We start from the raw sequence: 72,089 nt of genomic DNA, 5'->3' as shown, positions 1-72,089 counted from the left end.
GAGTTGTTTTTTTATAAATACAGTATTTATAGTAATAAATAATATAATACAATTTGTCATTGAGACCATTTGAGAATAGAGCAATGTGACGTCATCAGGTTGGCAGTCCTCCATTTTAAAATTTATAAGAATTAATTACTCTTAAATTGAGGGGAATTGTGGATTATTATTGTCATTTTTGAAGATATGTGGTGAGTTAACAAAAAAAAAACAATCAAAAACAAAAATCAAATGAAGGAGAAATTTGACCAGACCCGTCAACACCAAAGCAAGCAAGAACGATTATTCTCAAAATTGAGAGTAGATTACATTTATTTTCTCATAAAAATGTCTATCAACGCATTATTATTATTAATCCCTTGAAAAATTGTATCACTTAAAGTACCCAAAATTGATCGTCACAATAAAATAATGTAAAAATGATATATTTTATTGCTAAAAAGTGCCGTATTGGGCATAATATGAGTCTCTTAAATCCAATAAAGGGTAAAATCTATACCTAAAATTCTGGGGTATCTAGACGCATCCCATAAATTTGAATAGTAAGCCTATAATTGACTAAAATAAGTCTATAAAATATTGGGCCACATCGATATATGGAGTAAAAAAATATATTGTGGTTTACTCATTTTTTTGATTTTTTTAAAGATTGTTTTTATTTTGACTCATCACATTTCATGATATTTTATGTAGCCCAGAGCCATTTTAGTGTAATTTAGAATACAAATACCGCATTACCATTTTATGTCTTCATAATTTTTCGTCATTTCCAAAGGACTATAATTAATCTCAATTTCTATCCGCAAATTAGTATGACTACTCCTAAAGAGTTTGTCGCAAATTGAACTTAAATTAGTATTCTTCTTTTCTTGATTTTGTTCTTCAAGATTGTTCTTATGTTAACTCGGCACAAATGTCCAATTTATCAATTTTTACATCATATGTTTATATATAAGTCCCTTACAACATCAATTATTGGCTTTGTATTCCAATTTGTAGGATAAGTTTCGATAGCCAAGTGTGCTAGCTATATTTTATAGCCTTTATTTGATTTAAGGCACTTTATTTAGCCCCAATATCCCTTTTGTAATAGAATCAATCGAATTTTAATTCATTGCAGGAAACATTATTCCACCTTGCTTTTGTGTTGACGGTCGTATATGTTATAATAGGATCGACTGTTTTTTTTTGCAATAGGTAATCTGAAGAATGAATTTTCTTTTGTCATTATTATTTAACTCCTGAGTAGTGAACTTCCTTCCCTACTACATTCAATTATATTCAAAACCGGATTGAATTGCTCATAAAAGACTGAGAGCAACCTTGAGGATTAGTTACAGATTTATAGTTGTAAGTCTTGGATGGACTCAGAGTAGAATTGAGGATCGGCATTGGAGTAATTCTTGCTAATGTCCTTGTTTCTTTCATTCTCCCTTGATTGTAGCTGATCTAATGAAACATCATACACAAATATTTTTCAAAATTGTCAGGGTTACATTGTTGATTTTAGGCTTTTTTTTTTTACATGCCCAAAATAAACACAATTGACGTCACTGATCATATCCCATATATGTATATCTTTAAAAAACTATTATTCACTTTTAGTAGAATAATAACTAATTAATTAATAAATCTTAGCTGGATAGAATTGGCCCAATGCCAACAATTGATATGGGCCTTTTTTCCCTTGTTTTCATTAGAAAAAAGATTTGCAAGATACTCGTACAATAGACCGTAAAACAGTGTTCAATTCATTGGATGAAGTTTTGTTTATTTAATTTTATCCAAAAAGCAAAAAGAATTGTCAACAATGCCTCCAGCATGGCGTCATTGTCAATATATATTATGCAACCTGAGACGTTGATAAGAAGGCCTTTCATAGATATATATATACTTATGAACCAATATTAAAAGAATATTTAAAAAACAACTATATAAAAGGAGTTGCTATTTATGACATCATCAGACCTTTTGTATTGTCATGATTACAAGGCAGTTTTGACAAATTAAGGAGTTCTGCATTAATCAAATTGAACACGTAATCTTTAAGATACATATTTCACAAAGTTTAGGACACGAGTATTGTTCCGAACGCTTTCAAACAAAGTGATGAAATGCATCTGTTACCTTAAGTAGATTTCTTGTCTTACTCATATCTTTTTCCCTACGACAGACGTCGTTTTATCATTTTTTGTCATGAGGTATGTAATTTGGTCAAAAGTTTGAACTCATAGAGTCAGTGATTTTAGTTTCCACTGACGTCATAAATTACATCATAATTGAAGGGGATACATTTTTGGGGGATCAAAGTTCATATTTTCCCTACGTAAAATATAGACATTTCCAATAAATCTTGATTAAACTCCATCAAACGGCTTTAGGAATATGTAAATAAAAAAAGACTTAATCCCTGCATTGAATGCTACTTGATGCCAATGATAAATGCTGACATTTGAATTAAATTAAAGTAATATGTACTGAAAATCCTTATGAGCTGCCTCAATTTGTATATAAAGGGAGCGGGGATCAAATTGTCGCCAAAATACTTTTCTACAAAAAACAACACAAAATATACATTTTTTAACTTTTTTATTGAAAATCAAAACTATGACGAGCATATAGATATAGAGTAGCCATTCATTCGATATAATCACGGTTGGCATCAATAACGGCCTCAATACGGCCTCTGAACCGGCCGCAGGCTCTTCTGACCATCTCATTGTCCATGTTGCCGAATACCTCCTTGATGGAGTCCATCAGGCTGGCCTTGGTGCTATGGGGATGTCTGTTGGTATATCTCTCGACATACTCCAGACAAAATAGTCCAAAAGGATTAAGGTCGGGAGAGTTAGGAGGCCACAAATCCTTGGTTACGACGTCATAACAGTTCTCGGTTAACCACTGCATGGATATTTTGGACACATGGCAGGGTGCTGAGTCCTGTTGCCACACCCAGGGCCTTTCTTTGGCTAACCCTTGGATTCAGGGCAGAACCACCTTCTCCATAACATCCAGGTAGACCTCTGTATTGACCTTTAGACCCGTTTCAAACATGTGGGGAGGCATAACATGACCTTCACTGCTGACCACCCCGAACACTATGACAATTGCAGGGAACTTGGTCTTCATTACCTTCCTCACATGGCTGGTGCAGGTTGCTATCCACCTGTTGTTCTGCTTGTTGACCTTCTGATCTTGACAGAAATTCTTTTCATCAGAGAAAACCCACAGCATCCCGGGCTGCTTTGGGTGCTTGAGCTTGTTGAGCAATTTTGTTGACTTCATCACCCTGTTGTCCTTTGCCTTCTGGGTCAAGATCTGGCCCACCTGCATCTAATAGCTCCTGCACCTTAAATCCTCAGATAAAAAGTCCCTTATTGTCTTCTCATGACAGCCCAGATCCCTCGCCATAGCCTTCATGGACCTGGTAGGGTCATCCTCAACCATCTTCTTCACCTTGTCGACAAAGTCGGTGTCCCTGACCTTCCTGTCGGCGCCCTCCTCCTTGGGTGCCCTCTTTATGGTGGCATCAACATCCCAGGTGTCCTCTAGGTTCTTACGGATACGCTGAACAGTCCGTAAATTCACTCCTAAGGTTGAAGCAATCGTTGAATTGGAGATTTCACCTCCATTATTAACCAATGCCATGACTACGGCGGACCTCGAAAGCTCCTCGTTCCACTTATACCTCTTTATCTCCTCATATGATGACGGCATGATGCTAACTGAACTATGTATCGTCAGCTGACGAGAATAGCTTTCCTATTTGGTAACCGGTTTTTTATTTGATAATGTCGTCTTCAAATTATCAAGGTTTAAAGTAGGCGACAATTTGATCCCCGCTCCCTGTATGTATATATATTTTTTAACGAGTTAAAGACGATAAAACTATGATAATTCATGAAAAGTATCTTACTCTTTCTAATATAATTGTTAGTATTACATACATTATGAAATTTGATTCTATAACGATTAAATAGTATATGCTTAATAAATTTTGGGGGCCGATATATAATGAAACTAGACATTGGAGGGATATGTTTTTGATAAACGGTAAGTTTTTTAAGTCATTTTACTTCTTGGTCCCCTTTTGACATACAATAATTAACTTTTTCCCTAATAATAGGCAAAGTAAAAAGTTTGAGCGTTTTTTGCTTTATTTTGACAATGAAATTAGCATAGTTAGGATTATCCGATGTAAATAGTTCTGTCTAATCTTCAGTTCCTGGGCAATGGAATAGGTGCCGATCCAACTCGACGCTTTCCATTATTTTATCAACATTTTCGACGTCCTTATTCCCAGAACCGAATCTTTGGAATCACCGCTTTGCAGTTGCATTTGATACTATATTGGGCCCATAAACAGCACAATTTTTTGGCTGCCCGCTCTACCTTTTAACCTTGGTTATAGTAATTTGAAGAATGTATTATTTTTTTAAATACCTTTTTGGAACGCTGTAACACACGACTGACTGGCTTCACCAAACACATAAATATAAATAAACTTGATTTAAGTGTAGGCTTAACTTTTAAGCATACTTGAAGCTTTTATTGATGCTATGTATTAATCGTGAGATATAGCTGGCTAAAGACAGCTAGCGAAAAACGCTCAGCACTTTTTACTTAGCCTAATATTAATGAAAAAAGGATTTTATTGTTATACAACTTGACTGTTTAGGCCCGTAACAATTCTGACGTCACATGACGCTCTAAATACTTGACGCTCCCAACAGACAAAAAAAGTGTCTTGTACTATTGTACTAATATTGATCATGTGGGTTTATTTTCTCAGCATTGTTCATAGTGACTGTTTGATGTACAAGAATGCTCAATAGGCTGGGGTCTATCCGATCAAAACCTCGATCTCAAATTGTAAGCCCTAAGAGGAAGTCGGAATAATTATCCTCATAACATCCTATTTTTTTTTTTTTTTTTGCTGCAATATTATAGCCGTGCTTCTGCAGATAAATCGTGCCGGGCATAAAAAAGTCCCGATAGCTTTGATATTCCGATCTGATTTCCTTCTTAGTAATAGTAGACAAACACTTATAATTGTAATCATGATTATAACATTTTAAAACTCGTAATTCAAGATGATACTCATCAATGAAGAAGAAGTCTTCTACGCTGTTTCTCGTATTGTTATATGTAATATTCACTAACATATGTTTCAAATTAATGATTCATGATGTATACCCCACAATAATATTACCTACCTTTGGTATGTACTTTATTTGGTAAGTATCTATTAGTGTTGAGACTCGGTCCAAGACCGAACTATTTATTCCATTTGCTTTTAAGTGATATTTTTAAATACCGATTGGACCAAAGTTTAATCGTTTTCTAGTCGTGCTAGTTGTTGTTGATTTTTCGGTCATAATCTATGATTCAATTTTCTCCTATATCCTATTTATGATTTATATAACACATTTAACTCCATATGACATGATTTAGGTCGATATTCACCATTTTGAAACACAACTGGCATTATCAACAATTCATCAAAAGAATCGTTCTGAACCTAATATTAAATCAGATAGATCCAAACCGATTTTTTCTTTGTACCCGATCTTGATCAGATTTTTCTTTGTGCCCGATTCAAAATAACCTTATTTTTGGGTTTTACATAGATAATTACTCTTTGATGTACTATAATTGCCAATATGGCGCCCTCTATCCCATCAAAGCGGGACATTATCTCAAATTATAAGCATTAAGAGAAAGTCGGAATTTATGTCAAACAATTTAACCATCTCCGTGGTATCATTGTCATATGACGTCATTGCAGGTCGATATTCACAAATTTAAAACAATTCATGAATAGAATCAGTGTAGACTTAATATTAAATGGAATCGATCCACATCTAATTTTTCTTTATAACGCTTCAATACGAACTTCTTTAAAGGCCCGAATTAGTTTGGTTTTACAGAAATAATAAGTGCTTGATGTACAGGAATGGCCAATATCTAAAATTGTAAAAATTAAGAGGAAGTTGGGATTTCTATCAAACTATTAAAATATATCCGTAGCATGTTTTTCATATGACGTCATTGTAGGTTAATATTCACCATGAGAACATCAAATAACCTTCTATAGAATCCGTCTCAATCGAACTTTAAACAATTCTTTTAGGATTTGTGACCAATCTAGATCAAGTTTTTCTTCTTTAAAGGACCAAATTAGTTCGATTTTTCTCGTAAATCATAGCGGTCTAGGCTTTCCAGGCCGAACCCAAACACTAGTATCCACCCATATTATTTTTAACTTGATTCGAATGTGCTACATAGGTATAGAATGTCATTTTTATTGCTTAAGTAACTCAATATATCTTTGTAGTAAGATCTCCTTAATTTATGAGGCGAATGCATCTCCTGATATAAGGAACGAAAGATTTATGAAAGACCACAAATTAATTTTTTGAAATGTAATTTGAAAATTGAATGGATATTATTGTGCATGATGGCTTTGATATCTTTATCATCATGTCGATATGTATATCCTTTTATGTACATTAGGGTGAGCCTGATACCACAACTTTGTTTCAGACATGTTTAATCTATTTTTTTGGTACTGTCTAATGATGTTCACATCCCTGCAATTCATTTAAATGGTTTTAGGATGTTTCGCCCTCGGAACTGTCAGCCTCATATATATATATATTATGGCAAAAATATATGTTTTTTGAGAGAAGTCTCATATAATTTAAAGTGGCTCGCGGAGGATCCCGTGATGTGTTTGTGATAGATATGACGTAAGTTCTTGGCATTTGTGCTCGTCGTCATCTCAGAGGTGGGCCTGATACCGTTACACTTTTTCAAAAAAGTAGATAGACGGTGATAATGAGGTGTACTTGGAGGTCCTGCCTGCACAGCATACGTAGGTATAGGTATTTCCTCTCTCATGCACAAGATACATTTATGCTATAATATATACAGGGGTGTCCAAAAGTCTTAAGCCTACTTAGATTTAGTGGGCAAAATTTTGACGGTAAAGTATGCTAGTAGCAATCTAATTGGTTGTTATGCAATCTGAGATCAATCCATCTCTTCTGATATAAAAATAGGACCATTAAGGATATTTTTATTAGTCAAGATGGATCATCTAACAAAACAGTAGAGAGTTTTTATCGTACTGGCAAATCATCCTTTCAAATTCATCAGATTTTGAGACTTTCAATCAGTCAAAGTTCTGTTAAATATCACGTTAAAAAGATTCAAGAGACTGGAAACGTTGATGATACACCAAGACGTGGACTCCCAAGGTCTGCCCAGAACCCGAATAACGTCTGGAAAGTTAAATTAAAAATATACCGAAACCCCAACAGATCAATGGCAAAAATAGCAAAGGAGATCAACGTGTCTAGGACTTTGATGAGTCGAATCATCCATCAAGACCCAGAGATGGTTTCCCGGAAGTTTCGTTGCGTTACGTCACGGAAGACGCACGGATGAAGCGGATTCAAAGAAGTAAAACGTTATTAGAATTTTGCACGTGGAGAGGAAATATGGGGCCTGGATTAAAAATTCAACCGTCAAAACGACGGAATATTGACCTCATCATCAAAAGATGTATCCTTAGACTAAAGAACAATTTCGAAACGGGTTAATAGTCGATCCCTTTTGGAAAGGGATTTCAAGTAAAGGAAATAAGCTTCCTTTGGTTTTTATTCCGGAGGGCCTCCGTATGAAGACGGGTGACTACATTTCATATGTTTTGGAGCCTGTGGTCCTTCGGTAGTTTAAAAACACTGCATCTAAAACAATTAAGGTGATCTTTTAGCAAGATAGAGCTCCAATACATACAAGCGTTCAATGCCAAGAGTGGCTTAAAGCAAATATTCATTTTTAGGACAAATCTATGTGGCCCGGGTTATTTCGAGTGAAAGGTAAAACATCGTCAATATTTTAATTTGGAGGATCTCTGTGCCTTTATTCAGATGGAATGGACGAAACTTCCGAAATCTATTGTGCTTACAGCATGTGAAGCATTTCAATCATGTCTAAGGGAGGTAGTCGATATTGAGGCAGTTATATTGAATAATAACAAAGTATGTAATAAAATTTAATAAAGAATTCCAATTACCCATTTAAATATGTATATTAATATTTACTTCGAGCACAAATCCCATGATGAACTTTTGGGAAAAGGAAAAAGTACTATAAAAATCACATTTTTAGACTTTTGAATGTATTTTTTTATTTAAATTATATTAAGGATAAATATTTAAAAACTGCCGCTAAAATAAAGGATATATGGAGTTAAATGCTCATAAAGTACATAAATATTTACAGTTTTTGGTCATAAACAGTAATTTTTCGAAACAATACTATTAATATTGTGTATTTTATTCTCAAATATATATTTACCACTAAAACACACATTCAAACCCCCAAAAAAATGATATTTTAATAGATTTTTGTCACACTTTGTCAGAACTTTATCAGGTTTTTTTTTATATTTATATGATATTGTGCAGAGATGTTCATTAGCTCCATAAAAAATTGAAAGAAATTTTGGGCACTAGACTCATCCTAACGTACATATGTACTCATGGCTATGTACCCATTACTTTCTAAATAAATAAATTTATCAATTCAATAAATGAGTGACTTGCAAGTCACTCAAATAAGTTTGATTCCATTTAAACCCTCTCTTTTCCAAGTATTGTCCTTTGTCGTGTTTGTTCGAGTACATATTTTCACTGGTTGATTCATGAGCCTTCACAGCCTAATATTTATTTTCATTAACGATTACATATGGTCCCGTCAACACAAAAACAATCGAGAATAATTTTTATCAAAATTTAGCCTGAATTACAATTGTATCCCTCAACGAGAAATAATCGTTAATTTCTATCATCTAATTATTAGGATGTTATCCTCGTCTCAATGAGATAATTATTTGTAAGAGCAATATGGGACCAAATTAAACGCAGATTACCACTTTAAAAATCGTGACATTATCTACTATTTAATTGAAGAAGATAAGTTCATTCTAATTGACACTAAGAACTTGTTCATATAATGCAAAGCTAGACACTTAGATAGGTATTATTATTAAACTGTAACTTTAGGTAAGTCATTACATTTCATGTACCTCACAGCCTTTCCTCCAAAAACAAATAATAAAAAAGCCCAAAGTCAGCTGGTAATTAACCAACTCCTTCAACTTTGAAATTATTATTCTACAATTCCTGAGAATTGTTTACAGCTTAAAAAGAGGTAATTATTTTTCAACCATTCAATGTTGAGAAGACTGATTGAGGGAAAATAAGTATTAACAGCGACAGCTGACTACAAAATTCAGTGTAAATTTTTGTATTTGTGAGGTAACGCTGTGTAGACTCAAGTTGAACAATTCAAAGAATCCTAACTCAAACAGAAACAAAAAATTTAAACTTGGCACTTTAAATACTCGCAATATAAAATTATCCCTTTTTAATTTTTTAAAAAGTAAATTACTTCTACAAGAAATGAAAAACTTGATTATATAATGCAAAGCTGTGGGCTCGGGCACAAGTTTACTTTAGGCATTAAACTGTACCTTTCTAAGCCTTTTTTCCAAAAAGAAAGAAAATAGAGGGCCCCAAATTCGCTGTTATTTGTTAGCCATTTCTTCCCAACGATGAAGCTATTATTCAATTGAGAACTGATTACCGTTTAACATCAAGAGCTAATTCGAATTCAACCAATCACCATATAGAAAATCCATTGAGGGGGGAGAAGCAGAAACAACAAAATAAAGTTTAACTTTTCTGTTAAGTTGTGTTAACACATTTATCATGCGAGTACACGTAATTTAAGTCCAAGAACTTTGCATAATATAATCTTCAAACCTCAACAACTATCCCTGTCAAAATAAAGAGGTTTTGTGATTTAAAATGTGTCTTGTTTCAGGGGCTTCTGCAGGATTATATATATATCCTACATCAGGGATGGGCAACAGGGGGCCCGGGAGGATTGATATCCAATCCATTGTGAGCCAGTAGGTATCTCATTAGGTTTAATTAATGCTGCCATTATTGAATGTGAGCTATTTGGACTAAGTTTTTTTAAGAATCTTTTTTATATGAAGGAGTTAAACATTTTTTTTTATACTTTTTTTAAGCAAATGTTTGGTTTTGCTGCTTATTAAGGACATGTAAAAATCCATTATTTATATGCAGAAAATAGTTGTATTTTGGTGCAATAAACATACAGATATCAAGTTGTTATTGAGAATCATTTGTAGCGTCTCTCCTATCAAGTTATTTGAAGTGCTTGGTCATATGGGCCTTTATTCATAGTACTAAAAAAATTGGCCCTCTTTATCATGAATGTTGCCCATCCCTGTCCCACATAGTATTAACATAATTTATCTATGTTTGTGTGTGATGAATGTCCCGCTTAGACAAATAATGATAAAAACGCATTTATTTCAAAAACGGAGGTAGATACAGACTTAAAGATAAAATAAAAGTTATTTAGAATTTTAAGTTACGTACGTAAAGTTATGTTTTATGCTAATCAGACGAGATTCCTGGACTCTGGAGGGCAATTTTGATTTTTTGCTAATAAGTTCATTTTTTTCATCAAATAAGATCGATTCCCCTTGTTTCAAAGTTTTTTTTAAGGCATGGGTTGTCGATTCAAAAGTACACAAAAAAAAAAAAAAAAAAAAAAAACGAATTATTCTAATGACACAGAAAAGGAGACCGTATAATAAATACGAATTAAAAACGGGAATACGGAAGAGAATGAGCGAGTTAATCTTAGGGTGTATCTTCAATCTGCATTATGGTTGAAAAAAGAGAATGGCAAGTTAGAAATGACAATGCAAATAAATAAATCACAGTGTCAAACATTTGAAAAAAATTGCTTTATATTTACCAAAATCAGTATTTTCACATGGTCAATTAGTTGTTGCATTTTTAAGGGTGTCAAAAGGGGGGTGCAGATTTGATTATATTTACATCAAAGGTACAAAAACAACAAACCATGTTGTATACAAAGAGGTTTTACAATAGAAATTTACCTATTATATAAGTATAGTTTTTTATCGTATTAGTTTAGAGTTTTAACATAAAAAAGCTAGATATAAATATTTTCTTCTCTTTTTCATTGCAAAATGCACAAGAATAGCTCATTCAGTACTCTAATTTAGGGAAACTAAAGTTTTGTACTCTTATAAAAATTGGATCCTTGACACAGCGTTACCTCACTAAAATAAAACATTACTATGTATGTACGTATTTCATTGTCAGCTGTCTGTTTTTCTACTTCTTTTTACTTTATTTTCTATGTTCTTAACCTTGATAGGTTGGATTTAAATTGATTCTTGCTGTTAAGCTGCGAATAGTTACCAAGATTGGCTCATGAGTGATGTTTACTCATATTTGGTCGTAAACAAAGCTACAGAGAGTGGCGCCGTCTTGTGGTAAAACAATACAGCTCCGTATACCATTTTTAAAAACAATATCTACAGACTGTCACACCATCTCGTGGATAATATGTATATATTTTTTTTTTTTTGCTCAATTCCTATTGCATTTCTATACACGTGTGCGCGTCTAAAACTGAACACTCTTTTAAATTATACGCCATGCACATATTAGTGATTTTATTGAGTTGAAACCGGTTTATACTTCGAGGCAAGGGCCTTGACTAGTTATAAACAAAACTCCAGCAAAATCTAAATAGCAACAGTGAAACAACAGCCGATAATATGGAGAGACGTCGAGTCGCAATTTTGGAACTTTCTACGCGGGGAAAAACTCCCACTGAAATTGCCAAGGTTCTTAACTGCAGCCGCACCACCGTTTACAGCCTGGTAGCCAAAGGGACTCCTGAGGCGACCACAAGATCTAAGTCAAGGCCTCGAAGGTCGGACGAAATGGTTGCTGCCGTGAAAAAGTCTGTCGAGGACAAGAGAGGCAAGGTCACTGACAGGAGCCTCTCCAAGGAGTTCAACGCCAGCAGAAGGACCATGGACCGGCTAGTTAAGAAAGATCTTGGCCTTAAGGTCTACAAGAGAACCCCTCGTCAAGTCCTCAAACCGTAAAATTTAAAGGAGTGTTCAGTTTTAGACGTGCATGCCTGTAGTTGGGAATAATATATGCGTGTTTCTTTTTAGATAAAACGGTTTCGAGGAACAATCTTAAAAAGTAAAGGCGAGTTGCTATTCACGATTGATTGATGATGAGGTCACTGGTTAATATCTTTGATAACTTCATTCAGTAAAAATTGTCCTTTGCTTCCAACTCGAACGTGTTCTTCCGTTTTAGGGACCAGTATATCCCTATATGTAGATATTACAAAAGGAATTGAGCCTTTAGTATGAAATTTTAATAGCATTAAACTCCACACCAATTAATTGCGATTACAATGCGTAATAAACACAACTAATATATTGCACTTTGATAAAATAATAATTACATAACAGCATTGTCCAAATCAAACCAGAATGTTCACTAGAAACATTGACATTTCCACTTTGACAGAGATATATACAATATACAAAGGTATATATCTAAAGCATGGATTCCGTACAAACATATTATATATACGAGGTTGGCAACATTAAAACCAATATTTTACTTTGAATTATCTCACTCCTTTCCATTTTGTGCCCTTTATAAAAAAAACTTCGGCCTGCAAAATATTTTTCACTTTAATTAATATTTAATGCCCTCGTTTTGTTAATCCCTCTAAAGAAAAATTGATTATCTCTAATTTTTTCTATTGACATATACAGTTTACAGGGTGTGCAAGCTATCTAGCCGCCATTTTGGCGTACTCCCTTGGCAAACACGAGCACTTACGCAGCTGATTTTTTTTTTTTTGGTTACATAGCTTGTTCATACTTGTACCAGTTGACAAAAAATGGAATCAATTGACGAAGTCGTCGTCCCAAATATTTAAAAAATGCAGATGACCCTCCTTGGACTCTGATCCCGGAGCAACAATGTAATAATTGCTAGAATTGTGAAGCCCTGGATCAACATGGTTACCAATAGGAGGCCTTATATGTAGCGAAGGACTCATCTCCCTGCCACATCTTCAAAAAAAACTATCTAATGGCTGCAAGACAATTTTGACGACTTCATCTTGCCGGACCTTTGGCCTCCCAACTCGCTGGATTTGAAAGTAATGGATTTTTTTCGCGTGGGGCACGATCTTACGACAAATCAATCGAACTCCTTGCAACACCAAAGATGAACTTATTAGTCGGTTCAAGAAGGAATTTCAGGATTTGATAAGGGACCAAATGGTGAAGGCCTGATCGGCCTCGTATAGAGATTTTAATTATCAAGCTTTCAGAATCTGGTTTTATTTTTTTTTAATTTGATAACTGGTTGGAGAGAATATTGCGTTTAAAGAAAGAGTCATTTTTGCCCCACAGAGAGCTAACAATACTGTTTAAGTATAAATAATAGGTATTTTATGCTAGGAGCAATAAAAAAGCGTGAAAATGTTTTGAAATAAATATAATTAAGTCAATAATTTGACTAATTGTAATAAGTAATTACTATCTCAGATGCAGTAGGATTTAGAATTCAGTGTATTTTATTATTAATTATTTATTGATTAGATATAAGTCATCCGGTCGACTTTTTTATATTTAATTTCTGAACATTTCCTAGCTTTAAAATATTCATGACTTTTTACAATGAGTAAAATAATTGATTTAGTTATACTTAACTTTTAAATATTTCCATGCAGCCTTACATTGGGCATTTAATAAATATTCTAAAAGAAAATTAAATCTTGAAGGGTAAAAAATCAATCAAAATAATAATTTAATATAATTGCAAAAAAATATTAGCTTCAAAATAAAATCCTTTATTTTAATTGATTTTTGTATGATAAGGCCCATTTTTTAGGAACAGTATTTCAGATAAATTACTAAATAGTTTATCTCTCTAATTCTGGAATTTTTTTTATTAATTTTTGTTATCTTTAACTTTTATTTATATTGTTATTTTACTTTTAAAGATTGCTGTAAATCGAAAGTATATTCTAAACACGTTATTTTTAAAGCCAAGCCTACAGCAAATGAAAAATTTAAAGAGAAAATCCCAATTTATTTTTGTTCTTCGAATTAATACAAATATTTGAGTCAATGATAGGTTTGGTATCTAAATACGTCGTATGAGTTTTTAAAAAAACCAGTAATTTTAGTTATAGTTTAGAACCTTTATTTAATTTCCAGAGAAGTATTTTATCCTATCAACCATAAAATTTATCAATATGTTATTGTAAATATGAATTTTGACTACTTTAAGCACAATTTCCTGCACGTCCAAAGGATTTATAATAATAATTTGTAGATATAAATTCAACCTAAGCTGTATAAGAATACAAATGTAATCCACGCTCAATTTTGAGAATAATCATTCAAGCTTACTTTTGTGTTAACGGGTCACATATATCATATAATTGTCTAATGATCAGATACCACAATCCATGTTTAGGGATGACTTATAATGATGAACTAACTTAATATGGATTTAATGAAGGTTCTCCTTTGCATATATTCTTCCTTTAAATCATCCCCAGAGTAAATTCTTCACCACCTTAGGCTAAAGAATGATGACAGTAAGGAAAAGTAAAAAATGGTGGTGTGTCGTATCTCCTTTGCGTGGGTTTGAATGACGGATATGTGTATTTACGTTTGAGCAGGAGGGTGAATGATCTAAAAATACATGTTTATATATTAAGGATCCTTACTTCAAATGTCGAAACTAGGTATCCTAGGAGGTAAATAAAATACATATTATGTAGATTCTTTTAAAAGATACGATCCTTGACGAGTAGGAATTAAAATGGAATCGTAGTGACTTCAATTACTCGTAGATCTCTCTCTTCTACTCGATAAATAAACACTCTTAACATGTAATATAATTAGAGAGAATGTGAAAATTGTTCAAATCCTAACGAGGGGGAATTTAAAAAAAAAGGATATTTAGGTAATATTGACAGACAACATATCGAATGGTCCATTAAAATCTGAACGCTATGTATTTTAAAATTTAACAAGATACAATGTATTAACTAACAATAGAATTTCAACCAAATTAAGATTATAAATAGATGTGTTCCTGAGCTTTTTTCATCATAAATATAGCATCCTTAGTGCAATGATGGCTTCCAGGCTGCAGTGGAAGACCTGGCACTCGATGCAGATGCAGTCCTCTGTCATGGCGTCCCAGTGTTGGCTTACAATAGCTTTGAGGGCCTTGGTGTTTGGATGACAGACACTGCTGGTCTTCTCCTCGACATGTATCCAAAGGTGTAATCTATGAGGTTGGCATCAGGGCTGTGGGGGGGGGGGGCAAAATTGTCAAAAAATATTTCTAAAGAACTCAAAAGCCTTATTCAAAAGAGTCTTGCAACGGAGGAGATGGGTTTCTTTTATTCCTGATGTCAAAAGAGGCATTTCCTCCCTCACAAGGTTCTTTCCATCCACTTTTTTGATAGCTTTCTGGACAGTTGGTGTGAAACACCTAGATCTCTGGCATGGGCCCTCATGAACTTGAGGAGATTTTCTTGGGATATTTTCTTTAATTCCCCAGTTCCAGTTTGGCATTTTTGACAGAGCCCTTCTTCCGCTTCAACATTTCGTACTTGCTGCTGACGACATTGACTGTGGTCCTGGAGACGTCCAATTTGTCAGTCACGTGCAAGTGTTATTTTCTTGACTGGTACATAAGTTAGAAAGCTCTGGTTTGGTTTGTTTTGTAAACATTGTTTGTGCTTTAGTATAACGAAATATGAATTTCAATCACTCAAACTTCCATAATTATTGAATTAGTTAATGTTTGATTTCAAGGGACCACTCAGTATTTGCTGAAAGAGATTAATGATCATCTTTAGTGCTGCCAAAGCTAAATAAAAAAGTGGGGAAACGTACCTGTTGTCTTGAGTAGGTTCCTTGTCATAATCTTATCCTTTTGTCTACGACAGATCTCACTTTTTATCCTTCGGAAGATGAAGTCACTTTTGTAAGTATTTTGGGAATATAAGAAAGAAAGAAACCAAAAATTAAGACGGTAACTAACAATTTAAAAGTTTTTTGAGAAGCGGGCAGTTTAGCTGTCATTAGATTAGCTGCGAGGGGATATGTAAAGAAGGAAATGAACACAAGTCGTATCCAGCAAGAACATAGATCAGGAAAGACTCAGTTTTGGATCCTCAATTTTACTCCGAGCTCAAAAGGGGCTTATTACTCCAACACAAATCCTCAGCATTATGGTCCCTCATTCATAAGCACACTCACACATGGTTATACTTTAAACTTATGTGTTTTCTCCCAAAAATGCAATAATTAAGATAATAGCTTTAAAAAAGGAAAAACACTATTCAGGTTGTCAACAACAAAAAAAACACATCTTAAAAAGTGCTTAGGCTTTACAACACTACGTATGCAATATTTTCTTCACCTTCTCCATTCTGTTAACAGGGCGACTTCATGGAGGCTGAATAGTTAGTTATAAATGTAAACTTTACCCCTTAGGAGACAAATTGTTATCATATAGCCGACATATTGGGACAAATATTAATCACCTGGCCTATATTGGTTAATAGCTTTGAGTGTCCCTTGCTCACTGATACGTTTGGATTTTCAAAATAGGGAAGATTAATTAATATGAACAACTATATCTTGCTCGTTACCAACCTACAGGTACTTTTATTTAGAAATATAAATATATGTTTCAGAGGATTTCAACAATTTAAACATTTCTAAGTAAAATTTTTAGTAAATTATACCTGAAAATTACGAAATTATTACGACCTTATTCAAGTTACGTTTAGAGACAGAGTCATCACTACGAAAGAGGAGTGATGTGGGGATATCCACCATGGATAAGTTAGCCTAAAAAAAGGGATATCGCTGATTAAATTTGATGTATACATTTTGAATAGTTTGTGCAAAAGACAACGGTTGTCGTGAAAAAAGTAGAACATTTATTAACTGGAAAGAAATGATTTTTTTTTCTTTTTGAATAGGTATTTCAAAGTATTTTTAAAAAGATCGTCCAAAAAATGCAATACGAATTATAAAAGTTTTAAAAAACAAAATGTATATATTTCATATAGTTTTTGGGTATGAATTGCGATTTCGTAGAACCTGCAAGACGAAAAATGAGATGAAACGTTTTGAAGAAAGACAATGATTTAAACTTAATTTGATTATTGGTATATTTTTTGATTTTTTTAATGAAAATGACTAATTAATGCTTATTTATTCTAGGATACATGCAGTAAAAATGTAAGGCTTTGCAGTTACATCGCTCTTAAATACTTAAGACATTCATTGGTCAAAAAGAGGTGATTAATTGATACTTAAAATGCCTGACGTTGTATTTTTATAAAAAGTGTAGCAGTAGCTTAGTATGTGAGGCGTCAACATAAAAACAATTTTGAACAAAAAGCACGAAAAGAAGAAAATACCAATTTATTTTGTGTCTTCATATATAAGTACAGCCCAATAATTAATAAACATATTTGAGTCAATGATATTCTTATTATTCCAATTTGTGCGAAAAGTTAAGACACCCAATAATTTTATCTTTCATTTAGATCTTTTATTTGATTTGAAAGACTTATATTTCCGTAATGTGGCCTTCTAAATAAAATCTATCAATTTATAATTCTTCTATGATGGTGATCAATTTTGGCTACTTTAAGTGCGATTTGTGAGACACCCCTAGGGCTTGAAAAAAAACTAGAATACAAATGTAATCCACACTTAATTTTTTTTTTAAACATTCTAACTTGCTTTTGTATTGACGGGCCACATATATTAACTTTCTCGTCTAAACAAAATGTTCCACAGTTATAGTTTATGTGTTAGACATCAATCAATATTATGTCCTTTGAAAATAGTTATAAAGACACTCTATAATGTTGTTTGTTTTTGTTGCTGTTACCTCACTGGCACAAAAATGTACACTGTATTTTGTAGTCAGCTGTCGATGGTTCTGCATCTTTTCTCCTAATAAATATTTTTGAACGTTGATTGGTTGAATTATGATTAGATTTTCTTAATCTTTGAACGATTCGAAACGATTGATTTAATCATATTTATGTCAATGGGATTAATGGATTGAGTGATACCCTGTTTCTTTTTGGATAAAAAGGTTGTGTGATACAATAAAGGCAATACCACACTCTGACTCAGAAAACTGTAAATGATTTCCAGTATATAATTCATTACAATTTCCTACTCATTGACATTAGTTGGAATAGGTTGGGATGGAGGTATCACAAAGAATCTGGGTAACTTTTCATATTTTCGTAATGAGCCTACAGAAAGGGGACTCAAAATTTGGCAGGAGTATGACTAAATTACGAAAAACGTCATATGTTTAACTACTATATTTAGCTATATTTTTTTACTTGTTAAGAACTCCTTTATAAGCAATAGCAACCTGGCCAAACCGGTGAACACTTTAGCAGCTCTTAATGATAAAAGCCGTGTCCATGGCGTACCATGCTGTCATGATGGTAGCTCGGAGTGAATCCAAATTTGGATTAGAAGTGTGACAGACCTTATTTTACAAGACACCCTAAACTACAAAGTCCAGGGGTTGAGATCAGGGCTATAGAAGGATCATGTGGAGGCAGGTCAGAAGTCAGCAATACCGGTTGTTCCATTGAAATCTGAACACTTATTAATTAAATAATTTATGAAGTTTGAGTGATTGAAATTAATTCCTATTTCCATGTATTAAAGCATAAACAATTAGTTACAAAACAAAACAAACCTGAGCTCTCTAGCTTACGTACAAGTCAAGAAAATGACACATGAACGTGATTTCTATTCCATTTGTGGCCTCCTTGACGCTGGGCGTCTTCCGGACCACCGTCAGCAAGCCCGAATCCTTGGAGAGGAAGAAGGACTCTATATAAATATATATAAAAACTGGACCCGTAGGAGCTAAAGAAAACTGCCTAAGACAATCTCCTCAAGGCCATGAGTGCCCATGCATGGGGCCTCTGTGTTTCACACCAGACTGTCCAAAGAGCTGTAAAAAAAAGTGGGTGGAAAGAGGCTTCTGAGGGTGGACAGGCCACTTTTGAAAACAGCAATTAAAGAACCCCATCTCCTCTGTTGCAAGACTCTTTTAAATGAGGCTTTTGAGTTCTTTAGAACTCTTTTTTAACACTTTTAGCCCCCTGCAGCCCTTACTACACCTTTTGGGTGGATGTCGAGGGGAAGGCCTTCAGTGTCTGGTCCTATAATCTACTGTCAGCAAGCACTGGGACGTCATGGCAGAGTTCTACATCCACTCCGGGTTCCAGGACTTCCACCTCCGGCTGGAAACCATCATTTGTACTATTATTTTTCTTGAAATTATATTGTTAATAAATAAATTATATCTTGTTCAAGTTTAAAATTTAAAGTGCTCAGATTTTATTGGACCACTCGGTCTTGTTGCTCCCCAAATTTTAGTTATTCTAGGCAGAAATTGACTTCTTGATGTGGTAGACAGTCCAAATGGAGATGCCAACGGTTTTTGCAGCCTTTTTTGGCACTGACAGTGGTACAGAGGAAATCGCATTGCTCGGACATTTATACACTTTGTCACATAGGATGAGAACAAACTTTTTTATTTTCCTTTCAACTGTCTTACGTAATGAACCTTGTGATTTCAAATAACATGGATAGAATCATAATAAAATGTTACTCCCAGATTTGAGTCCCAACTCTCTATATTATAGTTATTAAAATTCACTTCAAGAAAGAAATTTTGGCTTCTGCATTTTGTTATGTTTTTCATAGACAATTTTTCTTTCTTGCCATTTGTTTGATGAAGTAAACTTTTATAGTTTTCTAACAAAAGTTTGAGTAAACTTTATGACACACCAAGTACAGATACAAATATCAGTTGAGTATAGTACACATTTAAATGAATCTGTAGTCCGGTACAACTATACTTACTACTGGTTTACTGAACAATACTACTTTGCAATGAATAAATTCATTAGTTTACCTTCCGCAAAAAAGTCTCATTTTTTATAACTACACATAGCATTTTCTAACCTTGACATTTTTTCTTACGAATGTCTCAATAATAAAGACCTTGGCTGAAATATTATTAACATTAACGTATTTTTATTGTTATTACTACTTGTAGTATGTGGTTGTGTGTACAGTTGATAGTGAACATACATAGAAGGATATCAACAGGTTCACTTACCTACTCTGCTAAAAGGATATTGTATTTCAACTTTCTGTCTGTTTATTCCTGTTATAAATAATGAAAACTACTTTATTATATGTAAAGATGGGAAAATAGTCAAAACCCTCAGGAGGATACACTTTTGAAAGAGTTATATCTTGCTATCCGAGTATATTTTAGGTTGAGGTAGCTTAATAAAACAATTTTTTTAAAGATTTTATTCTTAAAAAAAAATTCAATAATGAAACAAAAATTTAACTTAACAAAACAATATCACCAGAGATGTGAAAATTGTCTAAATTAAATTGAGTGTAAATCAAAAAGAAAAGTACGTTGTTAGTAGCAAAGGTGGACTATTAAGTGATGTTAATTGCATAAACAAACTATAATACACATTTCGTCATCATGAGTGAGCAAGAAGCCAAAAGGCAGAGCATCTCAGATCTCCTAGATCCTAAAGTTGAGGTGGTGAGGATTATGGACGTTGTGAAATACTCCAGGAGCCTGGTTTTCAAGGTGGCCAAGATGAAGAATGCTGGGGAAGACCTCTACAGGAAGGGGTGGGCACAATTTATAGAGGAATCCGGAGCTCCTGCACAGCTTGGAGAAGAAGATCAAGGAGTACACCACTAAATCAATGAATCACCGCGCCAACGACTTCTCATTGGCTCTTAAGATCATCAGGAGGGGCGTGAAGGAAATCTTAGGATTTTTAATACTTGAAATTTGACTAAAAACATAATGTTTGGTATTATAAGGTCTCGCTAAGCTTCTATATTCAATTTATCGAGATTAAGTGGTGAAATTTTTAAAATTATGTCATACTGAATTATATATATCAATATATAAACAATGGAGTTGTTATATAATCAATTTCTTATTGATTGATTCCTCGAAGAAATTAAAATTAAATCAATATTGCAGCTAAACTATACCTTATAGAAACAAATACCCTTCACGGCGTTGCCTCACTAACAGAAAAATTTACAATTTATTTTGTTTCAGATATCAATGAGTTTGCTTAGTTAGTGTTCTGAAGATTAATTGATTAAATTAGAATGAAGCTGTAAACAAATATTGAATGATCATCCCATGATTGGGTAGAATTGGACTTTAGTTAAAATTTATCAGAATAAATTACCAAGTGTTTGTTTTGAGATTTTCTTCTTTCTTTTTGAATGAAAGGTTGTGTGATACAATAATAGCAATGACGTGTCCTTTCTTAATTAAACTATATTTTTTTGTGCTTCGAATAAGTTCCTTTAGAGTAAAAACAGTTGAAATACATAGGAATGATCCTTTTTGAACAAATCCCTTAAAATATGATGGTTTAATTATTTTTCAATTGTATTTTCTCAGGATAAGATGATTGCATATCAAATATATTCATATATTTGAAATAAGCATAAAAAATTTCAATTTGAAAATTAACTACTCAAAAATCGGTTCAAACATCGGTTTTAAAAAATGGTAAAAATACTAAAAAATTTAAATTCAAAACCAGATTTCATATGAATGAACGAATTACAGATTCGTAATTAGGTTGTTGAGTACTACAAAATTGAGATTGGAGTTTAAAAGAACATGTTTTGTTCACTTGTGAAATACAAAGTTGATAATTAATAATCAAGAAATAGAGAAATCGAATTGGCAAAGCGTTCTTTCCAAAGGAGTTATTATTATCCTTTCATTCTTGAGGTGAGAACTTCTAAGTGTAAAGTGTTCATGAATGACGTACAGTAACACTGATTATTTGTTGAGGAGTTATATTTATAAATCCTTGCTGGACTCTGAGTATAATTGAGGATCGACATCGAACTAATTCTTGGCAATTTCCTTGTATATTTCCTCCTCCTCCCTTGTGACAGCTGATTATTTTTGATGTAATGAAACATTATGACAGCTAAGCTGTTCTCTTCTATAACATCTATCAAATTGTCAGGGTGGCCATGTCGATTTTCGAACTCCTTTTATGTACAAACTTTAAATGCTACCAATTGGCATCACTGACTATAGTGTTCCTTGCTCGCTAATACGTTTCAGAAGACCGAGTGGTCCATTAAAATCTAAACACTTTGAATTTTAAACTTGAACAAGATATAATTTATTAATTTTTAAAATAGAATTTCAACCAAATTAATACTATAAATAGATGTATATCTGAGCTCTCTCTAACGTATCCGTCCTTTGCATCAATTATGGCTTCCAGGCGGTGGCGGAAGGCCTGGGCCAAGTTGCAGATGTAGTCATCTGTCATGGGGTCCCAGTGCTGGCTGACAATAGCTCTGAAGGCGTTGATGTTATGGATGACGGATACTGCAGGTCTTCTACTCGACATGCACCCGAAAGGTGTAGTCAAGGGTTTTGGCATCAGGACTATAGGCGGGCCAAAAGAGTCACAAAAGAGTTCAAAAGACTCATTCAAAAGTCTTATCACGGAGGAAATGGGTTTCTTTCATTGTTAGTGTCAAAAGTGACACTTCCATTATCACAAGGCTCTTTCCACCAACTTTTTTGATCTTTTGATTTTTTGGAAATCCCGAGATATCTTGCGTGGGCCCTCATGTACTTGAGGGGATTGGCTGGGGCTGTTTTCTTTAGCTACTCCAGGTCCAGTTTGGTCTTTTTGACTATGCCATTATTCTTCTCTCACTTCTTGGACTTGCTGACGGCGTAGACGGTGATCTTGGTGACGCCCAACTGCTTGGAGTACGCGAATGGAAATTCGTCGATCACGTTCAAGTGTCCTATTCTTGACTTGTATGCAAACTAGAGAACTCAGTTTTTTTTGTTTAGTTACTAATTATTTATGCTGTTATATATCGAATTAATTTCAATCTCCATTAATTATCTACTGGGATCACCCAGTAGGTAGAAATAATTTAGAGACTAATATCTGACAGGTTAACATCATATACGTTTTATAGAAATTTGTGCTCACTAGGATTTGGACAATTCTCACATCCCTAATTATCTGTGGCTGTATATCTGACTAGGGTTGTAAATCCTGACCATTTTTTTGCATATGAGTTTTTGTTGTTGATGGCAACTTGAGTTGTGTGTTTTTTTTTTTTTTTTATTTGATATAAATATTCTATCATTCTTGAGGAGAGAACATCTAAGTATAAAGTGTAACCACGAGTGTGTGTTTGAGAGTAACGCAAAGTACTTGTTGGACTCAGGACTGAGGATAGACATTGGAGTAAATCCGGCTTATGCCCTTGCTTGATACAGAGTGGGATTTTTCTTTATTTTCGTCATCTCACAGCTTGTAACAGCTAATCTAATAAAACGTCATGACAGCTAAGCTGCTCTTTTCTCAAGCATTCTTCAAATTGTCAAGGTTGCACTGTTGATTTTTTTGTTTGCACATCGAAAAGGCACACTACCATTTGCAATCCTAATCATAGTTGCAATGATCTCTGTTTTTACATAGATATGATGGCTCTCAAAGTTACCAACATATACAGGTGTGCGCGTCTAAAACTGAAAACTCCTTTAAATTTTACGCCATGCACATATTCATGTTTTTATAGAGTTGAAACCGGTTTATACTTTGACGCAAGGGTCTTGATTAGTTATAAACAAAACTCCATCAAAATCTAAATAGCAACAGTGAAACAAGAGCCGATAATATGGAGAGACGTTGAGTCGCAATTTGGAACTTTCCGCGCGGGAAAAAACTCCCACTGAAATTACCAAGGTTCTGAACTGCAGCCGCACCACCGTTTACAGCCTGGTAGCCAAAGGGACTCCTGAGGCGACCACAAGATCTAAATCAAGGCCTCGAAGGTGGGACGAATTGGTTGCTGCCGTGAAAAAGTATGTCGATGACAAGAGAGGCAAGGTGCCCGTCAGCGGCTTCTCCAGGGAGTTCAACGTCAGCAGAAGGACCATGGACTGATTAGTTAAGAAAGATCTTGGCCTTAAGATCTACAAGAGATCCCCTCGTCAAGCCCTCAAGCCTCTAGACAAGGAAAACCGCCTAAAATTTAAAGGAGTGTTCAGTTTTAGACGCGGTCACCTGTAATTTATATTTTATTTACACTTGCAAGGATTTTGACAAATTTTACTTTACAAATCCTGACTGAAAGATATTTTAAAGTAAAATATCCCTTTATATTATTAAGAAAAAATGTATAACTTGATCATACCATCAAAATATAGCTTCTGAAACATTGTTGAAGATTGATTAAGTAGGATTTATTTTTATTCTTCTACAAATAATAATAATAATAAATAGCACGAGTTTACAAGATACGAATATGAATGGATTATAAATGAGAATATGATGAGGAGAATAGATTAACAACATCGAGTTTTTGTCTTTTGTGGCGTTAGCTACTTCAAATTTGATCCTTCTTCCAAATAAAGAAACTTGCATTTGATTGTGTGTATGACTCAATGATATTTCCTAATAGCTTATAGTATTTTAGCAATCTTACATAATACAGGGTGACTCATCCTTGTTTGAAGGATTAAAAAGGATTAAAACTCGGAAGCAATTGCTTTTATAAAAATGTATTTAAACAAAATTTGTTTTTCAACCCCAAATTATGTGTAATTTTGTCCATTTTAACCTATGGCCTGAAATACACTATTTTTTAATGTTCCTTCAATTGGTCCGATGGTCTCTCCTTCCAAATATTCTTCCAATTGTCAGGGGATTAGACAACAATATATTTCCGTTTCTTTTATTTTTAATACCTTAGATTAGAGCGGATTGATTTTCAACTTTTTTTAAAATTTCGATAACAGCTCATCTAAAAAAGTTGTCATATGGTATGAAAACTACCTATGAAAAATTGCATTGTCCTACAAAGTCATCTTTAAACCACAATATTGATCAAACCGGCAAAAACTCTTTACTTGGGGAATATACATAGATAAGTCAATTTCATTGATTTTTGCATAAAAAAAAATTGATTGATATTTTTTAAATCTATAAAAAATGGGGTGTCCAGTATAGGTTTGCCCGGACGTCACACTTTCTCTTTCTATCTCCAAATGAGAGACAGTTGCACCAATTGAAATTCAATTGTCGCAGCCTTTTAATAATAAGTAAATAACTTCAGTACGTCAAGCGTAGGGACGCGAAGTGAAGAGAAGAATATATTGACGAATGAAGAGGAGAGGGATCTTGACTTTTTCGAGTTTTTCGGATAATTAGCACTTGGAAGGATCACGAAATTAGACAGTAGGTCTCATTGTCCGGAAGAAGTTATGAATTTAGAGAATCCGGAGGAGGGAAGGGACCAAGTTCTTAAAAGGTTGGGAGAATTGAATTTCAACACTCCGCTGTCGCTGTCTCCAATTTTGAGATAGAAAAATAAAGTATGACGTGCGGGCAAACATATAGAGGAAAAAAATGTTTATAACATTTAATTCTAAAATTGCTCTACGGTACAAAAAAGGAGAAAAAAGTTAAGAAAATGGGATAATCCACGTATAGCGCGAATCTTTTTTTTTTTTTTTGCATTTTTAGAAAGGGAAAATCAGAAGTTTTCTTATATTATTCTCTATTTTTGTTTTGTAGAGTAGCTTTAGAAAAAAAAACTTTATTTATAGTTTTTTTAGATTAGAATAATGTCCATCACATTTCATTTATGCAAAATAATGATTAATACTCTATTTTAATCATATCTGACGAAATAAATAACTTTTGTCTCCTTGCAAACTTTGAAGTAGTGTTCTAACTAACGATGAACTTGTAGGAGGATGAATTTTTGTGTAGGGTATTTCTTACCCCACGAAATCTTTTCCGAAATAGCCATAATCGAAATTCAAAAAAAGTTAAAAACAAACCACCCTAATGTATACGTCTATTCGGTATACAAATGGCATGTCTAGTTTATTAATTTTATTTATTGTAAAATACTTCTTTTTTTTCAATCTCAAGTACCCAATGGGGTGCCTTCAAATACCCCAAGGGGGTACGCATACCTCCCATTTGAGAACCACTGCTCGATAGTCTGCAAAGTTTAATATTCTTTCTCCAACTACTATTTTATATGGATTATGGATTCACAGCTATAAAATATGGTTTCTAGGATGTTTCTTCCAGGAATTATCATCCGTGGAACTTTTGCCTTCCGGAAGTGTCACTCCCGAAGTTTTGGCCATAATATATACATATATTATGGCAAAAATATATCTTCTCACTCTGAGGCAAGGAATACAGTGAAGATGACCCCAAGGGCAATGAGGAGAACGATGACATGAAGAAAAGAACTTGTGCGGCACCATTGGAACATCCTTGCAGATCTCATCATAGAAAAAACAAACTAATCTAACCAAGGCGTGTTTCAATTTAGGTCATCATAAAATATAATGCTAAAAATTATTCATAATGTTCAAGATTTTTTGTATGTTGACACACCACATATTTAGATATTGCTATACTTTTTCCAACTTGAGACTATTTTTGTGTTTATTCGCCGTAATTAAGTCCATTGGTATTTATAAATTATCCACAATATCTTCTTTTGAGTAAAAGTATTACGTAGGGGATTTAATGATATACATATATTCAAAACTTATCAAAATTGTTTGAATATTGGCTTCAATTTTTATATAGTAACAAAATATTATCGAATAAACTTGATAATTATGCAACTTTAAAATCATCAATGATAACTTCACATCATTATGAATGATATAAATTTAAAAATATGCAAAAACAATTAAGTCACAGTTATTTTCCCTGAGCAATGTCTTATATAAAATAATTTATGCATATATTATATAAAAAATTTATCATTTGTTGTATTTTTTAAAACCTTTTAGAATGGAGAAGACTATTGCTGCTGTAATGGATTGTAATTTGGGATAGCATTTACGTTCCGACTCTGAATATATCAATTTTAAATCATATATATACAGGGTTGATTTTATCTAGTGTTACACATTATATTATTTTCAATTCTCCTAAAGTAAAATCGAAATGAGAGGTTTTGTGAGTACAATTATTTAACAAAATAATCAAAAAATAGTGCTTGGCACAATTTTTATCTAATATGTGATCCACCAACTCTAATAATTGCTTCAATACGATGTCTAAATTCCTTACAGACTTTGACTATGTAATCAGACTCGAGCTTAATCAACTCATTCTTGATAGAACCCTCTAGAGACTGGACACTCCGATTAGGAGTGCCACACATCTTCTCCTCCAGACGCAGCTAGATTGAGTTGTCCAAGGAACGCAAAGGAGGGCGGCCACATGTTGAGGTAACAAAAAGTCTGGAAAGTTGTATCTCATGAAGGCCTGGGTCTCAGCGGCACGATGACACGGAGCTTCGTCTCGAGTGAAAAAAAAGTTGTCCCGAACCTTTCGCTGGACCAAGGAATAACTTTCTTATCCAGAAATTCGGCATAAGCATCTACATTGAGCAGCTCCTTCCTCTCCACAAAAATGAGGTCTATAAGTATATATACTGTACAATTTATATATTCCCGGAATGCGCAATCCCAAGCTTAAAATCCCGTATGCCCCTGTCCCTGTTTTGAATCATGTGTAATGCATAGACGAGTAACTATATTCAAACTATCCTACCATGGTTATTCTCAAATTTGAATGACTCAATGAAATATATTCTATTTATTTCTACAAAAAATTTTGACTGTAGAATTCATAAAATTGCATCATTTTGACGCATTCCGGAAATGAATTCGTGTGGTTCACTCATTTGCTTTTGATTCCAATAAAGGATTAAGTATATACCAACTCTTATTGCAGCTGGATTGCCTTACCTGGAAATGAGAGTCGTATCAAATCCATGCCTTTAGACTTACATTTGTCATTTGAATATTTCTACAATGTATTTTTGTATCAAGTATTAACTAAACTTGTGCCTATTTGTTCCTCTGATTCTATTTCTTCAGATGTGCGATGGATTCCATTTTCTAATAGTCTAAATCAAAGGTTGTACCCGGTTCAGGTTCAGCGGTTCTGTCAGTCCCGGTCTCGGTTCTTTCATTTCAACGGCTTCGGTATCGGTTCTTTTTTATGCAAGCTCAGTTTGGTAACAGACACATAAAACAAGAAAATCCGGCCACCAGAAATAAATTAGATACAGATAGGGCCGCAGCTACCTTATACGGAAAGTTCATAGTCCACCAAGTTCAGGCAGGGGGCACCGAAAACTAAGTTTGCTTAAAGCAATGGTTTTTAAAGTGGGGATGTGAATTAAGGCTAGGGTTCCAGGAAGATGTAGAATTGAGGATTGCTTTTAGTCTACACATACATAGTACACATGTAATAATTGACATAGTAAAGTTTGGGAAACTTTTTAAGATTAAGAAATATTATAGTTATCATCTTTTAGGGGCCCGTCAAGCTTTTTAGCGGACCTGGATCCATAATCTACCCCACTCCTTCCCTCTTTTATTTACACCGCCTGTTCCCTAAAACTACTTTTCCAGATCCATAAGAAGCCCTTAGCTATTTGGAAATCAGATACAACTGTATCACCCTGGTGACATTAAAAAATCATTAGAAAATGATGCCATTGCACAAAAATAAACTAAGAAAATTAGCTTATTGATTATGCTAATTTATATTATATATTGTATATTCGTTATATATTCTATATAGAAACAAAAGCACAAGAACCAAGAGCAATAAGCAATATATTGCGGTGACAGTTCGACTTTGTTGGTTCCGGTTCTAGCGGTTCAAGAACTGGAACTGAAAACTACCTTACTAGTCTAAAAAGTTAGAATATCAAAACTTTTCATAAATGTATGGTACAAAATCAAACTAGCAATTAATTTGTTAAAGTCGTTCCTTTATTGAAAAAAATCACAAATATTATGGGAAAATATATGTAAGTTAAATTTTAAATACACTTTAAGGGTCCCTGAATATCCATGCTAACTTCTAATAGAAACTTTGAGGTATTATTAAGACCCAGTGGCGTCACTAGCCTCTTTTTTACAAAAAAAAAAAAGTTTATGAAGACCTCCTAATTTTTTTATCATATAAGTTGTGATTTCTGTCTTTCATGAGACGAGTTCCAAGCTCTGATATAAACATATCTCGAGCTCCTCAACATCCATATAAGGGTACAAAGAGTGGATTGATACCTACAACGGAGTCCATCCAATGGATACAAACCTTATGATCTCAGATATCATTTTACCGGACATCAATGATGACGGAAGAAAACATTGTATAGTGAAGTCATGGGCCAACCCTTTTAAAAGCAAAACACATCAAGAAAATTGTAATGTTCTTTTGATATGCCAAATAAGGTTTTTTTTTAATTTACTTAACATGTACACTTTTTATTGTTTTAAAACCAACGATTATATTATTATTAAACCCTTGTCAAGGGGAGTGAGTCAGATCTATTGGGAGATACATAATATATTTCACATTATCAATGGTCGCACCTACAAATTATTATTATTTATATAGGTATATACGCATCAAATTATAGGTACATGAAGGCTCATAGGTAATTGAGTTGTAACCAATGTTTGATTATGATAAATATTCGTATATGTACGTTAATAAAATAACTCCTTTCAACTACGATTGACCAAATTTGACGTCCGGAACGGGTTTTATACCAATATGACAAAAACCATATCTTACATATACGGAGTTAGGTAGTCTTCAAGTTTAATGCAATTAATTGAATTTCCTCATGTACCCCAATATATCATCATATTTCGGTACATACATATATGGGATTGTGTGTGCTTATAAACGACAGAGAGTAACAACGCTTGTGGGGCCATAAGTATGAGTCCCTGTAGAATTCTTGAAGAGATAATCAATAAGTTATAAGTTATCACTAGTGCTCATGAAACCCGGAGAATAAAAAAAAAAAGATTTGCTGAGGTTTTCTGTGTGTAAGACCTTGTTCGATGAAAAGTAGAATTGAAGATCAAAAGGATTGTATGCTAAACATTTTTTAGTGTGCTAGTTTTGTTATTGTTGTTGGCAGCATCAAAAGTGTTTTACTTTTATATTTTAAAGCTCTTGTCATCATTCTTGAAGAGGTAGTATTCAAGTAAATATAAAGTGTTAACAGGAGTGTGTGCGTTCATGGATGACAGAGATTAACATTGAGTAACGGTAGGGGAATTATATGTGTAAGTCCTTGTCGAACTTAAACAAGAATTGAGGATTTTTATGACTATAATTACGGTCTATATCATTGATGAATACGGAATGGGATTTGTGTTTCTTTCCTTCCTCTCATGGTTACTGTTTGCTCATTTAGTCAAACGTCATGACAGTTACGCTGTTTTTCTCTCAAAAATTCTTCAAATTGTCCATTCCTTTTTTACAAATGAAAATGCTTACGATTTACAACCCTCATAATTCCTTTACGGTCCTTACTCTCAGCTCATCACAATTAGAGTTCAGAGGTTTGTAATGAAAAAAACTATCTATAAAAAGGAAAAAGGGTTGTTGGGCGTGTTTTTTCTTCTTTTTTTGCTCATTATTTAATAAGTCGTGGGCGTGTTAGCGTCTACCTCTGAATTATGCATTATTGACTATCTTTGGTGTAAATTGTTTTAAAATTGTATAATAAAATATGGCTACATACATTTAAATGTATTTACAATATTTGCCCTCCACTCTAGCTATTTTAAATGGTGAAGGTTATCATCTTTATAGCAATAGTTCATTTCCTCCTCTCAAAATCATCTAACAGGCAGAGGATATTAACAAAGTTCTTAATTTAGGTAACCTTAATATCTTGCTCTCGCCTTTTCCTCGCACGACTCGAACCACTCAACTCTAATCATGATATATCTTTTATAAATAGGCATCACTTCTGATAGGTCGGAGACAAGAAATGTTTTGATGATTCTTAAAGAGAACAGTCGTATATATTAGCATCAAAAACACGAGAACCGGATGTAGGAGTTATTATCGGCAGTTTGTTATTCAACCAACATAAAACGTATGGCTATAGGTTTTTAAAAATATGAAAACCGAAAAACGCACTTTTTTTGTAATTGCAAACTGAACAGTATTCTTTATTCTCCAAAGCTGTTGTATGTTATTTTTGAAGAGAAGAAATATAAGTATAAAGAATTCACTACTTCTTGAAAGACAAAAATTAACTCTCTAAATTTATTGAGATAGATATAAGTGTGAGTCCTTGATGGACTCAACGGAGAATGAAGGATGGAATATGGAGTAATTTCTGTCTATATGGTTGCTAGAGACGGGATGAGATTTGTGTTTAATTTATTTGCTCTTGGAGCAGCTAATCTAATGAGATATCACGACAGCTAAGTTACTCTTCTCCAAAACATTCTTAAAATTCCCAGGATTTACCTACAGAAAATACTTAGAATTTACATACATAGATAGATAAATATGTGTAGATAGTTAACAAATCAAAATAACTAGTAAGATCCTTATAAGGATGTACTCAAAACATGATTATTATTACCCATAAGTGCTTCTTCCATGTGCTCTAACAACATTTTGCAATGATGTTTTTTGTTACCAGATGTTAGGTGTACTTATTCTTTCTTGATGCTTTAAACCAAGAAAGACGTCGTGGAATAAAATCATACACCATTTATTGGTTATATATTATAAAGTTCTGGATATCGGTATTGCTCTTGTCTTGGTTGTGATCAAATCAGTACGATCAAAAATTTTATTCAAAGAAATGAATTATTGTATCTTTGTCTCAATTAAACAAAGACATGATCTAAGAAAGTAATTTTGGAACTGCATACACTACACAACTACAGGGGGACAAAAATATTTTCAAAAAGTTTAAAAGATTGAAAGTTATATACTTTTATACGAAGCACGAACACGCTATCTTAAAGATAGCCAATGAAAAAATAAAAAGATTATAATTATATTTAGTTTATTGATGATATAGTTCTAAATTAAAAAGATTTATTATAAACTATAATTATATAATAGGTAAATCTCTATAGTATATTACGTAAAAGTTGTTTTTTTCTGTCCATTTGATATAAATATAATCAAACCTGCACCTCTCTTTGACACTCTTAAAAATGCAACAACTAATTGACTCTGTGAAAATACTGATTTTGGTAAATATAAAGCAATTTTGCTAAATGTCTGACCTTGTGATTTATTTATTGGCATTGTCATGGCTAACTTGCCATGTTCCTTTGTCAACCATAATGAAGATTGAAGATCCACCCTAAGATTAACTCGCTCATTCCCTTCCGTATTCCAATTTTTAATTCGTATTTAATATACGTTCTCCCTTTTAATTATTTTTGGTGCATTTTTGAATCGAGAACCCATACCTTCAAAAAACTTTGAGACATGGGGAATCAATCTTGTTTAATGGGGAAAAATCAACTTATTAGCAATTAATCGAACTTGCCCTCCATAGTCCATGAATATTGTCTGATCAGAATTAAACATAGCATTACATACGTAACGCAAAATTCTGTGCAACTTTTATCTTATGTTTAAAGTCTGTATCTGTCTCCGTTTTTGAAATAAATGGGTTTTAGTATTTCTTTTTATTAGCGTGACGTACATCAAACACACACATAAATTATTTTAATACAGTGTAGGATGAGAGAGACAGAGAGTACATGAGGTTTCCTTCATTTTATCTTGCAACAAAATCAGTTGGAAACTGAAGTCATTTCTTCCCAATTATGCAATTATTATTCAATAATTGCTGGGAATTGTTCCCAGCTTATCAAGAGTTAATTCAAATTCAGCCAATCAACGTTTATAGGACAGATAATAAGGGAAAAGAAGTCGAAAAATCGGCAGTTGACAACCAAATACAAAGTAACTTTTTATGCTAGTGCCTAAAAGATTACCGCGTGATCAATTTTTGTCTTGATTCAGTTGGATACGTATGTACTTTTTTGCACACTGACTTTTGGCGTTGATATATTGCTCTATAAGTATTACTAATTATAATGTAACCTTCATAACTTCAATTGGATATTGTGGTTAGCTCTGCGAAGAGAGGAACAACTTACATACGTCACGAGTATTAAGAATAATGTAACGTTACAGGAAATATGACAAAAGTTACAACTGGTTATTTTAGCCAAGGAAATCTCCTCTAGCTAATGGGGCGTCACATTATTTCATATTGTTGGTCTAGTGCAGTGATTCTCAAATGGGGTACTCATATTTATATATTTAAAAAATTATGTCCATTCAAAAGGCTACTGTCCAAAGATCTAGAATGTGACTCTCCCGCCATCTATTGGGAAATAATTTAATTAAGAGTAAGAAGAAGAATTAATATGGCTCATACATACGTGTCCAAAGTTTAAAAAGAAAAAAAACAGTTTTGACAAAGATTTTTTAGGTCTTCTTCTTTTTCAACTAATAATGCTGGTTGAGGAGGGGTCCTTAGCTGAAAAAATATTTTCCAAGTTGTGCATCACTGAAAAAGGTTACGAATCCCTTGTCTAGTCTATGTTGGTCCCGAAAATAACAACATTATTTGAGTATTTACATAGTCCTATAAACTTTGTTGTCAAAATTTAGACCTTAGACCAGCGCCATACTATTTGTAGTTGCAAAAATAACAGGTTTTTATCAACTAAAGCTGTTACCATTATTATTTCCTTCTGGAGGGAACAAACATCGTAAGCCAGTGGCTCGGTGAATATTCAAATGAAACTGGTTGGGTTCAGTACCTTCAACAAGATTAAGAACCAGTGTCGTAAGCATTAGAAATAGTTGGATGTCATTACATTTTATTAGATTACCTATACGCAGCAGCTGTGAGCGAATGGAATGCCAAAGGGAGGAATTACCCCGTTTTGGACTCTTAATAATATATACCTTTATAACTCCTCAATTTTGATCTTATCACTTCAAGAATAAAAGAATAATTAAAACAGCTTTATAAAATTTAAAAAAACTGTATAGAATTATGGAACAACCTCGGATTAATTCATGTCTACATATATATTTGCTCGATACGGCCGGGTTTTTTGTTTATTTTATTCCTCTCATAGCTGGTTGAAGGAGGCTGTGGGTAATTAGTTATGATACGGATGGGCAAAATGTAGAAAAAAATAACAGTTATGAGATGAGGAAATTAAAAACAGTTGGTGCTCTCCTTTTTTTTGTGTTTTTTCTTTAATATCTCAAGATGTTGACATCTCGCTCTAGAGGATGAAATCCCGCATACATTTGGTTGATTTTTTTTTTAAAGGTATAATATAAAAAAATATATTAAAAACATGACTTTTCAATATTTTCCCATCTCTAATATTATTTTAAATGTTGAAGGTTCAATAATACTTTTTATCCCTCCAAAATTATATCAAAGGAAGTTGATATTAACAAAAGTCTTACTTCAGTAGTACCATAAGCCTCACCCCATCTTTATTCTAGTGCATTGCGAAATGCCTATTCCTAGTAATTGAATAATATTCAACACTCCTAGCGGACAAAAAAAAAGCTTCGCTAACAACAATACTTTGTACAAAAATTGATCACGCGGTCTTCTTTTCCCCACTTGGTGTATAGTTTTGTTGTGATTTATAAGAGATGCAAAGATATTCTTACAAATGAGTGTCATGCAAAAATCGAACATATGTGTATTTTTATATAATAGCAAATATAAAGCCATTTTGTGAAATCCCAAATCAAACTCTTAAATTATGTTTTATCTGCCTTGAACCATATCTTTTTTTTTATAAATAGAGTAACAATAAGCAATTGAATAGGAGTCCAATGCCTTTAAGTAATGAACCATTTTCTTTCATTTATACATATTAGTGATGTAAGGGATCCGAAATGTACGGTTCTGGTTTAATGCAGTTCTTTGCTCGAACCCTTTCCGTTTCATGATCTTATACTCTAAATTATAGACTGGAGTTCAAACTCTTTTTCCCTAATTTCCGTACAAAATAGTACCGAGTGGTCCATTAAAATCTGAACACATTGAATTTTACACTTCAATCAGATATTGATTAACAGTAGAATTTGAACAAAATTAATAATATAAATAGATGTGTGGCTGTGTTCTCTTAATCATTAATGTAGCCACCCTTAGGGGCAATATGGCTTCCTGGCGGCGATGGTAGGAATGGCAACCACTGTGGATGTATTCCTCTGTCATGGAATTCCTGTGTTGGTTCACAGTAGCTTTGAGGGCCTCGGTGTTTAGGTGAAGGGCATCGCAGTCATTCCCCTCGACATGCACCCAAAAGGGGTAGTGGAGGGGTTGGCATCAGGACTTTAGGGTACCTAAAAGTATCAAAAAAGAGTTAAGAAGAACTCAAAAGACTCATTCAACGGAGGAAATGGATTAATTTCATTGTTGGTTTACAAAATGGCCACTCCACACTAACAAGGCTCTTTCTACCTCCTTTTTTGATAGCCATCTGGACAGTCTGTTGTGAAATCCCCCGAGATCTCTTGCATAGGACCTTATGGACTTGAGGTGATTGGCCTCGTCTGTTTTCTTTAACTCCTCCAGATCCATTTTAGCCTTTTTGACAGAACCCTTCTTCCTCTCCAACGTTTTGCACTTGTGTACGGTGTAGACGGGGGTCCTGGAGACGCCCAACTGCTTGGAGTGCGCAAATGGAAATCTTAGACAAGAAAATATTCACCGTCGACCAGGTTTTGAACCGTAGAAACGACAGATTTATAGCAGCATCACCGGAGGAAGTCTAGGGTACCTATAGGACAAAACATCTGGCCCAAACAATGCGTTGGGAAGAAAATGGATCCCTTCTTCTTCAAGCCCAATGATAAAATTGGGGCTGAGGCCTGCTATAAGGTTTGGAGGTAGAAAATCTTGCTCCGGCTGAAATCTTACTATCCTGAGAACAACTATGTGTGGCCCATGACGGTGCCCCCAGCCATACAGCCTTAAAGACACAGAACTTTTGCAAAAACCTTTTGCTGACTTCTGGGATAAGACCTTCTCGCCCTCTTCCACTCCTGATCTAAATCACCTCAACTTCAGTTTGTGGAGCGTCTTAGAAGGCAAGGATGGGAAGACATCACACAGAAATGTGCAGGAGCTCAATGCCAGCATCAAGAAGCAATGGGCCAACATGTTCGGCGATTATACTGTGGTAACCTGCCCAAGTTTGGCCTCGTGTGGAGGTTGTGACAGAGGCTGGATGAAGCCATATTGAATAATTATTGTCAAAATTAATCACTAAAAGTTTTTTCAATTACATTTTTCTTTTAACTTTTTTAATAAAATGGTATTCAGTTTTGGTTCTTGATTGAGGAAAATTTCTGTCTATATAAGTGCTGAATAAGGAATGGGTTTTGTGTAAATTTCCTCGATTTCATAACTGCCCGCTGCTAGTTTAATAAAACGCCATGACCCGTTAAATGCTCTCCTGTCAAATATCCTTCAAATTGTCAGAGTGACCACGATGATTTTCAGGTTTTTTAAAAATAACGGCAGGTCATATTTCATACAACTATACTAATATACCTAGTCTCTAAGTATCTTGGATGTAGTAACCTAATTTACTTCTTAAAGAAAGAGAGCGCACACTATTTAAATAAATGATGAAGCTTTAATCTTTCTAGTTGGCCAGTACACATTTTCAGTTCAGGATCTGGATATTTACGTATTTAAAAAAATGGGTAAAAAGAGTGGGTTTCAGGGGTAACCCACTCTTCAATGCTTAGTAGTTTGCAAACCCGTTTCGACGCGTGATCCCTGACATCACTAATACATATGTATTTGGTTATTGTAAATAACTGATCTTTATTGTAAATATTTTTTTTATACCTTCCTCGAAATTATCTATTCATATCGCTACAGATGGTCAAAAATTATGAGTATTTTGTAGGCACACACTTTGGTTATTTCTACATACATAATAGGTATGGAAGTATATTTATAGTTTGTTACTTAACAATGCAGATACTTGATCATTCCGACACTTTGAAGTGACATTTTATATTAAGTGAATCAAAATGAAGTATGTTGTTGATTTAATCGCAAAAAAAAATATACTTATAATTAATTATTGATTCAAGACTGACATGGCTCAGAGATGACAATGTATACTCTTCTATTAAAGATGAATTTAGAGTGATAGATGGAAAACTATGAGGTTAAATATTTTTGAAACATTAAAATTTAAGGCTAAATTTTATCATGTTTTTATTGGATTTTTTTAATAAAATAAATGGATTTTGATCTTTCTTTATTTACGAATTGATTTTATATTTTAACAGAAATCCCTATTGTATAATAAATATGGAAAGCAAGGCAGCTATTCTCTTTTGCACGAGCATGCTCTCTTTCTACTTCCAAAAAATCGACTTGCTCACATTTCATAAACTTATAAAAAGTCCTCCGTATGTAAAAGAGGGCATGTACGGGCAAATGAGTAGGGTTGGTCACCCAACATATGGCAATTAAAAAAATAATCTTTTTCATATTACATTAATTGGTGGGCTTATAAATCGTAAGCATTTTTGGTGTGTAAATGAAGAAACTGGAAATTAACATGGTAACCCTGACAACTTCAAAGTTGTTTGAAAGGAGAGTAGTTCAGCTGTGAGATAAAGACAATAAACACAAGCTCAACTCCGTATCAAGAAAGAACATAGGCAGAAATTACTTGGCTTTTGATCCTCAAGTCTACTCTGAGTCTAACAGGAACTTCAACGTATAACTCGTCAGCGTTGCTATACGTCATTCATGAGCACTCGTATTTACACTTTATACTTAGATGTCCTCTCCTCAATAATGAAAGCAGCTTTAGAAAATGAAAAAACACCGTTCAGGGTTGCCAACAACAAATAAATTTGCATCCTAACTATTTACATCACTAGTTATTGGCACTTCCCCTGTCAAAACAGTGCGTGGACCCTGCATAAGTACAAGGTCCAACTTAGCTATTCAATGGATGTAATACATGTCCCCCTTTTTATTTCTTGTCCTATGCGACCAGGGACACATTGGATAAATGCCCATGACATTTGTTAACTCGGTTGCAATCAAAATTAAAAATCAAATCATTTATATTTGTACTTAATATTCTATCTACACAGAACCCTAGTAATCAACTCTGGACTCGGACTACACTTGGACTCAGAAAAAGTGGAATTAATAACAGACTTGGTCACAAGTATTTGCTCCAGTATTGCTATGAACAATACATATAGCTTAGCTGGGGACATGTACTCGTGATCCAGGCTCTAATTAGACACATTAAATTGCAACTTCATAATTAATTCGGATTGCAAGTGAAAAGACTCAAAGTTTAATGATTCAGACTGGAATTATTATGAGGCTCAAAGCTTGATTCCCTCACTAATATAATTTATTTCGAATTAATATTATAATTATTTAAGGACCATTTAAGTAACTTTTTATTGTATCTCGCAATCTTTCCTATGAAAATATGCAGGGGGGAAAACACTTAAAATCAGTTGGTAGTTAGCCAATTCTGCCCAAGTATTCAATTATTAGTACATAATTGTTGGAAATTGTTACAACGGTTGACAAAAAAATGCTTTGTAAACTTTTATGTCAGTGGTATAGCACCCTAAGCTACATCATGGATGTACTTGAATCCAAACTATTTTCGAAACATGCTTTTATCATTGATGTAATCCATGATTGCCCCAAAAAATCATATTTTATTTTATTTTTCAACAGTCTTTTGCTCATCTTGTAATTTATTGCAAAAATATGTACATGATATGAAAGTATATTGAACATTAGGGGGAGGCTGATTCACCAACTTTGTCCAAAAAAGCATCTTCTTTTTTGGGGGTACTACGGTGTAGTCTTGATCGGTCCTTATTTAGGATTAAAGACTGCAGATATATTCAGTTCAGTCTTGGTCTCCTCCCATTCAGTCCCATTACTGACTGTCGTAGGGACCGACAGTCTTGAGAATCGGTATCAATAGGACAGGTACTAAGACCGTATTGAACCAAATATATAAGTACCACTCCAATTATACAACTGTGCATGGACCTAATGAACATATCTGTGGAATTTTATTAAAATATGTTTATACTAATGGTAGTAACAACATTGCTCGAAGTAATTAGGGGTCAACGAACAGAAAAACTTTCCTTTAATAATATAAAAAATAACTTCCCAAGTAATCCTCAGCGTTATTCTCCATTATTCCCTAGCACACTGTCACGTAGTCACACAATACTTGGATGTTTTCTCCTTAAGAGTGAAAAAATGATGATAAATACTGTGAAAATAAAAAAACATTGCTCGGTTGCTAACAACTCCAAAAATTGCATACTAAAAATACTTAAGAAGTACAACCATGTGTTGTGTTGGTCACCATTTATTCGACCCAGTCAATTCTTAGGACCGGTCCTTAATTGGCAGTCCTTGGAATTTTTCATAAAAATATCCATGGTTTATTAAGACTAATAAGATATATGAAATATGTATTAAGATCATTGCAAATACATGCTCAAAATTACATTTTTTTTTTCATTATAATACAATATAATATGGCTACTTAGTTAACGGAATAATCGAATAGAGGAAGAACACCCTCATTGACGTCACGAAGGATGGATTTTGCCTTCTTTAAGGACCGACAAATGGGACTAGACTTGAGTGGACCAGACTTGACTGGACCACGGTCCTAGGTCTCAAATAAGGACCTACACAACACTACAGCCCCATTCTTTTTATTTTGACGTGATGAGTAATAGCTATACGCGTTCCTTTTTAAAAATAAGTCCTCCTCCGACAATCAAACTAAAATATAGACAGACAGACATAAATACTTTGCTTTCTCAATAGAGATAGTACAAATTTGATGATGACATTTTGGAAAAAATGAACCAAAAATAATACTAATATAAAAAAAAGTCAGTGCAAAGTCCGAGAAATGACACAACTCGTGCGTATTGAAGTTATGTTTAGTTAGTAGCATCTTTTGGAAGCTTTCAGCTCGATAGGTCTATTTATTTATGTTTGACATTCGTTTGAATTGAGGAATCGCCCATAATGATTATGGCGACTGTCTTTGTGATTTGTAAGGAATAATCCTCTTCGACTATCTGGAAAAGTGGAGTCATTTCCAAAAAGTGGAGAAAAATAATTTCTTGTGTTGACTAAACATTACTTTATGAAAGGCAAAATGCCTCGGGCGACTAAAAGGAAGCTTGATAAACATTATGGGGACTCTGCGCCTTCGATTAGGCAGTTTATAAGTGATTTTCAGAGTGGGCATATGGGCACAAGTGACGCTATACGTTCTGGACACCCTGTTGAGCTTACTACTCGAGAAATCATTGATAAAATGGTATGGTGATGGAAATAGAAGAGTGAAGGTCCATGAGATTGGTAGTGTTGTGGGCATCAGGAGTTGGAACCCTTTTTCCGTTAATTATTGTGACCACAACTGCTAATGTGTGAGCTTGTGCATTGTCGTGATGGAAAATTACTTTTTTTTTGTGGGGCAATTGCGGACGTATTTCTTGCCGCTCATTTTTTCAAACGGTCCAATAACGATTAATAATATGTAATAGTTTTACCCTTTCCCAGATATTCGATGAGGATTATTCCTTGCAAATCCAAAAAACAGTTGCTACAATCTTTCCGGGCGATTCCTCGATTCAAACCAATGCCAAACAGAAAGAAATAGACCCATCTGGCTGAAAGTTGGTGTGTGATCATCCAAGAAATGCTACTTACTAAACATAACCTCGACAAGCACCCGTACAGTCATCTCTTGGACTCTCTTTACCAACTTTTCAAACGACCCTTCCATTTTTTTTTTTTTTATACTGTATGTATACATGATATACATCAGGGAGCACTGTGGACAGTGCTCCCTGTGACAAATTTTTATACATACATAGAGATACACTCTGATTTATTGATAGAGATTTCAATGAAATTGCACAGATGTGAAAATCATTAGGTCATTCCACAGTACTAAAAGAAAGAAAAAAAGTTAGACACGATTGGAAAAAGTTGGGGTATTAGCTTCACCCTAATGCATGATGTTAAAGATATCAAACCCATTTTGTTCAAATTTCCGACTCACCTCATTTTCTCCGACTTTTTGAAAAAATAAAAATGATTGAGCCCTTTCAATTTTCCCAGAAATAATAAAAAGTATTTTTGATTAAATATTTTCTTCATTTTCAAAAAATTGACCTTTTTTAACCTTTGTGGATCCCTTTTTCTAGACTCTGTTGATATTTATATATTTTGAAAAAGTCCTTTTTCTGTAGAAAAGTACATTTTTATATTTTCAATAGGTCCTCATTTCTATTGTTTTATCTCACCTCCAAAAATAATCGAAAATTACTCGCAACTTCGAATTTTATCCTATTCTGATACTCCAAGGTTATCCATCAAAATTTAATAATTTATTAGGCAAGATCCTCACCTAACTTACAATTAAAAGCAAAGATATCTATTTCATTTTACTCACTATGGTTTCAGTTGTTTTTTGCATTGAGTAACAATTATATATTGTATACCCATGATATGATACATATCTTGAAATCTGTAACCAAAAGGAACAGCGATCCGTTAATATCTCTCCTAAAAACTTGTTTTTATGATGCAAAAAATAAAACAAAAGACGAGCACTCTGCTTTAGGGTATTTCTCTGTCTCAGTCATACTGAATATAAAGTAGCAGTCGTTAGTAGTATTTGTAATATACATAACTGCATAACGCAGTGTCTTGAATTAATCCAACTCCTCACATAACATGGGGGTTTTTCAGTCAATGAACGGTACCGTTGGGGTTAAGTCTGAAAATCCTAGACTGCTCTGAGACTAGTGTTGTGTCAGCCTTTATTTATTCGGTCCAGTCTAAGGACCGATCCCATCAGTCCTTCGGACTGCTTCCATTTGGACCGATCCATGGAATTTTTCCTACAAAATGTCGATGGTTTACTTAGCCAAATAAGATATATGGAAGATTGTGCCCTAATATATTCAATAGATTAAGCTGTTCTGGTTCTTGATCTCCTGGAACCGACAAAGTCGAACACAGAAAAGCAATATATTGTTCATCAGTCTCAGTTCTTGTGTTTAATTTCGTTTGATGTATTTTTTGGAATATTTAAACAATTGAATATTCAGTCTACATAATTTTATGTACCGAACTAGGGGGAAATTGGTCTTGGACCGAGTGCCAACACTATTCAAAAGACAAAATCTTTAATTTCATATATATAGGAAAATATTTTATGTTGATGTTCCACATAATGACTTAATAATAATAGAGAGTTTTCATGTGACGTCAGCATGGTTGAGGTTGCCATTGTCAGGAGTCTACACAACCAAGTTTTAAAACAATATATTCCATTTTTTTTATTCATATTAAAGAAAATAATGAACTATTCAATATTCAAAAGGGACCATCAAAAAAAGGACTTAAACCCTACTCTATATCAAAAAGACATCCCTCTAATACATTAATAATTTAATACAATTCAATATAAATGTAGTAGGGTTGGACATTGAACGGAAAAAATAACTGTGTTCAGTCTTTCCGTTCATATTTTGAACGTCGTTCATTTTGACGTTCCTTTTTTTATTGTCCATAAGAAGTAGCTTTTTCACTATTTTTTCAGAAGATTACTACATCTTTTTTCTTGATTATGAGTTTAATTATAATTATTATCTTTGATGTTAGCTAAAATATAGTTTATTTAGTCAATTTTTTTTTTAATCCGTTGCTTTGTTTAATTGCACCATTCTCTGAATAATAAGTAATCTCAAGATAGCCTTCAAAATTACAAATATGTTATAACGGATGAGATTAAACTTATAATGGACGTTAACGCATTTATTTACCTCGTATTCTGTAAAGTTTTTATTCAATCTGTTTATCCGAAGTACATTAATTTTAGCCCGATATTAGCATCTTCAATCTTTATTACTGCGCAATATGAAAGTACATTGTGTTAATTTTTAACAGCGCATTTTTCCAATATCTATCATTAATTGTCTAGAGAGCGTGGGAAGATATTCACATATTCGATTTTCATATCAAACAATTTAATTGCAGGTATTTAAGAATATCAACTTTTACACAATACTGTACTCTGTCATTCCTGAAAATTTAATTCAATTCTCTTGATGTTTAAGGAAGTTGCGTTGTTGTATTGAAATAGCATATCGTATTAAATCACAGATTTTGGTGTAGGAAATTCGACTAGACTAATATCTTCCCACGCTCTCTAGACAATAAATGAGAATTATTAAAAAAAAAAGAGAGGTTAAAAATTAAGACAAAGTACTTTCATATTGTGTAGGAATAAAGAATGAAGGACTAATATCGGGTTACAATTGATGTACATCTTAGAACCAGATTTAATGGAAACTTTACAAGATACTAGATAAATAAGTCGTTTTAAAACCATTATAACTTAAATTTGATCCATTACACTTTGTTGGTAATTTTGAAGGCTGTCTTAAGAAGACTGATTATCCAGCAAATGGTGTAATTAAACAAAGCAATATATCGAGAAAAAAAATTTAGACTCTCTGAAATATTAAGAATTTATCTACATTGAATATAAATTACATAAATTTCATTTTTTCCATTAAAGTAATGAATGAGAAGCCCTAAAACACTTCCATACTTCCGTCCACGCCTCTTGTAAGTTTTTTTCTCTCTGTAAATCGGGATTTTGTAACATACATACTTTATTTTCACTATTTTTGGGAAAGGTATTATATATAATTGACACTTACATTTAGATTTTCAGAAGAACTATGTACAAAAAGAAACCTGTAGACAAGTGTTACAAAATAAAAGTATTACAGCTGCACGAATATATGTATAGTGTATACCGTTGATATGTCCTTATTATTTGCATACTAAGAAATGCAGTTATTAACAGGTCAGATCAGTACATTCATATCGGATTGAAGACGAAAATGTAGACAAGTGATTCGGGACTAATTTTATCCTTTCACACCCCTCCACCCCAGTGTCTTGCATTAATGTATCTAACAATAAATAATAATAATAAAAACAGAACCAACATGTCTGAACTATATTAACACTATATACAAACTAAGACCACTCTCGATATATCAGAGATGAACTCCCAGGAGGAATTTACAACCTTTTGAAATAATCAGCAAAGCAATTAAAAACCAATCAGAGGCCTCTCTAAAAAAAAAAATCAGCTAGAAAATAGAAAAATGCAGTCCGATAGGGCCTGACAATTAAAAAAGACAAGTCCCTAGTTTTATGGGTGCAACGGGGCCCAATTATAATGTTGGGAAAAAGCCTGAAAGTAAGGTTAGGTTCGGGCTCACCTTTATTTTTCTTTGCGCCTATTATGGCACCCCTGAATGAACGGTACACTTAGCATTTGCCTATATTGTCTATGCCGCCACGGGTCAACCTTTCCATTGAATAAGGTAACTCAGAAAAATATGTCGGTTCAGCTATTTTTTTAAAGGAGTGAGGCTGTTGAAAATAAATTGAAGGTTGCCTTAGATAAATGTACTGCCTCTATTTTGAGGATATTAAAAAACAAAACAAAATTGAAGAAATTGATTACCATATTATAAAAATTGAGAGTATCATTTTAGGACCCCTAGGTTTGCCTGTTTTGCTTTTAGTAAGCTAAGCTCTTGAGGCTCATTTTTATTTATTACGAAACAAAAATTGTTTTATCTATTAATAAGTATTTTTTATGTTGAACTTTAAAAACAAATGAATGAACGGCGAACGGAAAGTTTTTTACAAAATGAACGATTGAACGAATGAAGGGAAAAAGAGTGAACGGATACAAACCAGAAATGTAGTCATGTTAATGAAATATTGTAGGCTTGTAAACGTATAACAAGAGCACTGCTACCGTTTATTTTTTTTGTAATTAGTTTCTTATGTATATTATTCATAAATATAATTCATGGCAAAATTAATAGAAATACAAGGTTATACCATCAAGTAATTGGGCTTGCCATAATTTTTAATTTGATGTACCATATAGAGTCAAGGAAGGCGATATATTGCTACTATTGATAACAGTTATACTCTATGACGTCACTATTAAAAAGCATGGTGGACGTCAAACATCAGTCGAAAAAGCTTTATGGTATAGTCCTGTATTTCTATTAATCTTGATGCATGTGCATTTTCAGTATATGTTCAAATTCGAATAAAATATAAAGGCTGGTATGTTGAAATGAATTTTGTTTGTGTTTATTAATAAACACTCTAGAGACTAAAGTACTCTTCAGTCAACCCAACATATTAATTTTATTCTCCTCCAAATCTTATTAATATTCCTTCATTCTTGTGGAGAGAACACGTCATATGAATTGATATTTGTATAAAGTTGTTACGCGTGAGTGTGCTCATAAAAAACTAAGGATAACACACAGGATTTCTTAAGGAGTTATCTTCTGTATATTTAAAGAAAAATGTGTCTTTTAGACGACACCTAAATATTCGGGGCAAGGCTGAGTACTACCGCTAGTCATTTATAAAGGTGAAAAGTATTTCTATAAAAGACATTTTTCTTGCATTAAAAATCATATTTATGTGCTTCATTAAAAAAAAGGCATAATATATCATATCAATAATTGCAAGGTAAAAAAAGATAACGGAATTACTAATGTATAGCTCCGTTTTTAATAAAATATAACATTAATACAGTAGACTTAGTTAATGTCTACTATTTAATTGTACGAATTTTAACTTTAATTTAAAAATATGACGTGTGACGTCATATGCCGGCCATGTTATTTGTTTATTCTCTTTCTTCTTCTTCTTCTTTAAAACAATTACAAACAACTTAAAAAAGCGGGGTATTTGAAAAAACTAAAAAAAGGGTGAAAATAATCGTTATTGTTTTAGCCCAAAAGTGGGACTCAACAATGATTAAGTATTATTAAGACTTACTACTATTAAATGGGGATACAGCTAAGGAACAAATGAAGAAGAAAAAACATGGATATATTAATTAATAGTTAGCGGTTTTGATATTAATTGGTCTAACGAGTATGAATCGTTCTGCATAATATATATGAAGCCCGTCAACACAAAACAAGCTAGAATTATTTTCCTAATATTGAGTATGGATTAAATTTGTAGCCAAAATTAATCGTCATAATAAAGAATGAGACATTGTATAGATTTTAAGGTTGAAAGGGCCCATATCGGAGGCAATCTATTATCAAATAAAGGTTCCTAACTATAGCACAAATTATTGGCTATCATAAGTCATCCCAGTCATTTTGAATACAAAGCTAATAATTGACTCAAATATATTTATGAAATACTAGCTAAGGATTACCCGGCGTTGCTCGGGTAAAAGGGGGGTTGAGGAAGAGGGAAATCACATTGAAAATGGTCAAATTAATTAAGAAAATTACAAAAATATTCAGAAAATACTTCTATATACTAATATTTATAATATGAATCTTTCGTTGTTGTCAAAAAGATCCTGATAACTCTAATTATATTTATCTGAGATTCTTCAGACTATATCAATCCAGATAAGTAAGGTAGTTTACAACGTCTCATCATAGCAACTTCACCCCCGAAAAAAAAAAAAAAACTCTTATTATTGCCTCTTGTAACCTTAGAATTATTATTATGAATATAAAAAAAAAATGTGTTATTAACTTCAAATAACATCCCAACATATATGCATCTATATGAGAAGTCAATTTTCTATTTACTTCAAAAAATTCCCAAATCGAATTTCGCGAAGTAAATTACAAAAAAAAAAAAAACTTTTTTTGCAATAATTTTGCAAAAAAAAGGTACTACCATTTTCTGGAATTGTAAAAGAAACACAAACCTACCGATATTTTTTCCGTACTTGCAAAAACAAAAAAAGTGATGAAGAATCATATTGTCGAAAAAAAAAAGCCCTGGATCTGGTTCATTCTTGCAAATATTGCAAAAATTATGTAACAAAATGTTCCAGAAATTGACAAATGTTTCAATAAACTGTACGACTCCAATTTTATGTCCAAAATGTATCGTTTATTGGCATTTCTTTTAAAAATATTGAAAATTGACGTTTGATGAAAAAGGGGGGGGGGGGAAAGAGAGAAAAAAATGAAAAAAATTGAAAAATTATTCAGAAAATGACAGATCTTTCAGTTAAACATCAATTTTTATTTGGCAAATTTATGTGCAAACCAATCTCCAGACAAATTTCAACAAGCTTGGAAGTTCATTTTTTTTTTTTGCAGCTGAAATAAACGAAATGGCAATTTTCACCGATTTCTTTTTTGATTTTGAATAAATTTAGAAAACGTAGTTATTCATATAGTTGTTGTTTGAAACGCCAATCTCTTTTTGATAAATACCTCAAACCCCTATCTAGTCTCCATGAGCTGCAAAGAACGGTTTTTGTGTTTTGGGAATAGCATAAGCAAATCCACAGCCCCGTCTTAGCACGTCCAAGCTCAAAAGAGGGACCCATGCAAAATTTCAGCCCCCTAGGTTCAACGTGGACGTCTACACACACACACAATCTCTCTTTTATATATATGTAGAAGATTATATGTATGAAGTAAGCAATTAAATTGGATATCTTCCTTTCGTTTGATATATTTTCAAGATTGTTTTTATGTTGAGATATATAAAGAAAAGAGAAGAGAAGAAGAGAGGTGAAAAAGGAAGAATTTTCAGCTGTTGTGATGATTTAGCGAAAAAAAAGAAGATAGAAAGAGAGAGAGAGAGAGAAGAAGAAAGAATTTCGTTTCCCAAATAGGAATCAATTTAGATTGGGAAGTGATTTGCTTTGCTCATCTTTTGATAAAGTCAGGTAATTAAGAGAGACGAACTCAGGATGCCATCTCCCACCTCCATTGCACAAGGTCTCCAGCGTATCCCGGATCTGCAACTGGCGCAATCCCTGTTCATGCTGAAGGAGAAGCCCTCGAAAGGTGTGGATTACGGGAAAATGAAGGAGGATCTGATGGAGAGCATCAAGAAGAACGACATGTGTCCTTTTTATCGGCATGTGCTCAAGGAGTTGGAGTGGAAAGAGGACGCCGCACTCGTCAAGGAGTTGACGGCCAAGAATGAGGCGGTCCTCAAGGAAATGGAGGAGAAGATCAAGGACGCGGAAGTGAACTTGGGAGAGAGTGAAACGCGGGAGGCGCTTTTGGCCCAAGCGGAATACTTGACCAAGATCGGAGATAAGGATCGGGCTCTTGAAGCCATTCGAAAGACCATGGAAAAAACCGTGGGGCTCGGGAACAGGATGGATCTCATCTTCCACAACATTCGTCTCGGACTCTTCTTCATGGATCATCCCCTCATCAAGGTACGGCCTCATATCGTCTCCTATTCCACAAGGGGATTGTGTCGCTTGTCAATCTATTATTAGATTATTAGTTGACGCTAATTGAGTATTTGCCTGAATTGACCTGTCGTGACAGCGATTTGTAGGCTTGGGACATTTTGGTATCACTCGTTTGATATGTCAAAAATAGTATTGAGTTATAAAGTACCATTGGATCCCATTTAAACAAAAAATAAGAGAAGTATTGTTATGCAAGACAAGTCTTTGGTAACTACTGAATCTATATTATCCTAGATTTTCTATCTAATGTAATGCTCAAAGAAGTAGACTTTGTGTCGCACTCTCTTTAAAAAGTACATAAGTCATAACCTAACAGATTCATTCATTCATGCGTCTAAGTCTGAATACGCTCTGTATTTTGCATTCCCTTCTTCCAAAATGGAGCAACTTATCCAAATTTATAAGAATCTTATAGCGACACAATTCAGATATGGAATATTTTGCTCCGTGTATCGGTTTTCTGATTTCCATCTGATATTAAATTTAATAAGTACATTTCTTTATTTAACATCTCAATTTATCCCTAGGCCAACATAGAAAAGGCATCCTCCATGCTCGAAGAAGGAGGAGACTGGGATCGTCGTAATCGCCTCAAAGTTTACGAAGGTCTCTACGCCATGGGAGTCAGAGACTTTAAAAAAGCCGCGGGTCTTTTCCTAGAAACCATTTCTACCTTCACAAGTTATGAACTTATGGACTATGTACAGTTCGTTCATTATACTGTATACTCCAGTGTGATTGCTCTGGATCGTGGAGATCTTCATAATAAAGTCATCAAGGGCTCTGAAATTCTTGAGGTTCTCCATGATTGGCCAGAAGTGAAAAAGTATTTGTTTTCCTTGTATGATTGCCATTATGGCGAGTTCTTTCAACGCCTTGCGTCTGTTGAGAAAATTCTGAAAGCAGATCGCTATCTTTATCGTCATTATGCTTTCTATGTTCGAGAAATGAAGATTAAAGCATTTGCTCAACTCTTAGAGTCTTATAGAAGCTTAACTCTGTCATATATGGCTGAATCTTTTGGAGTGACTGAGGATTATATGGATAAGGAATTGGCTCGATTTATCGCAGACGGACGACTTCACTGTAGGATTGATAAAGTTCGTGGTATCGTTATCACTAATCGGCCGGATTCTAAAAATTCACAATACCAATCAACTATCAAACAAGGAGATATTTTACTCAATCGTGTTCAAAAACTATCTCGTGTCATCAATATTTGAAGAAATCGTCCTTATTTTAAAAAAATATATATTTTATAAATTAATTATTCGCTTATGAATGGATACTTTTGTTTCTTCAAATCTTTCAGACTGTAAAAAAAGAAAAAAAATGGATTGCTATTAAACCTATAGTTTCACGAAATATAACTTGTAAAAGACATTTTCAGTTTTTAAGTCTATTATTGTAAGTGAACATTTCTCTTTATTCTAGAAATGACGGCAGCACTTGGAGTTGATATTCGCAACTTGGTCCAGCTCTCTTGCGAAAATTTGCGGAATGTTTTGAATCAAATACATGGCGATAAAGATCTCATAATTGATCCTACCTTAATGAAGCCGTTAGATACTGTAGCTGGAATGTCAATACTTAAATCTTTGGGTGTTAAAAAAATATTCAAATTTGAGACTAAGGCTTGCCCATCTATAGCCTATTCGAGAGTGTATCTTCTCTCTTCCTCCTTGATTAATGCTAAAGATGTGATTCATCATTTCCGAGACAAGAAAACTTCCGAAGGAGAATTCCACATCATCTTCCTGCCGAGAATACTTCACTCTATTAGAGAGCTTTTTGAAGAGGAAGGTGTATATGATCAAATTTATTTGCATAATTATATGTGGGAGTTGATCCCCTTTGATGAGGATTTATTCAGTCTGGAACTTCCGTGCCTTTTTAGTCAGGTATTTTTGAATGGAGACTCATCCCTATTGCCATCAGTATCTTATTCGTTGATGAGTATTGAGTCCCTATACGGAAAAATTACAAATAAAGTAGCGATAGGATCTCACGCTGTGAATGTGCTCAAGCAATTGGATGTTATATCTCCGAGTACTCCACAAACCTTCAACAGCTATTTTGAATATGCCTTTATTATGGATCGTGATATAGACTATGTTTCTACACTTTTATCTCCTCTCACTTATGAATCTCTATTGGACGAAGTATTTGGTATAAATTGTGGCTCAATTGAACTAGATTCCCGAGTTACTACATCAGACAAGGTTGTCAAACTTCAACTTTCAAATAAGGACAAAACATTTACCAAAATTCGAAATAAGCATATTGGTGATATATTTTCATATCTCAGCGTTCATGCCCGACAATTGAAGCAACATCAAAAAAGAGCCGAGAATCTTTCTGTTTCTGAAATGAAGAACTTTGTTCAAAACAATCTAAAAGACATACAAAATCAGTACAAGGCTCTTTCACTGCACATCGGTGCAAGTGAGGTTATTCAAAAAGAGAAAGGTTCTTTCTTCGAGTCTATGCTTCACATAGAGCACGGTATTGTTCGAGGACAGTGTCTAAAAGAGGCTATTCAAATTATTGAGGAGCTGATGGCCCAACTCTGTTCCATGGATATTGTCATTCGGCTCATGGCATTGGCCAGTATTTGTCATAATGGATTTTCTTCTGGGGACTACGAATCCCTTCGTCGTCAATTTGTACAAGCTTATGGTTTTGAGAAAATGCACATTTTAAGGACTCTTCAAAAAAGGGGTCTCGTTTTCAAAAAGGATTCAAATCGTAAACATTCCTTTCAAACCTTTGCTACTAAGGTTAATTTAATTCCAAAAAGTCAAGAGAGTGTGTCTCTCACGGAGCCCTCGGATCCTTCATATGTTTTTAATGGAGCCTACACTCCACTTATCTCTCGCATTGTTGAGTCTTTTATGGGCAAAGGGAACCAAACTGAGTTTATGAGCCACTTAACTCATTTGAGCACAAGGATTCAATTCCAAAACAAACCTAATAGATCTAAATTCGTTCTCATATATTTCATTGGGGGCTATACTCTTGCTGAAGTTGCATCCCTTAAGATCCTTCAAACCATCATGGGGCATCATTTCGTGATAGCTGGAACTTCTAATACCACTGGAAAAAAGATTATGGAGAGTGTTCTTTGAATTATTATAGTGATTTAATGTTAATTTTGCACATTCCACCTTCTTTGAAAATGTATTAATAACTGAAATTTTTTATAGTCAACGAAGAGGATAGTATTTTAGTTTTTTGAGACGATTTTAATTAATTATATTTTATATTGATAAATATATTCTTTATCGTTGATCCTTTATTTATCAAATTAATGTTCTAATTTATAAATCACCGGAATCATAGGATGGGCCCTCGCTAGGATTTTATTTTGTGGATTTGATTTGTTTTCTTCAAATTTTTCGACTGTCAGCCCATTATTTCTTACTCTAACTAAATAAGAATAAAATATCCCGTGCAAAACAAGAATAAATAAGTAAACATTAAAAAAAAAAACGAGTCAAGAGTCTAAAATTCACATTCAAGGCAATTACTTCCCAAAAGTTTCATTAGATTTAATAATTCCCTTCAAAATATTCAAATATTGTTGATATTTTCGGGTAGTATCGTACTGAATTCGCTCATATTGCCATTCATAACCCGACACATTTGGAATTCCCCAAAACAAGGCCGAGTATCACGCAGCAGCTGATATAGAACTTGTTCGCAGTTCTTCAGCCTCCAGTGAAAATCAAAATGCAATGCCTTAATATTATTAAAAAAAGTCATACTATTTGATACCACAAACAATATAATCGCTTTTGTAAAATTCGAATTGATGTTTTCTTGCCCGTTGACACTCAATGATAAGGCTCCCATTAAAATCCGAACATGAAGACAATCAACAAAGGCATGAATGGTAGCATTAAAAGTTCTCCCACAGTCGATATCGTAGTGTCGTAAAAAATAAGAATTTATGATATATTATACTGTGAACCTAGAAGATTCATATAATAGTCGCATAGCTCAGTAACACTACTTCGTAACTGTTGCTCCTAACAACTTTTCAAATGCCAGGGAGACGGAAGAATGTGGTATTGTACGAATTTTTTCAGAGTAAAACTAAATTTACATTATGCAAAGACTAGGAGGGTTGTTTATTAAGATCATGAAATGTTATGATATCATCGTGTAAGGCTAGAATCTCCAGGGAACGGGGTCCCGTGGTATTTTGGAAGAAATATTTTTGGATGTGTTCGTATGAAAGATGTCAATCGTTGTATTGGAATGTTTTAAAAATATTTATCGAAAGTCATTTTTTCTTAAAAAATAATATTATATTTTATTTTTTGAATGACCATTTTAGAAAAGGCACAATAAAATATCCTGAGCAAAACCAGAATAAATAAGTAAACACTTTAAAAAATCCGAGTCAAGAGTCTAAAATTCACATTCAAAGCAATAACTTCCCAAAAGTTTCATAAGATTTAATAATTCCCTTCAAAATGTTCAAATATTTTTTGTTGATATTTTCGGATAGTAGCCTCCTTTTAGCCCTCCTTAATAAGTTGTGTCGAAACTTCAAAGATGGCGTTTATTTCTTTATATTTTTAAAATCTCAATTGTATTTTTTCCAACTCAAATATGAAATCAAAGTTGTTTAGGAATGACATGCATATTTTTTTTCCATTTATTACATAAATATTCCAAATTTTCCGACTGGCTCTCCATTTTTTTCCCGACTCTAATTATAATCTATGGGAGATAACTTGATAGCCACCTCTCATTCCCCTATGGTTACGGTCCTGATCTTAGGTATAGCAAGACTGGGGTTAAAATATATGAAAGTTTATGATCGCACTCTTTTTTTGTAATTGCAACCAAAAAATATTTTTTTATTTACCAAAGCTGTCATCATTATTCTTGAAGAGAGAAAAATAAGTATAAAGTAATAACAAGTGCGTGAAAGACGAAGAGTAACTCTTAGGATTTGTTGTGGAGCTATAATTGTAAATTCTCCTTGGACTCGGAGCAGAAATGAGGATCGACATCGGAGTAGCTCCTGTCTATATCATTACACTATACGAACTGGGATTTGTATTTATTACCTTCACCTCATAGCTGACCGAAGCTAATTTAATGAAACGTTGTGACAGCTAAGTTGCTCCCCTAGCAAACATTCATCAATTTGTCAGTGTGACCAAGGTTAATAGAAATTAATCTTGAGTGTGACTACGTAAATTTTTGGTCTTTTTTTTTTTTTTAAATATACCGGAGTATATTTAAAAAAAGGTATGTGTTGGTAATCTACAAGATGCTTTTATTAATTATACGCCCCTATTTTGAAAATTCAAACGTATTAACGAACTAAGAGGACTATAGTTTTTATAGGGATCTGATTTGGTCTGCAGATATGTCGTCTATCAAAGTTTTCAACATATACTTTTCTTTTTTATGAACACTTTTGAGGATTTAGGCAGTTTTAACATCCCTGGTCCATTTAGAATCAAATAGAATATAGGGTCAATAAATTTTTTATTTAAAAGGAATCAAAGTTGAAAGGACAATAAAAATTGCTTTGAGAGTGGATTAAAGCCTTTATTTATGCGGCCATTATACCTAAAGAGATTTATTTTTTGGCATCCCTGCCAAATGCTGATGAAAATTAACTAATTTCTTATTACAATCTTCATAATATTTTTATTCCTGATGGAATAACAAAAACATTGCCAAAGACGAACAAGTTATTATTTTCTTTTAAAGTAAGTAGTAATAAATTAAACAGATTTAAACAAGAAAAAAAAGAATAATTTTTTATCAGTGTTTGATCTCTGTGGTCTCTACTAGAGATGTCACGGATCGCAAACCGCTAAACGGAGAAAACCCACAAACTGTTTTTCAAAATACGTAAAATATCCGGTTCTTGCGAAATGAACCGATTCGTGAAGCGTGAATTTGTACTGACCAACTAAAAAAGATGAAGTATCCATCATTCAGCTAGTACAGGAATGCCCAGCGTTTTAATATAAGGGCAGCATTACCTCTAAAAATATTTTAATGGGCCACAGAACCTATCAAATTAAATTTCATGAAAAATGCCTTCATAAAACAAAACTATTAAATACATATTTAGGCCTAATCTAATTTTTTAAGGTCAAACTGCTTTAAAAAAGCCAATCTGGTAACCCTTTTCAGGTGCTTCCTCAGGATGATATATATGTATATTTTTGGGAGGGGGAACTTTTTTTTTTTTTTTTTTGAAAAATAAAAAAATTTCCTCCACTGCAAAATTTGATCGAATTTCTTCTTTTTTTTTTTTTTTTTTTTTGAAAAGAAGTCCTTAAAAAATTTTCCTCTCCAGAGCGAAAATTTTTCAAAAAAAATCAAAAAATACTAGTTAAAGTGAGAATAAGTAGTGGACCCCACTTAAGCATTAAGCGTGCTGGGAGTTAGTTGGACATCCCTGATCTAGCGTGTGCTCTCCTTTCTTTTGACTTACAGGATAACAATCAATTAAGGTGGCGGGCTGTGACTTTTTGCCGAACTAGGCAAAATATAAAATTTACCTTCTGAAATTTATAGAAAAATAATCAATTACTTAATTGACAAAGATTTTTTGCCACCTCTCTCAGAATGCCTCCCTTCCAGGTGACCTCCCAACTCGCCTATAACAGTAGGGTCCGTTATATAACTAGCCATTACACTTAATTTGCTTTATAAAAAGTATTGGTTCAACTGGCATTGATATTTTTATAATTTTTCAAATAAAATTTATAAAACAAAAGTGTCGTTAAAGACGTATTGAAGAAGTGTCCGTTTTGGGTTGGGGAGGAAATTGAAGGTAAAAAATTAAACAACATTTTTTTACAATAGTCAATTTTATTTTTTTTTGCCTGTTTGATAATTTTTATGGGTTACGTCACATATTTTGATGAAATAATGATGTAGCAATCTGCAAGTACCAGTTCCAATATTAATTTAATACACATAGTATTGTTTTAAATACGTCAGTGCTCAGGTACCACCCGGTATACCGATGAGTACTAATTGTTACTAACTGATTTTGGGTGTAACCTTTCTCTTTTTGAGGGTAATGTTGTGAGATACATTTAAGATTATGCTGCGTATAGTTATGTAAATCGTGTGTCATTTTTAACATGCCCGTATTTTCAGAATAAGTAATCTAAAGAACTATTTTTTCCTCCTCAGCTGTTGTCATTATTATTATTTAATTCCTGAGTAGTAAACATAATTTCCCAAATAGATTCAATTATATTCAAAACCGGATTGAAAATTTATTTGTGCTCATAAAAGACGGAGCGTAACCCAGAGGATTTGCTGCAGAGTTATAATTGTAAGTACTTTTTGGACTTGGAGTAGAATTGGGAATCGACATCCGTGTCATTCTTTTTTATTTCTTTTTCCCTTTCTTCCCTTGTCAAGGCTGGTTTTAGTTGATCTGATGAAACGTAATGACAACTAAGCTCTTTACATCTAAAACATTCCTCAAATTGTCAGGGTTGCCATGTTAATTTTTGGCTGTTTTTTTCAACATGCCCAAAATACATATAAAGTTCATTGATACTTATGAGTAGTGACACAAAACAAATTTAAAAAAAACAGGAACATCAAACGATAAATAAAAATCAATCTCAACTTTAAGCTTCATTCAAATAAATGTTTTTAAGAACATAATAGACTCTCGTTATCTGTGTATCTCTATGGATATTAGTACAGTTTCCATCTTATATCTGTAAATATGAAGGAAAAATGATGACGAAGGACCAACTCGTCAAAAAGATGAAATCAAATTTTATACTGAGAATATTTTGTCTCTCATTCGAATCCCCGCGTAGTTAATTTTTTTAAAGTGTGGAGAAAAGGGATGCGGGATGATTTCTTAAAGATCCTCTGCTCGATAAGTAAGTTTAATCAATGTTTCCTTAAATTTGGAAATAAATGTATCATAGAATGTGAAATATGTTGCTGTCGTAGAAGAAAACATTGATGATAAAAGTGACTCTATTTAAAATTCATTGACATTGTACTTGGCTGTATTTATCAAATTACATTTTGGTATCCCTGTTTTAGAGAGTGAATTATATCTGTTTGGAACATTAAAAAAGATTAAAACGCGGAATCAGTTGCTCATACAAAGAAATATTTTATCAAAACTTGTTGCCCAGCCTCAAAGTTATAAAATTTGTTGTATTTTACATTAGACTTAATGACACCATTATATCTTTTTAATTGCAGCTGGAACAGATTTGACCTAGGGATGGGATTTTTGCAGTGATAACACGCAATTAGTAAAGGAAGCAATAAAGTTGCGTGGGTTCTATTTTCTTTTTTGTTGATTATTTAATATCTCATCGTGGTGTTAATCCCTCCCTCTGAAGTAAGCATTCTCTCCTATTTTTGGTATCAATTGAATCATAAAATAAATTTAACTATAATTGTAATATTTTCCTTCCAGGAATGTCATTTTAAATGTAGAAGGTTCCCCTCTTTCAAGAAGTAATTCATTATCTCTCCCCCGCCCCCTCCAAATGTTGATCTTGGTGTATACTAAGCATGTTTCAAGTTTGAAGGTGCCATTTTGTTTAGTATTTGTATGGGGGTCATCAATAGTGAACGTTGTCACTGAATTAGGGAAAATGGAGAAAATTGGACATTCTTATGTGATGCAATACTTTTATTTGAAAGGCCTCACCACAACCACAACCAATACAAAACTGAACTGGATTCTTCATTGGGGTAGTCTGCTCCTTCGCGGGAGTTCTTGAATATTTTTATTAAGTCCTCGAATTTCTTTTGAATTCATTTCAAGTACATAATTACTGTTAAAGGTTTTCTCGAATTCAGTACATACTCGTTCAATCATTCGTATCTAAGCTATAGAATGCCAGACGTAATGCTTTGATTGTGATATGAAGTCCAGACGCAAGATTCGAGTCCGAGTCCCCACCTCTGCACATAAAACATGGACTGAAAAGTACCAGATTTGCACATAGATGACGCTATTTTTTTTTTTTTTTTTTAATTCACCTCATTTTAATTAAGTACCAACCTTGAAAAGACAGCTGTCGAAATTTCAGTCGAATCTTTTATTTAGTTTGTGAGTTATTTTTCCTTAAGTGTGACCCTACTTTTGTTAATTCCAAAACAATGTCGTGTTTTAATTCTACACTGCTTCTTGATGGGGAAAAATACTGTTTTAGCTAAGCATTGGCTTGAAAAGTGTTATGGGGACTCCACTCCATGAAGCATACAATAATAAAAATAATTTTAAAAAAACCCAATTTTGAACGGCTTAAAGTGCATTTTGATTGTTAAGGCATATACTTTTCATTCCATGTGTTAAATGAAATGTACATTCCATTTATAATCATATAAAATAGTAGATGACCACCAAATGATTATGTCTGGTCCTTGAGTATTGCTCCACACTTGGTGTAAAAAGGCATGCGGACTTCTGATTCATTCTTGAATGAATCAGAAGTGAATCAAAGCCTTTGGAAACTGCATTAATGACGCCTTCATAGTATGTAGGATTATAATCTGAATTCAATCGCATTTCCTTATATCCCTTATTTTTATAACAGAGACATGATGCATCTCGCCTTCTTCCTTGGATTATAATGATTAATATACCTTGATACCTAATCAAAGTAGTTTGCCTCCCTGCCCATGTTTATATAGGTAGATTATTTGCTAAAACAGGATCCATTCAACGATATTGCATGTGATATTTATCAAATAGCCAAATCAAATTAACCTCCTACCCACACCCAAACTAATTAACTAATTTTGAAATTAATTAAGTGAGTGAAAGGCCTTCAAGGTCATGTATGTACATATATCCAACTTTACTTAAAGTAATGACACATTTTATGTAACTCTTTTTAAAAGAGTAATTGGAGAAACTATTTATAATTACGACGTCATATGCCCTCATTCGTTATATTGATTGTGCTTTGAAGTTGTTTTTTTTTGGGTTGTCTTTCTGTTTTTTTTTGGGGTTTTTTTTTTTTCTATCTTTCAAAAAATTAGACGGAGGAGATTTCTTTTTATATTCTTATATGAGAGAGGATTTGTTGTCGTTGTAGCTTTTTTGCAAGCAAATAATGAAACAACGATGTGGGCAAGGATTTGAGTGATTGAAATTGATTGAGAGTTTAATAGTAAGAAGAAATAAGAAAATAAGCAATTATGAACCTTTCCAATACTCAGTTGTACAGTATGACTCCTTAAGACTCCTACCTACATACATATTAAAACGAAAGCTACAAGGTATTGAAAGCTCTGTTGTCTTCCTGCGTTTTGCATGTGTGAGTATTTTGGTTGTACATAGTTGTCTAATTCTACCAGGTATTCAAACACAGACAGTACTACTAACATTACTTTGTATCTCATTCAAGACATTTATATGAGGACAAAGTTTTGTTTAGCCATCAAGAGTGTAATGTCTCTGGATTCTCCCTAAGCCCACCCTCATGTCGTTTCCTTTAAAAAGTCCGGAAGAACATGGGTATACATCAAAAGCTGGAACTGAGTGCACCCACCAAGAGAAAATGCAAAATTACATGGACCATCATTTTCTCCCTCTTTGGAGCCGCTGCATTCTCACTCCTTCTCTTTCTCGTTCCATTCATAGTGGATCCCGCATTAGCCACGATCCTTGCAGACTTTACTACCCAAAATGTGAGCTGTGTTGTGACGGAGTTAGCGTTTCGCCAAGGGCAAGGGAACTGCTCTTGGTCTAGCTGTCGAGAGGGATGTACACGAGACGTTTATACTTGCTTTCAAATCCATGTGAATTACACAGACCTTTCTGCTCAACTCCAAAGTGGGCATCTCTTTGTGAATGCCCGAGGCTGTGGTTATCCTCCTTCTGTTAAATGTGATCTATTCTACGAGCAATATGAGTATTATCACAAAAATAATTTGAGATTCGACTGCCACTATTCGCGGAAGAATGGATCTGTCGTTGTAACGGAGGTGGATGTGCCGGTACAAGTGTTTAATTTAGTTATCTCCATCTCCTTTCCACTCTTGATTCTCATCATATCCATTTTGGCTGTTATATTCATTCAAAAATTCATTCGTTTGAAAGATGATAAATCGTGTTTCGAAGAAAGGTAAGTTATGCAAAGCTTTTGCAATTCTCTATTAATGTATGGTCTCTCTCCCCATCACTATTATTTCAGGTTGGAAATACAATCAGAGCCGGATGAGAATGACGCAGACACCATCATGTCTGCGTCCGATCCAGGAGGATCCAATTTAAACGACATGCTACAAGGATTCAATGGCATGTCCTCAACTTCCTCCTTGCCCCGAGAACCTCCTCCGAATCATTTCTATAACGAGAATCTTAAAAGAAAATCGGATCATATAGAACTCCCTACTCTTAGTAAACGAATACGCCGGACTGAAATAAATCCTGTTCTAACAAACTTTATTATTGAGGACAAATCTATGAAAAAGATACATTGAGCTCCGGATTGTTTAATATGTGTGTAAAACAATCCATGGAAAGGACTGTGATTCCTTTGTGATGTCTAGGCAGAGAGTTACATACATACATACCTACGACACGTGAGAGTGATCAAATCAAGATTTTAGCCATGACCTCTTTTTATATACTCCATTATACAATATTTAGTTATATACATAAAATTGATTCAGAAATATAATATTATTTTTCGTTACCCCATGGATTTTAAAACTTTATCTACATAAATTATACATAGGTTAAGTTTTACGTCAAGAAAGATACATATCAATCAATCAATTATGTTTTAGTCACAAAGTACAACATAAAACAATCTAGAACACAGTTTAAGGAGACAATCCAAATTTATTTTAAGTGTGTCAGTCCCTATTTATTCGGTCCAGTCCAGTCAAGTCTTAGAACCGGTCTTTAAGACTGATAGTCCTTCGGACTATCAGTATTAGCACTGATTATAACAAAGGGTCAACAAGAATAGTTTGCTTATAGAAATTGACAATCATTCATTAAATAAAACAAATGTAATCCATACTCCATTTTGAGATCAATCATTCTAGCTTGCTTCTGTGTTGACGGGCTATACCCCATAAGATAATGAATAAATCATTGCTACTATTTGAAAGAAATCTCTCACTCCTGCTGGTTAGTTATTAACCTTTTTAAACATCATTAATCATTGTACATAGCAAAAGCAAATACAAAAAAGCTAAAAATAGCTTCAATCCTTCATCAATAACCATTTTTTTTTTTTTTTTCAAACAAATAGTTTAACTTTAGCTATTTTAAGATGTCGAATCACATATTTAAAAATGAAAACTGGGAAAATCCAAGTGAGTGAGGGAAAATATCTATATGAGCTCTCTGTATTTTGAAAAAAGTATTGTTAATTAAGAAATGAGAATAAGGGGTGCAGAGAGAAGGGGGTGAGGGGCTACGAGAAGGGAGAACACGGAAGGGAAGAAGGCTCTTATAAATTAATAAGGTTAATGGGTCAGAAAAAGGAGAAGAATAAAAGGATTTTAATTTAATTTTTATGACTCTATCACAGGAAGGAGATATTATTATTACAATTATGTATGTATCTCTTTGACTATTTCTATGTAGACTATGTAACTCCATTTCTCTCTTGATCTATCCTGAACTAATGAAATGAACGCTACATAATCCAATTACATAAATTAGATTGTTTTTTATTGAACAAGCATGGTACTACAAGAGGGCTCAGAAATCAGTAAATGCGTCCGCCTGGGGAAGGGAAAAATGCAAATTATGATATGATCATACACATTAATTAACACAAGCCTTGATACATAGATTTGTTTTACATTGCAAGTATTTTAACATGGACATCCTGACAATTTGATGCATGTTTTCTAGGAGAGCAGCTTCGTTCTCATGACGTTTACTTATAATTAGAAGAGTGAAGAAATAAACTATGGATGGGACGATTAAAAATAAAACAACCCTAATACCGATGCGATTCTAGTAAAAATTAACGATGCCGATTTAGATTCTTTAATATTTTAAATAATGGTGAAAAAAATACATTTTTGCTACTAGGGGCGTCCACAGGATTATATTTTAGGGGGGCATTTGTTTAAACAAAAACTAAATTTTAAATATTTTTGAAAAAAATTCCAAATATACAATTTCATCTTTAAAATATTTTCAAAAATCGACAACTGTTTTATAAAAATTTAAATTTTTTGGAAAAAAATTTCAAAAACACAGGGTGCTATTCTCAAAAAATAACATTTCTCGATGGAAAACTTACAAAATTTGTATCTATTAAAAAAAAAATACAAAAATTTTAAATTTTTGGAAAAAAATTTAAAAAATACTCCCAGAAAGTTAAATTTTTTGGATATTTTTTTATTTGTTTTATTTCAAATATTAAATTGTCTTGTAAAAAGCAGACATTTCTTAATTTTGGAGGGGGCTTTTTTTTTTTTTCAAAACCTAGAAAAATAATAAATAGTTAAGCACCAATAATAAATAAGAATCAGACTCCCAAATTAAACATTATTTTCCTGATGCCAATTCCGATTCCAGAAAAACACCAGATTCTCCTATTCCTGATTCTGATTTCGCACCCCATCACTAAAATAAACAGAATTCCTACTCCGTATCAAGCAAGGACAAGAATTATTCCGATCCTCAAGTCTACTCTTCATCAAACAAGGACTTTGACATAAAAATCAGAGAGAAATAATCTTTGTTACTCTCCGTCTTACAAGAGCACACACACTAGTGATATCTTTAAACTTTTGGGTTTTCTCTTCAGGAATTCAAGTCCAAGAGGGACTCCCCCTTACAGCTCCACAACAAGTCTTCATCGTTATTCTCCGCCATTCATGAGCATACATACTCTTGGTTACACTTTATACTTCCACATTTTATCCTCAAGAATAAAGATAACAGACCATGATAATAAAATATAAAAAAACACTGTTTAAGTTGACAACAAAACTACAGCCCACCCTCCACGAACGCCCCTGAGAATGGAGGATCGACATTAGAGTATTTCCTGTCTGCCTATGGCCTAGCAAGATACAGAGAAGAATTTGCTTTTATAGCATTCCGCTCATAGCTAATCTAATAAAATGTCATGACAGATAACATTCTTCAAATTGTCAGAGCTACTCTGGCATTTTTCGAAGAAATTATTGCTTTTTACCATCGTACATATATGCATACATTAAAATGGCCCATGGCCTGTGTAGGCTTGAACAAGTAAGTAGTTTTCATTCTTTGATCTTCTCTGTATCTGTTGCACCAAACTTCGAAGAAGAATTTACCCACAACCTTCTGTATGTTGATAGCAGGCGCTCCAAGGCACAAACGATTTTGACTTTGAGTACCACTCTTTGCAAGATAATCTGATAAGTCGTTTCTTGAAATATCTAAGTGGCCTTAGGACGCATCGAAATATTTGTTTATTTCACATTTCCCGATGTTTAATATTTATATGCACTTATTAATTGTATCCCTTTTTGTAAACGGATTTAAAATAGCAGCAATTACCAATTGAGAATCTGATCGAATTATTACGTTTTTTGATGGCTTGTCTTGGTTCAGAAGAGCTACCACTGATTGTGTTATGGGGATGCTTCCTTATTTAATTATGCTGATGATTGATGAATTGATATGTCACCTCGAGTGGCAGACCATTCTGAAGCTGTGTTGCCTTTCTCATCTGTGGATCCGTCTGTATATATAATTGTATCAGGGTGTTCAACTTGACTGTTGTCGACCCAGATACAACTACCAGCCATAGAGTCACTTACTTTATTCAATTAAACTTGATAAAGTATTTTATCGCAAGGAAAACGATGCAAACGATGCCTTGGAAGATCACGAACGCCATCCAAGGTTCTTCATCTAGACTTTGTTGCCTGCACTTGTATATAAAGGTCGAGGGGAGTGATGCGCAAAACTGCCTCTATTCATATTGTTAATGTTAATCAGAGGGTATGAATCATGCCCAAGAGTGCTTTTCTCTGAATGGTGTTTAATTTCCTTATTCCACCTTTCTTTGCAATAATTAAGGGAAGTATTTATACTTTAATTTATTTGCTTTTGAGAAGACAATAGCACTTGATTTTGATGGATTAAAGGTGAGACCTTCCCCCCCCCCCATTCCAGAAGCAAATTTATAGTATCCTTTATCCTATTGACAAGGGTTCTAGGATGTTTACCACTTATTAATATAAGGATATCATCTGCATAACCTACACCTTGGACTGCACCTTCTTTAAACTAGTTCAAGAGGGTATTCTTATTTTTTTCCCACAACATAGGAGATAAAACTCCCCCTTGAGGACTACAACGCGTCGGATTGACGTTTATTTTTTCACCTTTTAATTCAATCGTGACTGTTCGTGTATGGAAAAGGTCCCTATACCAAGATTTTATGCTTTCAGGTATTTCCATCCTCGTCATTGCTGTGTTTGTTCCGTGAAATTGTATGTAACTAAACGCACATGTGCAATCAAAACTGACTGCAAGTGTGCACTGTTTCTGATCAATGGATTTATCGATTAAATCTGTTGTAAGGCCGTTTCAATTGATATACCCTTTGTGTAAGCATGTTGCGAGTGAAGTCTAGGGATAACTTTTTCTACTTTCCTCTGTACAATTCTTTCGAGTCCTTTAAGGATGTAGTTTGAGAGGGTGATTTGTGATTGGAGATAATTTTGCTGATATGTAGTAGTCTTTAACCGGCTTCGGCAAAAATACAATTTCCATTTCTCGCCAAGTCATTGGTGAATAGACAGTGCTGGGAATCTCTTTGTAAAGCTCACAGATGCAATAGATGAAGGTACTCCAACTTGTTGTAGTAAAACTGGTTTAAGGCCTCTGGTCCTGAACTTTTAAATGGTCTGAAGGAGTTGAATGATTCTTTGACCCTATTAACTTCCACAAAGTCAATGTTAAAATTGGTTTCTCGCAATGGTCTATCACAGGTGGTGTTGATTCTGGGGCCAGGGAAATGAGTTTCCATTAGTATTTGCAAGGATTGAGTAGGTGATAAGGCTGATCTGTTTTGAGGAGACTCTTTGATAGGTTTCTGAACTCTGATTAGTTTTTTCAATATCTTTAGCACTTTCTGCTTTATGTGTCCATGAATCTTTTTTCCCCTTTCGGCATGCTGTGCAATATTCTTTTTTGTTTTTAGGTACAAAAAATTACACTAAGGCTCGAGTTTGTTGAGTTTATAACTCAAACTGGCAAGATGTTTTGTCCACCATTGTACTGATTTGGCTTTTTTTGTTTTTCTTAATGGGCAAGCAATGACATGTGCCTTGATTATAACATCATACATTGATTCCGTGCATTGATTTATCACACTTGTATTGTCTGAATATATCCCAGTTAACTTTTTTAAAGTTTCTTGATTTTTCAGCAATGGGCTTGTACTTTTCAAAGTTAAGAACTATTTATTGATGATCTTACTTTGATGGTCGCAAATCTACATACCATCCCTCAAGAACAAACTTTTTAAAAGCATCTTGATTCATAATTGTAACGTCAATAGTTAAACTGGCTCGTTGAGTGACCAATTAGGTTCATTTCCTTCATCTAATACTTTAAGATTATGTTCATCTATTAAGTTTTCAATAATTTATCCTCTAGTATCAATGCATTTACTGACCAAACATGATTATGTGCATTACAATCCATGGCCATAAGAAGAGGTTGTTGTAGGTGTTCACAATGTTCAATGAGACGTAACAAAGTTTTGTTCTAAACTAATAACAATTGATCGAAATAGACTGCACAAATATACGTTATAGACTCGTCTATTTTTAAGCATACTGTGCAAACATATTTGTTAGAGAATTCTGGAACAAACCATGCATGTAAATGATTATCAGTTCGAATGCATGCTCTTAGTTTTGAACCATGTTTGGAATGGATAGTATACCAACTTAGAGCGAGGCTTTTTTTCGAGCTGTTACTGTTATTAAGGCTATTTGAGATTTTCTGAGTTTTAATTCAGAGTTTGCAGCTTTGTAGTATTGAGTGTTTATATAAGAGCAGCTAATCATTTTGGTTTCTTTTGTTTGGGTGTATCCAATAATGGGGGTTTGGCAGCCAAATCGAAGAACATATATATCTTAGACTGTTTTTTGCCATCACGACTTTTTGATTAAAAAGTTGAATTTTTCCACACCTGCAGTTTGATTTAGCAGGTTTTCGTCTGCTTTATCTGGCATTCTGTGGTCCTCAGTAGCATTTTCTCTAACACTGCCAGTTTCCTTGGCCTTTGGAGTATCTTTACAATTATTTTTATTAGTGCCAGCATCAACTCAGACATTGACAATGGTAGTTGTTTTGCGTTGATTAGACTTATTAATACAGGGTTTACAATTTTGATCTTGTTCTATCACCTTTTCCACAGTTTCTTCAATTTTTGATGGTCATAAGAAACATAAAAAAACATTTCAATGATGTAACCAGAGAATAATTAACGTGGAAGTTTTTTGCATCACTGGAAATTATGTGAGAAGTTTCTACCTCTAAAAAATCCTCAGAATGTTTCATTAGGCAAGAAAAGCAATTTACGTAAATTTATTTATATAACGCATAGAATGACTCAGGAGATTTAATTGATTCTTGATTCATTGTTACTAAGAGATTTATTTGAGTAAAAATATTCCAAATGTCTTTACATCTAGATAACAACTATTCTAATTTGTATATTTGAATCAAATTCTCTTTGCCCATCATTGTACAAGCTATTAAATATTTTTATTACCATATTGTTTACCAGGGGTACAATTAAATATGTCCATATCAATTTATCTCAAAAAGCTCCTCTAAAGGCACCTTATAAATAGATAATGAGTTCATAAATATATATACCATAAATGTACATACATGTATAATTGTATCTTTGATTAATTTTTTGGGCCTTCATTTATGAAAATTGATATGTCCAGATACTTAATTATTCATTCTTTATCGTTTTTGTTTCGTGATAGGATATTGTATTTTCAACTGAACCACCATTTTGTGCATATCTATTTATAGGTATACAATATCTAGAATGACGATTTTTATATATTCACGGAAAAATTGGTATTTGACAATAACGCAACCTCAATTTAGATAAACCCTTCCTTCTCCCTCGCCTCATAGCAAGGAGTTCAGTATAGAGGGGCGTGTGAAGGTGATGGGCTGGAGTGGCTGTAGCCCCCCACCCCAAAAGGAATTTAGCTTTTTACTAGAAAATTTTAAATTTGAATTTTTTTTTCAAAAAAAGGAAATTAAATTTTTGAAATTTTCCCACAAAAATTGAATTTTTGAAAAAATGTTTCCAAAAATTTTATATTTCAAAAATATTTTTAAAGATTTTTTTTCCAAAAAAATTAATTTTATTGGGAACAGCAGTGGATTTTTGTAATTTTTTTCCAAAAAATTAACATTATGTGAATAACTGTGGATTTTTGAAATTTTTGTCAAAAAAATTAATTTTTGAGAATAGCTGTGGATTTGTGAAATCTTTCCCAAAAGAAATTAATTTTTTGAGAATAGCTATGGATTTTTGAAACCTGTTGCAATCAGGGGATTGCTGACACACCCTGGGTATGACATCAGGATTCGGCACATGCCTTCAAATCCAAAAAGACCCAGCTACGACTTTGTAACCTTCTATCACTGCCGCCTCCCTCCCTCCCCCGGGTTGAGCCTGCTGGGGAACTTTTTGTGGTAATAAATCGAGAAAACTTAACCTCCTACGACACCTAAGTCATCCGGATCACGTTCTTTTGCCGAGTATTCGCATAGCTCCCGCCCTTGCTTGAGGAAAGGGCATGCTCCCGGTTCGGGACATGTATAGAGGCAGTGATTGAGGCAGAAGGCGGCTATATTCAATCAATGTTAGCTCTACTAAATACTCAAGTTACCTGAATTGATTTTTTCAATAAAAGTTTAAGAAAGAAGCTGTTTTGATGTTTCCTTTGGTGTGCCAATTTTAATGTTTCACCGAGCAAAGAGAAAAGTTTTAAACTATTATATATTTTGAATTGGTAATTGATTTATGTAAATGTATATAAAAGCAAAATCGTACGTACTACCCCTTTTTGGATTCTTAAAACGCAGAGTCAGCTGTTTTAAACCTTACAAAAGGGAACTCATAAAAATGAATGAAACAGCTAAAAGGAAAATACACTATATATATTTGTTTATTTCAAAAAGCTGATCGTGCAGGTAGAGGTGGGAAACCGTTTTGCATTAATCAAAGATATGTAGTCTCAAGTCTTTGTTGACAAGTCCTACGACTTCTTTCGAGTTCATTTTTAACCCATAATTTAAATATAAGTTATATGGTGATATATCTTTTAAAGCTTTCGAGTCCAATGTGAGTTGTGAGTCTTAGATATGGATTCCAATCAAGTCTCCCGTCTTTGATTGTAAGATCTATTTGGGTTACAAATCTTTCAAAATATAGATTAAATTCCAAGTCCCCACCTCTGGATTCTAAACTTTAATAGATTTAGGGATCTCTTATTGAATATAAAAACTATGGAAAGGATGGAGTCAAATAAAAATAGATGTGTTCATTTTTTTTAAAGTGACTGAAAATGGAACCGAATGAATATTGAATATTTATATGAGTCTTTTGCTATCTTTTATCTATGAATATAAATATGTATGTATTTATACACCTAGGTTTATATAATACCTAGATTAGGGTGTAGATGGTGTCTCAAAGATTCTTAATTTTGGAAGCATAACCTTTTTTTAGTAATTTATATGGACCTAATAAACCTTACTTTGAGCCCAAAGCCGTTGAAATTTGGAAAAAAGTGACAAAAATCTATAAAAATCACCTTTTAAGGTTTTTAAATGTTCCTAATAATTTTTTGAAGGTACGATTATTATAAAATATTTGTACCTTTTTTTTCGAAAAGGTACTCATTTTCTGATAAAAAAAAAGGATCAGAGGTTTTAAAAAATGTCAACATTTATGCATTACTTCATGCATTTTTCGCAGTGATAACATATTTTGATTATTTATTTATATATGTGGTACGTCAACGTAAAAACAATCTTGAACAAATATCAAGAAAAGGATAAAATCCCAATTTATTATTCATATATAAGTACAGCCCAATATTTAATCTACATATTTCAGTCAATTATAGGCCTATTATTCAAATTAATGGAATGATTAAATAATCCTAAGAATTTTAGAGCCTTTATTGGATTTAAGTCACTTATATTGGCATAAATGCATAAAATATATCAATTTCCCATTCTTTTATTTGTGACAATCAATTTTGGCTACTTTAAGTACATTTTCGGCGTACCCAAAGTGATAGTAAGAATAATTTGTTGATAGAAATTGACGATGATTCATCAAGGAATACAAATTCAATCCATGTGTTGCTGATCCCCGCTACCCTGCTGATATATAGACTTTCATAATTTTTGTTGATGTTTTCGCTCCTATTTCCATTCAATACTTTACTTTGCGTTTGTATTTTGTACACTTCTCAATTTATTTGAAACTATGTTTACTTTATTATACATCCAAAGCTTTAGTCTTATCACCTTTGTATCTACTTTGGTTCATTCGTCAGGAGTAAGGGTTTAAAAATTGTAAATACTATAGTCTCCGTTAATGTTGGGTATCGGAACACCACGCTCAATTTTGAAAAAAGTCCTTTTGGGGTAATTCCAAGTCAAATCAACCAAAAAAAAAAAAAAAATGTCACCCGACCCTCTCAGATTTGAATGATTTTTGGCACACAAGCTCAAATGCATGAGTGCACTAAGTGTGCCAAATTTCAGCACATAATTCTAAGGTGTTCATGAGATATGGATACTCGTTCAAGTCCCTTTTAGGGACCAAAATTTTGAACGCTACTTTTTGTTGTATATTTTTTGATCTAAAAAAGATTACCTCTTGAAATTTGATATTTGACCATTTTAAAGTGTTAGAATTTCAAAAATGAAGTCAAAAATATAATATTTAAATGTCTGATGACCTCAATTTTGATTTCCATAAATTAAAAAATTAAAAATTGAAATATACCGGCAAGTACTTGATCAAGAATAAAAAAAATTGCCCACGTCTGACGATAATGAAAATTTGGCAATATATTTTACATATGTAGGGGTATCATTGCTCTAATAATCAGCTTGGTTTTTTTATCATAGCCTTCAGGGTGGGATTTCAAAATTTATCTAGTTTAATCTAGAAATCTAAAAATGAGATTTCTATGGTTTTTTTGTCACTTTTTCAAAAAAAATTCATGGGCTTTTTGCTGGAGGTAGATATTGATCTTATCTAAATTTACGCATTTTATTATTTTCAATTTTTCAAGAGTAAAATTTAAAGGAGAGGTTTTGCGAGGACATTTATTTTACAAAACCATCTGAAAATGGTGATTGGCACAACTTTTATTCTATATATGAGCCCTCATCTCTAATAATTGCCTCAATACGAGCCATAAATTCCTTGCAAACTTTGACTATGTCGGCAGACCCGAGCTTGGTCCACTCCTTCTTGATGGAAGCTTCTAGAGACTGGACACTCCTGTTAGGAGTAGCACGCACCCTCTCTTATAGACGCGCCTAGATAGTGTCGTCCAAGGGGGTCGTGTCTGGAGAGGAGGGCGGCCACATCTTGAGGTACCAAAAGTCCGGAAAGTTGTCTTTCAGGAAGCCCTGGGTCCTAGTGTCGTGATGACACCGAACTCCGTTTTGAGGGAAAACAAAGTTGTCCCAAACTTTTTTCCGGCCAAGGGGGAACTTTCTTATCCAGAAGTTCCATGGCAGCAGCTGCATTGAGCCGCTCCTTCCTCTCCACAAAAATAGAGGGCAGACTTTGCCTGTTCTGGGCACAACACCCAGGACTATGATAAATAGTGGTAGAGCTGCACACCTGAGCTCTTTGGATATAAGCAGGGGGGGATATATCTTGTGAGGTAATATTTTATATGTAACTCCTTTTGTATCCTTTACATAAGGAATCTTGAGTCACAAAACCTATCCTTCACCGAGTTTGAAGACAATTGACGAATAAATTCCCCATTTATTTAAATTTAAAATAAGTGTACCACTAATTAATATCGATCCTGCATTTCAATGAAATTGAACAAATATGTTCAAACTTGTACAAAAAAAAAAAAAAAGTTAAGCTGATTTGGACAAAGTTGGGACATCCACTTCACCCTAACCAATGCATATGTTAAACTTTCCTTTGAAGACGTGTTTTTACAGAAAAAGAAGACTTTCAAAACATAGCATCAAAGGGTGTCTATCCATATATTTATCTTTTCATCATTCAAAAGAGATATTGTTTTCATTACAGTATTCATCCAGAAATGCTTTAGATAAATTCGTCATTATCAAAACAAAACATGGGATACCAAGTTCTTTCTTTTCGTTTCTAAAAAAAAAAGACATGAGGACGTTACAATTATTTTATTTCACATTCAAATGACATATTATATACTTACACTTTTACAAATTAGTCAGATCATTACATCTTAAGCACGACCATAAGATATGTGATCCAATCTTTTTAGTTAAGTTGACATTATTTATTTATAGAGTGGGGGTGTAAGTATCAAAGGGGTAAACCTGAGCATTCTGCCTATATACAAGTCGAGAAAATGATACTTGAACTTCATCAACGAATATCCCTTCGCTCACTCCTTGACGCTAACAAAAAAAAAAACCCCAACAGACATCTCAAAGGAGTCGGGAGTCTCCAGGACCACCGTCTACGTCATCAGCAAGTCCGAATCCTTGGAAAGGAAGAAGGGAGTAACAGAAAACTGTTCCGACCATTTCCCTCAAGTCCGTGAGGGCCCATGCAAGAGATCTAGGGGTTTATGAGGGTGGAGAGACCACTTTTGACACCAGCAAAGAAAGAAATCCATATCTTCCGTTCCAAGAGTATTTTGAACTCTCTTTTGACACTTTTGGCACCGCTACAATTCAGATGCCAACACCCTCGACTACACTATTTGGGTTCATGTCGTGGAGAAGGCCTGCAGTGTCCGATGTCCAAACACTGAGGCCCTCAATGCCACTGTCAGCCAGAACTGGGACGCCATGCCAGTGGACTACATCTGCAGCGGGTGCCAGGCCTTCTGCCACTGCCTGGAAGCCATCATTGCCGCTAAGGACGACTACATTAATTATATGGCGAGCTCAGTTACACATCTATTTATAGTATAAATTTTGTTGAAATTCTATTGTGAATTAATAAATTATATCTTGTTGCAGCTTAAAATTCAAAGTGTTCAGATTTTAATGGATTTCTTTTATATATTTTTTTCCATAAATATTTTCTCTCCTAGGCAATCTAAACAGTGCTTAAATAACGGTCAGACTCGACGATTTCCATGATTTTGATCACATTTTCGACTATTGTCCTTTCAGTAAGTTCGTTGCATCTTTGACATCAAAATTACTGAAACGGAGAAGACGAAACCAAATTACGCCATATTGGCTGTTAAAATATCAAAACCATAAACACTATTCACATTTTCAGATGCTTGGCTTGCATTTACCCTTTATTGGAAAAAACCCAGTAAAATGTGGCATTTTTTCTCTTTACGCGTGTCCATTTTTGACGTGAATTTTTATTTGTAGGTTGACTCGCTTGGGATGATAATTTTATTGCTTAATATTTTGTATATACAACCCCTAAT

The 72,089-nt window shown here is 33.6% G+C and overlaps 3 protein-coding genes across 3 annotated transcripts; all 3 read left to right on the top strand.

Moving 5' to 3' along the window:
* Positions 1 to 47,738: 47,738 nt before the first annotated feature.
* Rpn7 (regulatory particle non-ATPase 7) lies at positions 47,739 to 49,802 on the top strand. The gene is made up of 2 exons (XM_040720191.2): positions 47,739 to 48,380; positions 48,947 to 49,802. The coding sequence occupies exons 1-2, from the start codon at positions 47,901 to 47,903 to the stop codon at positions 49,640 to 49,642; spliced, it is 1,176 nt and encodes a 391-aa protein (XP_040576125.1). The 5' UTR covers positions 47,739 to 47,900; the 3' UTR covers positions 49,643 to 49,802.
* Positions 49,803 to 49,855: 53 nt separating this feature from the next.
* Positions 49,856 to 51,726, top strand: LOC121125091 (vacuolar protein sorting-associated protein 33B-like). The gene has a single exon (XM_040720190.2). It carries the CDS (start codon positions 49,856 to 49,858, stop codon positions 51,545 to 51,547), a length of 1,692 nt encoding a protein of 563 aa, XP_040576124.1. The 3' UTR covers positions 51,548 to 51,726.
* A 7,015-nt stretch (positions 51,727 to 58,741) lies between these two features.
* Positions 58,742 to 61,079, top strand: LOC121125727 (protein tipE). The gene is made up of 2 exons (XM_040720923.2): positions 58,742 to 59,536; positions 59,606 to 61,079. The coding sequence occupies exons 1-2, from the start codon at positions 58,923 to 58,925 to the stop codon at positions 59,892 to 59,894; spliced, it is 903 nt and encodes a 300-aa protein (XP_040576857.1). The 5' UTR covers positions 58,742 to 58,922; the 3' UTR covers positions 59,895 to 61,079.
* Positions 61,080 to 72,089: the final 11,010 nt, after the last annotated feature.

The sequence above is a fragment of the Lepeophtheirus salmonis genome, chromosome 10 (genome assembly GCF_016086655.4).
Source record: "Lepeophtheirus salmonis chromosome 10, UVic_Lsal_1.4, whole genome shotgun sequence".
NCBI classification, from domain to species: domain Eukaryota; kingdom Metazoa; phylum Arthropoda; class Copepoda; order Siphonostomatoida; family Caligidae; genus Lepeophtheirus; species Lepeophtheirus salmonis.
The sequence above is the reverse complement of the archived record's forward strand: the minus strand, read 5'-3'. Positions and strand labels throughout refer to the sequence as shown.

What these genes read in the sequence shown, in the direction of transcription:
- Rpn7 (XM_040720191.2), top strand. Translation starts at nt 47,901, where the DNA reads ATGCCATCTCCCACCTCCATTGCACAAGGTCTCCAGCGTATCCCGGAT. An exon ending in TGGATCATCCCCTCATCAAG is followed by an intron (nt 48,381 to 48,946) that starts GTACGGCCTCAT and finishes ATTTATCCCTAG; the next exon opens with GCCAACATAGAAAAGGCATC.
- LOC121125091 (XM_040720190.2), top strand. Translation starts at nt 49,856, where the DNA reads ATGACGGCAGCACTTGGAGTTGATATTCGCAACTTGGTCCAGCTCTCT.
- LOC121125727 (XM_040720923.2), top strand. Translation starts at nt 58,923, where the DNA reads ATGGGTATACATCAAAAGCTGGAACTGAGTGCACCCACCAAGAGAAAA. An exon ending in AAATCGTGTTTCGAAGAAAG is followed by an intron (nt 59,537 to 59,605) that starts GTAAGTTATGCA and finishes CTATTATTTCAG; the next exon opens with GTTGGAAATACAATCAGAGC.